The sequence below is a fragment of the Culex quinquefasciatus genome, chromosome 2 (assembly GCF_015732765.1).
Source record: "Culex quinquefasciatus strain JHB chromosome 2, VPISU_Cqui_1.0_pri_paternal, whole genome shotgun sequence".
Taxonomy (NCBI): Eukaryota; Metazoa; Arthropoda; class Insecta; order Diptera; family Culicidae; genus Culex; species Culex quinquefasciatus.
Window position 1 is genome coordinate 100798196 of NC_051862.1, and position 60948 is coordinate 100859143.

At 40.8% G+C, this 60948-nt stretch overlaps 11 protein-coding genes across 17 annotated transcripts in view; 4 read left to right on the forward strand and 7 right to left on the reverse strand.

The window, feature by feature from the left end:
• The window catches only part of LOC119767180, a 1444-nt gene extending 285 nt beyond the window's left edge, over window positions 1–1159 (forward strand). Inside the window, exons 1-2 of the mRNA XM_038255102.1 lie at window positions 1–592; window positions 833–1159. The exon at window positions 1–592 is cut by the window's left edge and continues 285 nt beyond it. Of these exons, the coding sequence (XP_038111030.1) occupies window positions 54–560 (507 nt within the window). The 5' untranslated portion in view covers window positions 1–53 and the 3' untranslated portion in view covers window positions 561–592; window positions 833–1159. The remainder of the gene's footprint in view (window positions 593–832) is intronic.
• A 4581-nt stretch (window positions 1160–5740) lies between these two features.
• Window positions 5741–6699, reverse strand: LOC6046194 (prefoldin subunit 3). The gene is made up of 2 exons (XM_001863390.2): window positions 6488–6699; window positions 5741–6364 (listed from the first exon to the last, which is right to left on the reverse strand). Exons 1-2 carry the CDS (start codon window positions 6569–6571, stop codon window positions 5876–5878), a joined length of 573 nt encoding a protein of 190 aa, XP_001863425.2. The 5' UTR covers window positions 6572–6699; the 3' UTR covers window positions 5741–5875.
• Window positions 6700–17858: 11159 nt separating this feature from the next.
• Window positions 17859–20439, reverse strand: LOC119767179 (sodium channel protein Nach). Of its 4 annotated transcripts, none has more exons than XM_038255100.1 (12): window positions 20330–20439; window positions 20094–20260; window positions 19950–20010; window positions 19758–19890; window positions 19561–19694; window positions 19398–19500; window positions 19241–19333; window positions 18732–18942; window positions 18617–18664; window positions 18248–18338; window positions 18060–18178; window positions 17859–18000 (listed from the first exon to the last, which is right to left on the reverse strand). In XM_038255100.1, the coding sequence occupies exons 1-12, from the start codon at window positions 20425–20427 to the stop codon at window positions 17909–17911; spliced, it is 1350 nt and encodes a 449-aa protein (XP_038111028.1). In that variant the 5' UTR covers window positions 20428–20439; the 3' UTR covers window positions 17859–17908. The 4 variants fall into 4 exon arrangements, 3 of the variants coding, with proteins under 3 accessions (XP_038111028.1, XP_038111027.1, XP_038111029.1); XM_038255099.1 differs by having other exon boundaries at window positions 19398–19503; XM_038255101.1 differs by lacking the exon at window positions 19241–19333 and having other exon boundaries at window positions 19410–19503.
• A 240-nt stretch (window positions 20440–20679) lies between these two features.
• LOC6046195 (rRNA N6-adenosine-methyltransferase ZCCHC4) lies at window positions 20680–22398 on the reverse strand. Its single transcript, XM_001863391.2, has 4 exons — window positions 22281–22398; window positions 22016–22167; window positions 21553–21950; window positions 20680–21485 (listed from the first exon to the last, which is right to left on the reverse strand). The coding sequence occupies exons 1-4, from the start codon at window positions 22282–22284 to the stop codon at window positions 20741–20743; spliced, it is 1299 nt and encodes a 432-aa protein (XP_001863426.2). The 5' UTR covers window positions 22285–22398; the 3' UTR covers window positions 20680–20740.
• Window positions 22399–23370: 972 nt separating this feature from the next.
• Window positions 23371–25732, reverse strand: LOC119767186. 2 transcript variants are annotated; one of them, XM_038255144.1, is made up of 3 exons: window positions 25522–25732; window positions 25153–25441; window positions 23371–23783 (listed from the first exon to the last, which is right to left on the reverse strand). In XM_038255144.1, exons 2-3 carry the CDS (start codon window positions 25292–25294, stop codon window positions 23689–23691), a joined length of 237 nt encoding a protein of 78 aa, XP_038111072.1. In that variant the 5' UTR covers window positions 25295–25441; window positions 25522–25732; the 3' UTR covers window positions 23371–23688. The 2 variants fall into 2 exon arrangements, with proteins under 2 accessions (XP_038111072.1, XP_038111071.1); XM_038255143.1 differs by lacking the exon at window positions 25522–25732 and having other exon boundaries at window positions 23371–23672; window positions 23704–23783; window positions 25153–25506.
• A 3994-nt stretch (window positions 25733–29726) lies between these two features.
• On the forward strand, window positions 29727–30811 carry LOC6046196 (microtubule-associated protein Jupiter). Of its 2 annotated transcripts, none has more exons than XM_001863392.2 (2): window positions 29727–29888; window positions 29962–30811. In XM_001863392.2, exon 2 carries the CDS (start codon window positions 29967–29969, stop codon window positions 30318–30320), a length of 354 nt encoding a protein of 117 aa, XP_001863427.1. In that variant the 5' UTR covers window positions 29727–29888; window positions 29962–29966; the 3' UTR covers window positions 30321–30811. The 2 variants fall into 2 exon arrangements, with proteins under 2 accessions (XP_001863427.1, XP_038111022.1); XM_038255094.1 differs by having other exon boundaries at window positions 29788–29811.
• Window positions 30812–31260: 449 nt separating this feature from the next.
• Window positions 31261–34682, reverse strand: LOC6046197 (mitochondrial pyruvate carrier 2). The gene is made up of 4 exons (XM_001863393.2): window positions 34447–34682; window positions 32547–32587; window positions 31997–32059; window positions 31261–31702 (listed from the first exon to the last, which is right to left on the reverse strand). Exons 1-4 carry the CDS (start codon window positions 34529–34531, stop codon window positions 31517–31519), a joined length of 375 nt encoding a protein of 124 aa, XP_001863428.1. The 5' UTR covers window positions 34532–34682; the 3' UTR covers window positions 31261–31516.
• Window positions 34683–35550: 868 nt separating this feature from the next.
• Window positions 35551–38727, reverse strand: LOC119767666. The gene is made up of 2 exons (XM_038256754.1): window positions 38693–38727; window positions 35551–35928 (listed from the first exon to the last, which is right to left on the reverse strand). The coding sequence occupies exons 1-2, from the start codon at window positions 38707–38709 to the stop codon at window positions 35619–35621; spliced, it is 327 nt and encodes a 108-aa protein (XP_038112682.1). The 5' UTR covers window positions 38710–38727; the 3' UTR covers window positions 35551–35618.
• A 6187-nt stretch (window positions 38728–44914) lies between these two features.
• On the forward strand, window positions 44915–46045 carry LOC6046198 (protein KTI12 homolog). 2 transcript variants are annotated; one of them, XM_038255702.1, is made up of 3 exons: window positions 44915–45006; window positions 45091–45669; window positions 45738–46045. In XM_038255702.1, the coding sequence occupies exons 2-3, from the start codon at window positions 45106–45108 to the stop codon at window positions 46017–46019; spliced, it is 846 nt and encodes a 281-aa protein (XP_038111630.1). In that variant the 5' UTR covers window positions 44915–45006; window positions 45091–45105; the 3' UTR covers window positions 46020–46045. The 2 variants fall into 2 exon arrangements, with proteins under 2 accessions (XP_038111630.1, XP_001863429.1); XM_001863394.2 differs by having other exon boundaries at window positions 44918–45669.
• Window positions 45965–48670, reverse strand: LOC6046199 (carnosine N-methyltransferase). The gene is made up of 8 exons (XM_038255701.1): window positions 48305–48670; window positions 47320–47452; window positions 47146–47259; window positions 46971–47089; window positions 46762–46902; window positions 46546–46708; window positions 46250–46483; window positions 45965–46190 (listed from the first exon to the last, which is right to left on the reverse strand). Exons 1-8 carry the CDS (start codon window positions 48409–48411, stop codon window positions 46083–46085), a joined length of 1119 nt encoding a protein of 372 aa, XP_038111629.1. The 5' UTR covers window positions 48412–48670; the 3' UTR covers window positions 45965–46082.
• Window positions 48671–50979: 2309 nt separating this feature from the next.
• Window positions 50980–55444, forward strand: LOC6046200 (protein SMG9). The gene is made up of 5 exons (XM_038257402.1): window positions 50980–51147; window positions 53910–54399; window positions 54465–54651; window positions 54708–54940; window positions 55081–55444. The coding sequence occupies exons 1-5, from the start codon at window positions 51112–51114 to the stop codon at window positions 55359–55361; spliced, it is 1227 nt and encodes a 408-aa protein (XP_038113330.1). The 5' UTR covers window positions 50980–51111; the 3' UTR covers window positions 55362–55444.
• Window positions 55445–60948: the final 5504 nt, after the last annotated feature.

The following is a 60948-nucleotide window of genomic DNA, read 5'->3' on the forward strand; positions in this document are numbered from 1 at the left end:
AGGTCGGCCTTCTCCACAAGCTTCTCCGTTTGACCCTGGAAGCGTGCAGTTCGATGGAGGATTACGTGAATCAGGTGATTTCTGCCACGAACCAGCTCAGGAACGCGGATTTCAACATCCCGGATCTGTGGGTCGGAATGCTCCTGCTCGCGGGACTTCCGAAGGATTTCAAGCCCATGATCATGGCGTTGCAGAGTTCCGGCGTGGCCATCACCGGGGATGTCATAAAAACCAAGCTTCTCCAGGAGGAGAAAGTTTTCTATGGCAAAAAGCAAAACAGTCCGGCTTTCGCAACCACCAAACAACCTGGTCAAAAGCAGCAGCAGCCTACTTCGTCCAAAGGTCCCAAGTGCAGGAAGTGTCAAAAGTTTGGCCACATCGCTAAGGACTGCAAGGACAACAAGGAGCAGAAGATAGGTGGCAGCACGTTTTGCACCGTGCTTTCGACGTTCGATTTGGGCGACGCCGATGACTGGATCTTCGACTCGGCCGCGTACGCTCACATGACGGCCAACAGGAGCATGCTGTTCCGGCGGCAAGAACAGCGTGACGGTCAGTGAAGTGCAGTTGATTCCGTCGATTGCGGCGAACCTTCACGCAGAAAAATAAGGCATATTTGAATCAACAAAACGTTTTGTTGGTTTGAAAATCAGGATTTTTGTTGAATCAACGCTAAATGTCCAAGTAACTTTTTCAAAACAACAAAAGATTTTTGTGGAATTGAGAAAATCAAGGTTTGTTTCAACACAAAATCGGCGTTGATTATATTCAACAAAAATTTTGTTGAATCAAACCTCGTACAGGCTGATTCTACAAAACATTTTTCTGCGTGTTCTCTCCGTGAGCAAGATTGTGGAGAAGGGTTACACGGTGAACTTCACGAACCGAGGATGTGAGGTGTTCAACTCCGACGGCGACCTGGTAGCGACTGAGAGCCACGTCAACAACCAGTTCATGTTTTATGTTTTATGTTTTATATGAGGGAAAAGCCCGTTTGAGTGGAACGCCTACCGATGGGTCCTTCTCAAATAGGCACAAAACCTCTTACTTTTTTATTATCAACAGATTTTACAATCCAAATGACATAGAGGATATATACAATCAAACTTAAGCTAACAAACTAAACTAGCACAATGTAAAAATAAATAAATAAATAAAGCTAACTAAAAATAAACCGGTCTAGACCTTTGTCAAAACACATATGCTTCCCTGAGAAAATTAAAAATATCATGCTTCAGACGGGGAGGAGACAAATGGAAATCGAAAAAGGGGTAACAACGTTCAAAAACCCTGCACATACTAGAAACAGGTTCATTGAAGGCATAATTTGTACGGGCTCCAGGTATAACGAGAAAAGAGTGTGAGCGAAGCACCCGGCGTCTAATGTTGACGTTCAGTTCACTCGTAAGAAAAGGACAGTTGATGTTTGATCGGAAAAGGTCAGCAACAAAAAAGGCTTTAGCAGCTTCTCTACGAACACTCAAAGGATCGAGGTGGAGCATAGAGCAACGAGTTTCGTTATTTGGACACTCACCAAGATGTCTTAAAGCAAATCTTGTAAATTTACGTTGAATCGCTTCGATTCGTCCAATGTCATTATGATAATATGGAGCCCACACAACAGAACCGTACTCTAGGGTGGAGCGAACTAAGGAAAGATAGAGAATTTTTAGGCAATTGACGTCGCGAAAATATTTGGTCATTCTAAAAATCATTCCTAGCTGTTTAGAAGCCTTCGAGCACAAATAGGAAATGTGGTTTTTAAAAGAAAGCTTCGAATCCAACAACACGCCTAAATCCTTGACAAAAGAGTCACGAGTAAGTGGGTTACCAAGAATTTTGTAACTGAAAAACGTTGGGCAGCGTTTACGGGTGAATGTAATTGTCGAACATTTAGAAGGATTGAGAACCATCTGATTCAAGCGGCACCAGTCAGCAAATAAATCAACCTGAGCTTGCAAATCTTCCATGTCAGTAGGCCTCTTAATTATAGCATACAATTTAAAATCGTCAGCGTAGCATAGTTTAGGACAGTGAAGCAGGAAATTAACATCGTTTATATACAACAGGAAAAAAAACGGCCCTAAATGACAAAGGCTTCTGGGCTGAAGCTGTGTCAACCGCAGTGTACCTGATCAACCGATCGCCAACCCGTGGTCACGAGATGACCCCTGAGGAAGCCTGGACTGGTAAGAAACCGAACCTTTCGCATCTTCGTGTCTTTGGCACAAAGGCCATGGTCCAGATTCCGAAGCAAAAACGTCGCAAGTGGGACGCCAAATCCCACGAATGCATCCTTACCGGTTTTGACGAAGAAACCAAGGGATACCGGTTGTACGACCCGAAGCAGAAGACGACGCTGATAAGTCGCGAGGTGATTTTCCTGGACGAAGGAGTTGCCGAACGCGGCGAGGTAGCAGCGCAGCAGGTCAAGCCGATCCCGGTGATAACGCTGGACGTTTTGGACTTCGGAGAGACAAGGTTGCAGCCGGCTCCGGCGGAGCCTGTTCCGGTCCCCAGATCGGACGATGAAGACGAGGAGGAGCAGTCTGAAACTGACTCGAGCGGTGAGAGCGATTCATCCACGGGAACGTTGACCGACCTTGTGCTCCCTCCGCAACAATCTTCACAACCAGCTCGATCACAGCTGTTGAGGCGCAGCGGACGGGAGCACGCGTTACCAGGCAAGTACAAAGATTTCTCTGTCAAGTGCCCTGGTCTCCCCGGTTTCAACCCTCCACAGGCTGCTGCATCTGAGGACGAGTTCCCTGGTTCCTTGGAGGACGACTACGAATCGGCCGATGAACACGGCTTCGCGGCGATGGCAGCCGGGTCTGATGTCGACGACCCTGTTACGTTCCAAGAGGCGCTGAAACGAGACGACCGTGATTGCTGGAAACGGGCCATGCAGGAGGAGTTCCAGGCCCTGGTCGACAACAACACGTGGACGCTCGCTGAGCTGCCGAGAGGACGGAAGGCCATCAAGTGCAAGTGGGTTTTCAAAACCAAGCACGATGCCGAAGGACGAGTGCAGCGGCACAAGGCGCGGCTGGTCATAAAGGGCTACTCGCAGCGAAAAGGGGTAGACTTCGACGAAACTTACGCCCTGGTCGTTCGATACAGTTCGCTTCGGTACCTGTTCGCCCTGGCCGCGAAGCACGACCTGGCTGTGGATCAAATGGACGCCGGGACTGCATTCCTCCAAGGAGACCTACAGGAGCAGCCACCATTTTTCACCGACGGTGAACAGAAGTCGCTGGTCTGCAAGCTGAACAAGGCGCTGTACGGGCTCAAGCAGTCGAGAAGAGTCTGGAATCAGAAGCTGGACGCAGCTCTGAAGAAGTTTGGACTGGCCCCGACGAAGTACGATCCGTGGGTTTACCTCAGCAAGAGCGATGGCAACATCCTGATCGTGACCATCTACGTCGACGACCTGATGATCTTCAGCAACAACAGCGCAAGGACGAACAAGCTGAAGAAGCAGCTCAGCAGCCACTTTCGCACGAAGGACTTGGAAGCCGCGAAGCACTGCCTCGGAATCCGGATCGAGAGGATGGCAGATGGAATCGCCCTGGACCAGGAAGCGTACATCGAATCCGTTCTGAAGCGGTTCAACATGAGTGAGTGCAAGCCGGTCAGCATCCCGATGAACGCGAGCGAGAAGTTGTCGAACGAGATGAGCCCGAAGACCGAGGCCGAGACCGCGCTGATGAAAGACGTCTCTTATCAAGAAGCGGTCGGCTGCCTCATGTATCGGGCCTAGAGCACGCGGCCGGATATCCTGTTCGCGGTCAACACCCTGAGCCGGTTCAACCGGAACCCGGGACCGAAGCACTGGAACGCGGTGAAGCACCTGCTGCGATACCTTCGCGGCACAGCTACGCGCAGGCTGGAGTACAAGCGGGACGCTGAGTCGGAGATTGTCGGCTACTGCGATGCTGACTGGGGATCGGACCCGGACGAGCGCAAATCCACAAGCGGATACATTTTCCTGGCGCAAGGAGGAGCGATTTCGTGGTCCTGCAAGAAACAACCCACGGTAGCGCTCTCGACCTGCGAAGCCGAGTACATGGCGGTGTCTGCGGCTATCCAGGAAGCGTCGTGGTGGCGCGGGATCTCAACGCTGCTCGGATCCAACCAACCGATCAAAATTCGGTGCGACAACCAAAGTTGTATCGCCATCGCCAAGAACGGTGGCTACAACCCCCGCACGAAGCACATCGACATCCGGCATCACTACATCCGGGATTTCCTCGAGAAAGGTGTGCTTAAGCTGGAGTACGTGAGCACGGACAACCAGATTGCCGATGGACTCACGAAGCCGTTGTAGAGGATGAAGCTGGAAGTGAACAGGAGTTCAATGGGCATCTCTTCATCTTCAGGAGGAGTGTTGCAGTGAGAAGATTGAAGCAAGCCATGAATTGAAGCTGTACTGTACTGCCCATGTTCGCATAAATGTCCCATATGCAAAAACAGCAAGCTGAGAAAAACGCATTTGAAGTTTGTCCCATACATAAAGCTACGTGTTAAATTTTCGCGAAAAAACTGGATTTCCTCCTGATATCTAGAACAAAGTACTGGATGTTATAGGCTCTATCGAAAGAGCACACAATTTTGAATCAAACTACATCAATAACTCGAAATCGATGAAAATGCATATGGGACATTTATGCGATCAGGGGCAGTGTACTTCCAAACTATTACAATTCTAACTATCTTACAATAAACACACTACAGTCATCCCACATATTCGGAACACCCACAAATTCGAAACACTTTTATGATAATTTGTCAATAGCATGCCAAAAGTAGCTTATCTGTCCACCTTACTATTTTTAGAAACTTCGTTTGGACATTATCTTGCTATTTCACTAGTAAAAGTAGTACTTTTTGAACAAAAAACTTCATTCCAAGACTATTTTGTACAGAGCACCAAAACACTGCCTTCAAATGGCCTGTTTCATAATTGTGGGATGTTATTGTGCCTCCCACAATTGTGGAACACCTGAATTTAACTGATATTTTCACAAACAAAGTTATCAAACCATGTATAAATCATGACTAAGCTTGAGTTTCATTGGTTTCAGTGTGTGAAGTCATTATTTGGTAATAAATATGTACTCCTGGAGAGATCCAAAGTTTGTTTACATTCGTAAGAAAAAAGTGTTCCGAATTTGTGGATTTCAAGGGTCAAAGTAATTCTTCAAAAACTTCATATAAAAGTTAAAATTTGCAGATGTTCGATACAGCATTCGAAAGATCGCAAGAAAAGCTTTCAAATGAAGGTAAAAGCGAATCATTAAGTTCAATGATCGATTTGCCATGATTTTTTGAACATTGGCCGATCTGGAAACCGTTCCGAATATGTGGGATGACTGTACTAAAGCGTACTCTCGATAGTTTTTCAATTATCTAACTAACGACGTGTCACATGGTGGACCCGGACATCATTTTCATCGAAACATCTTACAAAAACCACCTTTTTACAATCTTCCGGACATTTGTTAAAATCGGTGGGTATACGAGGTTGAATTAGGAAGTTCATTTTTCGAGTGATTGTATAGCCTTTCCTCAGTAAGGTGAGGAAGGCAAAACTCTAGATATCGTCTCTGTATCCAACAAAAAACATGGGAAATAAACATTCGGCCTTTAATAAATATTTTACAAAAACTCAAATTGATGATCGGTGTAACTAAAGCAATGAGCTATTTTCTCTCTGTAAGAATAAAAAAACTCGAAATAATTTAATTATTGATGTATTTTAAGCAACAAGGTCAATGACCTAGGTCATACAAAACCCGTCAATAAAAGCAAATCCGAGTTACGATCTGTTAGCGAAAATAGAGGGAAAAAAGGGGGCTTAAACTGAACCATCTCACTGTTCGGCGGCCTTCTTGGCCTGGCGTTTTTTCACATCAAAGTTATGTACTCTGGCCATGTTGACCTCTGTTGTAGTGATCTGATCGCGCAAAAACTCCTGGTCGTGCTCCAGACACTTGAGGTTAACCTCGGCGGACAGTTTGTTCTGCTTGAGCAGTTCCTCGGCCTCGTCCAGCGGGTACTCGAGCATAACGTTCGCCCCGAGCCACAGGCAGACCGTTTTCGTGGGCGGAACGCACGTTTTCACAAAGACCTGCTCGCTCAGCAGAAACTGCGTCTCCCGGTCCTCGGTTTGCGTTCGCAGGATTTTGATCATCTCCAGGCTCTTGGCCAGGTCCGGAATCTGCTGCCGTAGGCGCCGTTTCCGCGAGATTATGTTAAATTCCATGAACTTGTACTTGCTATGCTGCTCGTCCAGACTTTTCAGCACCTTCTCTACGTTCTCTTCGCTGCCGGATTGCTTCATGTAGGCTTCGACATCTTCCTGCGGAAAAAATGCATAAATAATTTTGGATTCAAATTATTCACCTTTCTCCTCAACCAGCACTCATCGTCAAACGGTATCGATTTCCTTATAAGTGTATGATGACCGACGAACGAGACTCACCACAAATACGGCCTCCGGGATGCCGGCATACGACTTTTGTTTGTTCTCCAGCTGCGGCAGTTTGATGTTTTCCATGTCCAGCATTGTGGCGAGTGGGCTCGTGAGCGATTTTTTCCTCAACTTTTCAAGAAAAACAACTTTTCGTCAGCACTTGGGCAGCAATGTGATTTTCCTCCCTTTCGGCTTTCGGAAAATGACATCTGACAGCGCTGTCCGCTGTCCTACACGCTTAACAGGCTATCGCATTTTTCAAGTAAACTCTCTAGATATCAATTTTGAGTTGACTAAAGGTGTATTCACATTATACCGCATCCGCAGCCGCATCCGCACAAAATTTGACAGTATGGACGCACAGTGCGGACGCGATTTCTCCAATGCATTTCATATGCAGCCATTCACACTGTTCCGCATCCGTATCCGCAGTACGGATCTGTCAAATTTTGTGCGGATGCGGTGTGATGTGAATCGAGCTGTCAAATCGCAACGTGGAGTTAAACTTTCTGTGCAGTTGCTGTGAAGCTTACCAAGGCTTTTCAAAAAGTTTAACTCCATGTTGCACGCACACACTCTCACTTTTAATTTCTCGATACACCTTAATGCGAACTCACTTTTGAGAAACGAAACTTTGTCGAGTCTGTACACTCAAAGTCAGAAGTATCCCTCAAAAGGGTACTTTCAATCCTCAAATAGGATACATTCTATCCTTTTTTAAAGTTCACCCGGCGTCACCCTTTTACACTCAAAAATAAAGTTACCGGTTGAAAGGGTTAAAAGTATCCTTTTAAACGGTAGTCGAGGTTTACCCTTTGCAAAAGGGTACATTTTATCCTTTTAAAAGGGTTAAAACTATCCGTTTGATTCACCTCATTGGCGTTACCCTTTCAAAAGGGTAACTTTCTTTGCAACAGGTACCACTAGCGCCGCCCTAGTTTCTAAATTCGGTACTTAAATCTGTTTGACGTTTTGGATCGTGCTCGTCCGTGGTGCGTGTTTTTTAAAGTTTTTTTTTTAGTTTACCGGTGTTGTTCCAGATTTTGGCCAATTTTGTCCATCTACCACCATTCCGTCGTAGAAGACTGTGACATCCGCACACAGGGGGCATCGAAAATCGCTTGCAATCAAGTTTGTTTTGGTCGGTTTTGTTTTTGTCATTTTGGTTACAGGCGTTCTTATTGCAGAAATATGCCGGTTTCCCGGATGGCTGAATGTGCAGCATCCGGCCGGATAGCACACAAGGTGCGTCATCTAACCATTATGATTGACCACATGTCCCAGCCGGCGGAAAATGTCAGCGCGAAGGTGCGCCGGTTGGACGGACCTGTTCGAAATTCTCTTCGAATTGGATGAAGTCCTAGTCGACGTTCATCTCGCGGCGAGCCGATTACGTCGTGATCGCGAGTGCATGGTTTAAACCGAACAGCGCAATACTCAAAGCATGTGATTTACTAAGGATTACTTTTTATTTTGAACTGTAAATATTAATTTAAAACAATAAAAAACATTTTCCTAATAAAATTTAATGCTTAAAGAAATTATAAAAAAATTACAATAGATGGCAGCACTGTTTCAACAAAACAAAATTGACTCATAGATGTCGCTAGTGAGCGCGCCGCTCCATGACCAGTATCCTTTTAAAGGGTACTGGGCCAGTACCCTTTTGAAGGGTTTCGCCCTCGTACCCTTTCAAAAGGGTGACGACGGGTAAACTTGAAAAAAGGATAGAAAGTACCCTTTTAAGGGTTATTCTGATTTTGAGTGTACCCTTACATATATGTCAAATTCAGTACATTTTCGATACATAAAAATTTGACAGTCCTCGCCCTAACGAAACACCCTTCGAAATCGGGTAATCAAAAACAACCAACCAGTTAATCGATTTAGTCGGGATTCGTCAGGAGTAAGATTTTAAGTCGCACTACGAATAGACCGATTAAATTGGGTTGAATCAGATTTTATTTTATTCACACACTAAATCGGTAAAAAATCGGTTGTTTTTGTAACCGATTTCGTCGGCCGATTTCGACAACCGATTTACCACCAGACGCTTATGTAAAGATTGCACAGAAGTCTGTTGCCCGGTCGGCCGATTCGTTGGCCAACGAATCGGCCGAAACCACCCGACTAGACCCGACTTAGTTATGCGAATAGTCGGATTTTTTTTACGGGGATACCCTTTTAAAGGGTGACGACGGGTGAACTTGAAAAAAGGATACTTTTTACTTTGAGTGTAAGGTGTTGTTGGATTTGATGAAATATACAGTGTTCCCCTATTTCACACCACCTTGGTGCGCCGTTATTACGCCAACCAGAGCTGAAAATGTCAGGGGTCCTGACGCGAAAATCGGCGACGCAAACACGATTTTTTCAGATCCATTCACTGAACCGCAAAATCGTGACATAAACAAACCCGACTCAGTCGTGAGTGCCCTAGCTCACTGAGCAGCTGCAATGCGAGGCAGTAGTCGACCAACGCTCATTCGACGTTGCACGCACACACATAAAGAAACAAGTTTTTACACAAAAAGTTGGTATTTATGCGTGCAAATGTAATTTTGAATATAAGTTATGGTTGTTTTAAGTGTTTTGCACAGTCTAGAACCATTCAATAGTTTAAAAATAGTCAAAATAGTGTTTAGAGAGGATTTTACGAGTCAGTCATACGACACGAATTGAGTGAGTGTAGCTCATTTTTTCACATCTCTCATTCTCCACCAGCCGACCGGTACGAGTCAGGCGGCAGTAGTTGAACGGACACAGTAGGCTTACAGTCAAATGCTAGCAGTGAACTGACATTTTGGTTTGCTTCATGTGTACGCTGGGTTGGAAACATTTTGCAGGCCTGACGCCAACCTTGGTTGGCAGAGCCTTGGCGATTACCCTACCTCATTCTCTCTCCAAAGTTTACCGCGTGCGCGTCGCAGCAGAAGTTGCTCGGCAGAATAAAGTTCTTTTCGATTGTAACCGCGAGTTCTACTTTTCTTTTCTCGATTCCGACCGTCTCGCGATTACCGCTGCGTAAGCTCGGTGTAATTCCGACAGGTTATGGCCCAGTTGTGGTTGGTTTCGGAAAAGCCCGGACGTTTCCGCGGGGAAGAAAAAGTTGCTCGCTTTGTTGACCGATCGGTGGCGGAGCACCGAACGGAAAGTGAGGTTAGTTTCGCGTGTGGCAAAGAACTGAAGTGCAAATTTCGGTAAAGATGGCGGCCGATCCGAAGACCGGAATCGCCCGGTTGAATGAAGGCAACTGGCAGGTGTGGAAGTTGCGGATGGACGCGCTGCTGGAGACAGAAGAGTTGTGGGAAGTGGTCGAGGAAGAAATCCCCGCAGCGGCAGAGCAGGATGCAGCTTGGAAGATGAAGGACCGGAAGGCGCGAGGGATGCTGATTGTGGCGGTGGAAGACAGTCAACTGTGGCACATCAAAGGCCAAGTTCACGCCCATGACATTTACGAAGCGCTCAAGGCCCATCACGAGAAGACGACTCGCTCTGTTCGTGTTTCCCTTCTGAAGAAGCTGTGCACCCTCAACTTGGCGGAAGGCGACGAAATCGAAGCTCATTTGCGTGAGTTTGAGGAGCTTTTGATCGCCTGGAAGCGGCCGGAACATCGCTCGACACGGACACCCAGATTTGTATGCTGCTACGGAGCCTTCCGGTGTCGTACGATGGCGTTGTGACTGCCCTGGATTGTCTTGCGGATGACGATATCTCCTTCAAGTCGTCAAGGCAAGATTGGAGGACGAGTACAACCGGCAGCTGGAGCGGCAGGGAGGATTCCAAGACGGAGAAGGCGATGCGATCTACCGAAGGTAAGCGTCGGAAGAAGCCGGCGGTGTGCAATTGTGGCGAACCCGGACACTTCAAAGTGAACTGTCCGGAACTTGCCGAAGATCAAAGGAAGTCCACTGGCGGTGGGAACGCGAAGGCAAAAGCTGCTCAGAGCGATGCGCGGGGCGTCGCATTCACCACTGGAGTGGAGAGGAACGCCAGATGGGTGATCGACAGTGGTGCCAGCGCGCACATGACCAACGATAGGAGTTTCTTCACGTCGCTGAGCGAATTCGACGGTGGTGGTATCACGCTGGCCAACGGCACGAAGACGGCGATTTGTGGCGTCGGAAGCGGAGAAGTGGTCGGCATCGACGGAGAAGCACAGCCGGTGAAGATTAGTATCAGTGAGGTGAAATTCGTGCCAGGACTTACTACGAGTCTGATCTCGGTCGGGAAGCTTGCCGAAAAGGACTTCAGTGTTGTGTTCAACAAGAAAGGCTGTTCCATTGTAAGTGCCGGAAGTAAAGTGGTCGCAACGGGTAGACGTCACGGAGGACTCTACTACCTGCGCCAAGAAGAAGTGACGGCGGTATCGATGGTGGCTGCGGAGCATCAACACAACGCGGATTGCCAGCACCAGTGGCACCGACGGCTCGGTCATCACGACTGGGTTTTGACCAAGCGGATCTACGAGGAGGAGCTTGCCACGGGGATGAAGGTGACGGACTGTGGACAGCGGCTGGTGTGTGAGTGCTGCGAGGAGGGTAAGTCAACCAATTTACCTCCTATGCTCGGCCGGAAGTCGAAACAATTGCTAGACGTAGTGCACGCTAGCGTTTGTGGGCCGATGCGAACCGTCACGCCCAGCGGAAATCGGTTCGTCCTGACGATGGTCGACGACTTCAGTAGGTTCACGGTCACCTACATGCTGAAGCGGAAGTGCGAAGCGGCGAGTGGGATCAAGGAGTACGTCCGGTGGGTCGAAAGCCAGTTCGGTCGCAAGCCGCTTGTGGTGAGGTCGGATGGAGGGGGAGTGTTCAACAACACAGAACTCCGAAACTTCTACAAGGTGGAAGGGATCCAGCCTCAGTTCACCACTGCCAAGAGCGGCGTTGCTGAACAACAGAACAGGTCGTTGACGAAAATGGCCACCTGCATGCTGAACGACGCGGGACTGGACAAGCGATTTTGGGGCGAGGCCATGCTTACGGCCACGTATCTCCAGAACAGGATTCCGTCCAAGTCGAGTCAGGAAACCCCTTACGAGCTTTGGTGGGGACGAAAGCCGGATCTGCAGCATCTTCGGGCGTTCGGCAGTGAAGCGTTCGTGAACACGCCGGAGAAGAAGCTGATCTTCGTCGGGTACGCCATGGATCGGGAAGCGTACCGGTTTGTCGATCTGGAGTCGGACAAGATCACCGTTAGCTGTGACGCAAGGTTCAACGAACTCGGCGATGGCTCGACAACGGTGGAGTGGCCGGCGGAGACATCGGTGAACGAGATTGAGCTGAAGCCGTTCGTCGAGAAGAAGGAAGAACTCAAGCAAGAAGTCGGAGAAAACTCGGCTGGAGACGAAGCAACTGACAGTAACGAAGAAAAGTTCGACGAAGCAGGAGGTGACGAAGGCGGGCCGAGACCAGCGCAACCACGCTGCCTGGACGACTACGAGGTGGAACACGCTGTAGAGATCGCGGCGTGCGCGGTCGCGGTGGCTGCAGGCGGCACAGAAGCACCAGTGATGGATGACTAGTGAAGAAGGCTCACACTGAGGGGGAGTGATGAAATATACAGTGTTCCCCTATTTCACACCACCTTGGTGCGCCGTTATTACGCCAACCTTGGTTGGCAGAGCCTTGGCGATTACCCTACCTCATTCTCTCTCCAAAGTTTACCGCGTGCGCGTCGCAGCAGAAGTTGCTCGGCAGAATAAAGTTCTTTTCGATTGTAACCGCGAGTTCTACTTTTCTTTTCTCGATTCCGACCGTCTCGCGATTACCGCTGCGTAAGCTCGGTGTAATTCCGACAGGATTTTCATATCCAGAGTTTTTTTTTTTTGGTCTCATATTGCACACTTTGCACCAAATTCTCCACCCTTGCAAATCCCAACTGCGCACCAAAATATTTGCACACTTGAAATCCTACCCCTTCTAAGAGCGGCCGTGGCTGACTGGTTACGGTGTTCGCTTTCTAAGCGAATGGTCCTGGGTTCGATTCCCATCTGCTCCCAACGAGATAGTATAGGAAATATTAATCTTGAAACACTGAACATGAACGAAAAATCAAAGTCACCCGAGTCGGGGTTCGAACCCCCGTCCTTTGGATTGGTAAGCAAAAATGCTAACCACAAGGCCATCATGGCTTGGTGAACGACGCCTGGAATTAGGAATACTGTTACTATCAAACTATATACGCGCTGGGTCCTTGTCCATTTGACAAGGGTTCGGAAGTTCTAAATAACGTTTGAACCCGATTGGTGCAAACGTTCTTCAGGGCGGGGCTTGTCGATAAAAGCTGAGGGACCTCGCGCTCGGCTAGCCAGCGTAGAAATGGGTCACCAAAGCTCGGCAGAGCTAACACCTTCCAAATGTCTATGCGAGTTATTTGTATGTATAGAATGAAGATCTAAAAATACATGGAAACAACTCAATTTGTAAGAAGCGACCGCGTGGTCCCGTTTGGTTGGTTGCACACACACACACACTTGAAATCCTACCCCTTCTCTCCCTCGCTCGCCTAGAGTGATGCGTGTCTCGATGAGCTTTTCTGCTTACGAACACTTTGGAACCTTTGGAACAGTTTCAAACTAGGGTGTGTGTCTTAGACAGTTATTTTCTGCTGTAGTTTGAGGTGTGCACTTTCCACAAGTTGCACGATTGTCTAAAAATCGCTGCAATCTACAATAATTAAGCTAAAGCTTATGCTATGGGATTCCCTATGTTTTCACATAAAACTCTAGATGATTTTACAACAATAAATGTCAAACCATCGGAATTACAATGTAACATTGCTGGAGTTTTTTTTAAAGGTCTAGATCAGGCCTGCCCAACGCCGGCCCGCGGGCCGGATTCGGCCCGTGAAGCCATTTTATCCGGCCCGCGACCGCTTTTCAAAATAGTTCTATGAACGGCCCTTAAGACTGTTCATGAAATACTCAATAAATAAATGTGTGTCAAAATAACAAAAAAATATTGTTAAGATCAAATATTTAGATAAAATGCGTGACATAAAATGTTGCTAATTTAACGTTTTGTTTGGATTTTGTCTTTTGTTTTTTTTTTTGTTGTTTTTTTAATGATTTTATTTTACATCTAAACATTCTTTATGTTCGAATTTAATTCTTATCATCTTTGCAAAAAGATTGCAAAGAAAAACAAAGTTTTTTTTTAAGTTTTTGCTGTCTTTACTTCTAATTAAATTGTAGCTTTTTTGAGGATTTTGATCAAAATAGATTTTTCATAAACGTATAAGCAAAAATAATATATTTTTACAGAACAACTTTCAGTGATAAGGTTTTGGTTAAAAAAAATAGCTTTAAAAGGCAAATTAATCATATTGAAAATAAAAATTACTGCAAATATTTATAAAAAAAGAAAAAAAAACCCGATTTAATCCCACCTGGGGTGAGATAGAGCCTTTCTTACAAAAGGAAGTTAACGGCAGTTGATTTTTTTTTTCAAAGAAATAGCAAAATAAAGAATGGTCCATTCATTAATCAATTCGAAACTCAACTATATTTAATCATATAACTGAAAAGCGCTGGTTTTTGCCCCATTTGCCATGGCCGGTTGTAAGCTGTGCTCGCACACAAGCATTTTCGATTTTTAAAATCAGAACACATTGTTTTTGCGACAGAGATTTAGCTCACAATTTGCGATGTTCATAATGTTGAAACTCTTTCTGCCCGAGAATTTGCCGTGTTGTAAACAACGATGTAACGGTAAAGCCGCATAAATGTTCTTGAAAGCTTTGAAACGCCTACTGTAATTCACTAAACTGTCATTTAGGCGTTAGGCAAAATTGTGAGCTTTCAATAAGCAAGCCAGAGTATGCATTTAGGCGTTTTTGGGATTGGGAAGCAAACAACGACTGAACACTCGGTGGGACTTCACTACGACAAACGCAAACGTACCGAATAAACCACCTTGGTGCGCTGGTACGATAAACAAAAATACTAATACACAAAAAGGCTAGTACCGAAGCTAGAAAACCAAATCCGCGATGTGCATTGTCACTGGCACATGGGAAGCTTGGACGCTTCCCAGAAATTCGTTCGCCCAGATATCGATCAGAGAATGAGCAAAACAAAAAAGAAAGGCAAAAGAATGAGCATTTAGGCGTTAGGCAAAATTGTGAGCTTTCAATAAGCAAGCCAGAGTATGCATTTAGGCGTTTTTGGGATTGGGAAGCAAACAACGACTGAACACTCGGTGGGACTTCACTACGACAAACGCAAACGTACCGAATAAACCACCTTGGTGCGCTGGTACGATAAACAAAAATACTAATACACAAAAAGGCTAGTACCGAAGCTAGAAAACCAAATCCGCGATGTGCATTGTCACTGGCACATGGGAAGCTTGGACGCTTCCCAGAAATTCGTTCGCCCAGATATCGATCAGAGAATGAGCAAAACAAAAAAGAAAGGCAAAAGAATGAGCATGAGGCTTCAGAACAGATAGCTGCTTGCGTCTAGTTTGCGTTCACTGAAGCTTAGCATAGAAAATAATGATAGGCGATTTGTGATGACCGAACAATCGATAAAGCAACGTGCACTAAAAGAAGGTAATCTAGAATCAAAACTCTATACGCGCCAGCATCACGCGCCAGCATTGCTCGCGTCTGCATGTGAAGCTCAACTTGACAACTTGTCGACGAAGCGACGAAAATCGATCGTCCATGATTTTTTGCAGATTTTTCGAATGAATATTGCTCGAGAAATGATTTGGGAACGAAGCTTGATTTGGCGTCGGAGCCAAAAGCAAATCCTATACCTTTCTTTAGTAAGAAAGGCAAAAATGGAAATTTTCTAAAATCTGAACGGTAAATCCGAATGAGGTCAAATTTGTTTCAGAACATCGAGTATGGTCTAGATTATGATGTGGAGAAAAAAAATTAGATAAAATGCCAAAGGAATAGTTTTGGCATTTGGTGAAAATTGGCTTTTACCTTTTTTAGGGGTTTTCCCCCCTCACAGTGAATTGGTCCACAAGCTGTAAATCAAGAACCACATTACCGACATGGATGAAAATTTGGGAGGATGTAGGGCTGGAAAAATGCAATTTTTTGGATAAATAAACGATTTCAATACTTCAATTTTCGACCGAATTTTCATTTGAAAACCGCCTGATTTGGTGAAAACACACTCCGAGTCCCCATAAAAATGGATAAATTCAAATTTGGTATGGAACTGGTTCAGGTTCAGCACATCCCCTTTCAAATGCGCCCAAGAGAGCTTAAATCCATAATGTGGGCTCTGAGAAACCCCTACCACAAAATTGAGCACTTTTTTACCACACACGGACGTCACGCGTGCTTTACAGTAAATTAAGCGCCAAAATTCGGATATTGGAGGTAGACCAATTCTGTCATTGTCAATCGATCGGGCGTCGAAAATCGATCGTCCATGATTTTTTGCAGATTTTTCGAATGAATATTGCTCGAGAAATGATTTGGGAACGAAGCTTGATTTGGCGTCGGAGCCAAAAGCAAATCCTATACCTTTCTTTAGTAAGAAAGGCAAAAATCTTAAAATAAGTCAAGAAATCAGAGAGCAAAAAACAAAAACAACAACGCAAAAATTGTTTTTATTTTTGTAAAGAAGACTTGAGTCCGAATTTCTTTTTAATAAATTTTATCTTGCCTCGTTGATTTTCCAAACATGAAAAAAGCTTGCAATTCAAAATGTTTTTTTAGTTAATGATATCAGGGTATTTAACTTCAATTAACAAAACAATTACAATATAATTTAAACCAAAATAGATTAAAAATAAATCAAAAAACACATCTGTGAATGTTATCTGTATTTTTCTTTCTTAAAATCAAGATATATAAATCATATTTGCAACACTAGTATATTTATTTGTTTACTTGAAACAACCTAATAAAATAAATTTAATGAAAAAAAATGATTAAACATTAGTTCCGGCCCGCCACTGTTTCAAAAAAATCATATCTGGCCCGGAAGGCCAAAAGGTTGGACACCCCTGGTCTAGATTTTTAAGCGAAGATGGCGTTACGAATGGTGCACGCCCAAAATGTCAAAATCGCGCAGTGGTACCAACATTAGAAAAAAAAGTGGTGTGATTTCGACATTTTGGGCTCCATAAAAATATCCACGCGCGAGACAAAATTAGCACGCAGACATAAGCAAGTTGGCCGAAACCCGTGGTGTAGGGGTTAGCGTGGCTGCCTCTCACACAGTCGGCCTAGGTTAGATCCCAGACCTCCCGGTAGCATTTTTCGAAACGAGATTTGTCTGATCACGCCTTCCGTCGGACGGGGAAGTAAATGTTGGACCGGTCTAACCTAGAGGTGAGGTCGTTAGCTCAGTCCAGGTGTAGGAGTCGTCTCCTTGGGTCCTGTCACGGTGGAGTCGCTGGTAGGCAGTTCGACTCACAAATCAATGGTCGTCAGTTCGAATTCCTGGGTGGATGGAAGCTTAGGTGTTGTGGTTCCGCCCTAATATTATACCAGCTTGAGCAGCAAACAGGGTTAAGTCAGTGTTACCTAGAATACAACAATCGTGTAGCTGACGTAAGCTTTAGGCAGTTGTTGTGATGTGCGCGAGCGGACAAGTCGTACTGCCGGGAGTGACTCAAAACAGGACAGGATCCCGGATAGAACCCCCAAATAGATTACCACAAGTGTAAAAAGAGGTTCGCAATTGCCTCAACAATCAAGCCCACGGACTTCCAGTTTCGATTAGAAATCTCGCAATCGAGAATGCCAAGGCAAAGCTGTAGAGCGAACAATTTATTTATTTACATAGGCAAGTCGAGTCAGCTGTGTCCTTTGAGATATATAGTGGCCGGATCACGATTTTCGGGAGTCGACATGGAGATTTGAAAGTGACATAAAAATGTTGAGAAATGAGAGTTACGGAAATTGCTTTCCGCATAATTGATCGACGCCACCAACATCGTCAGCACAGCCGACAACCAAACTGCGAACAAAGCTAAACTTCGTTTACCTCGCCGCGATTAAAGCAAGTAGCTCGATTAATGCTCAGTAAGCAAAACCTCAGTACCTCATGTGTGAGGCTCTGGGGGACTTTTCGATTACAATAAAATCAGAACATTTTGGACAGTCTAACTAACCACATCGGCGTTATTAATTTCGAAACATCTTCCCTTCTACCATGGACGTTTTATAACTTGAGACATTCGGAGGACTAATGCTTGGGAAAACGGAGAACAAGAAACACGAATTAAGCTGATAAAGTGGTCGATAGATTGAAGTTGGAAGAAAAAAATATAAAAGAATAAAAGTTTTCGAAAAAAAAATTGGGCAGTAGAGGGTGAAGTACGGCTTTTTCACTTATGTTGTTACGCAACTTTTAAACTTTCTTCATCAAACTGAGTTGTTAAAAAGGACAAATTTCGAGTTCAATTGCATGAATACAAGCGCCTACAGGACGTTTTATTTGTTTTTTTTTTAGACGGATTTGCGTAACAATAGATACATGAATTCAATTAAACTTAGTAGCGATATTCCGAAAAATAATCCTCCAACTCCACCAAGAGAAACTGTAAGCAAAAGTAGGTTGAATAATTATTTTCAAGTATACTCTACGTAACTTTCATACCTATAAAGTCCAAACTGTCTTTAGCGACAATTCGCTCGTACCTGCTGGTGGGAACGTTCACCACTTCAAGTTGTACAAGGCCAGGATCATTTCCATCCTGCAGTTTTATCGTGTTTTCACTGAAATTTAACCAAGTGAAGTTATCAAACTGCGCATTGTTTAAATAACAGTAACCATTTAGTACGAACCCAATCAAATTAATCTCCATTTCCAAACATGACTGGATACAGCTTTGTTCTCCGTTAAACAGGACCTTTTTCGTCAATCCTAAGATGTCGGCTAAAAATTTGTTTAAAAACATCTTTGGATTCGGATTCTTCAGTCATATTAGTGACAAATTTGCAAAATAAAAACAGTCTTTTAAATAACATTATTGGCACAAATTAGAACTAAAAAAAAAAGCTGTGCAACAGAAATCGAGAATGTAAGAATAATTGTATGTTATTTACATATGGAGCATTTCCATTCGAGCAGTTTTTGTTTTTTTCTACAATGTATTTCTTATTGAGCGAACTGTCAAAAACTGCTCGACTGCGGGTGCTCCATTGGTCTCTTACCTTTAGATACACAGATGAGACCATTAAAGTCGCAATATTTATGCTTATCTGAAAAAAATAACATCGCCTTACTCATTTGTGTTAAGACCACAATTATTTACTAATCATTATTTACACTCTTTTGGAGATGTCGGTAACGTACAGTTGCACTTCTCGAGTTCTATTTGGATACGCTTAGTAAGGAAACAGTTAGTGAAACTGTACTCCAAAGTTTGATAAATGTTTTCGAGAGGCAAATGTTGGGAAATGTTCTCAAACGGAAATCGACACTCTCTCTTCTCGATAGGTTCAAACTTGACGTCCGGATAGTTGAAAATCTCAATTGTCTGAAAGAACTTTCAGGATTACACTTTGTATATGCTTGTAGTCTATATCTCGGGTGTGTTTTTAAAAAGCCGTAAGAGCCACCGTGACCTCTGACACTATTTTTTGTTTTTCTCGAAAATGAAACAAAATTTCATTTATTTTAAGTTGGGGGCACTTGAAGGACGTGTAGATGAACAATCTCGAGCATTTTTGATATTAGTTTTTCGTAAGTAGGTCGAATACCGATGCAAAAAAGATTTTGTTTACCAATGGCTCTTACGTTTTTTTGAAAACTAATATATTATTCAGTTAGTTTACACTCAGTGAATAATGCATGTTTGCGCCTGATTTTCTCAATCGAACAGAGGGCATCAGAAGGTATGGTAACTCTTCGGAACTATGAATATAAAGCTAAAAATAAAACAAAATTCTTATTACTTGAAAGTTTTATAAATAATAATGATTTTAAACTAACCATAAAACTTACTGCTTCTATCTCCTTGTATCGGAATTCAAACGTTCTCGTTGGACAATCTGTGGTGTATTTCATGGGAAGTCTTTCATATGATTTGTCTGCACTTCTAAGAAGATTTTGAAACAATAATAAGACCTAAGTTTGATAAAGCACTTTCACTCACTTGGAGTAGATACTGTTCGCAACAAAGCATGGGCCCATTTCGGTATCAAACCGCTCGAAAAAATCATCGCAATTATAAGGTTTGCCCAGAAACTTTACATCCATGAAAATTTCTGAACAATTTTGTGGGAAAAACTGATAGAGATTTAAGAATTACAAGACACCATATTGCACACTTTTGAACGTTTCCATACTTACAATACTTTGCATCGTTTCCAGATTCAAGTTACATGTTGCGTTCATGCCCTCACAAATAGCACCCCGAACTTCGACATTGCTGTTTGGGTTAACGAATAGGTAACTTTGCGCAACCCGGTAATAATTTCCAGCCCTTCGAGATAGATATGTTTGATTAAAAACGAATTAAAACAAAAATATATATGAGCATACTTAGCCGGCTTCGTTGTGTTTGTTTTAACCCAGTAATCATCCAAAAATTTACTTATCGAATCTGAAGTGGTCCAATGAAATACAAATACAATAAGACGATTAAAAGAAATAAAAGAGGCAGCTTAAAAGAGTTCTAGTCCCTACTCAAACTCCGCCCTTTTGTGTAGCAAATCGAGACTGCCGGAAACGTGTTGTTCCAGTGTAGATATGATGTGTCGACGTGAATTTGAACCGTTTCATCATTCTCCATGTACAGCAAAATGTGAATCATCGTTGCAAATGAGCAGGTTATCATGCTAAGCCAAAAAAGCCTACAGAAGGAATAGTGTTAGACTGTTCTATTCTTCTTCTATTAATAGTGAAATAAAAATCAATTTTACTTTGATGGAACGTTACATCGGTTGCCCAGATATCGCAATCCATGTATCGTGCAGTTACTGACAAAGTATTGCACACCTTGAACTATGCGTTTATTCATTGTCGGTGTTAAATGAAGACTGTCTGTTCGAAAATGGTTGATAGGAAAATATATATTTAATAAACACGTGATAAATAGTGTGCAAAATAGTTTGGCACAGTGTTAGTAGATAATTAACAGCGGATTATTAACACAGGAAAAGCATTAAATATTGCGTGACTAAAAAGCATTGTCAACCATGCTTGAATGAGTGGTGATTTCAACAGTTTTTTTTTGAAAATTGCGTTGGGATAAGAAAAGGAAACGTAAGAGTTGAAACTTTAGAATGCCTTTTTATTACTATTATTTCATTCAACAAACAATTGCACATCCGTTAGATTGGCTCATTTATTTCGTTGTGATACTTTCCAAGAAAGTAAACTTCTTTGGTAAGTACTTTTCTTTTCGCACAATCTCGCAGTATGTGAGCTTTACCTCCGCAAACCGCACAACCAACCTGAAACATTCGGGATATCCCGTAGCGCTTCCAGAATGAGCAACCTTTTTCCACGTGACCTCGACCCAAGCAGATGCGACAAGACACCATCCGTTTGTACTGCTGGCAGTTGTGTCCCTCAACTTGTGCACATCGACCACACTTGCCACAATGCACATAATTTGTTTTTACGCAAATGTGACATTTCGGGCAATGTTTGTACGGAGCTCCGTTTTTTGAGGTGCAGGCTTTGCAAATTGAACAGTGCGAGTTGCTTTTAAGAACACTTTTGTCGCATTTTTGGCAGTATTTGTACCCTTCCCCGGTTGGAAGTCTGATCATGCCCAAGGGAACGTTTGTGAACATTCGAACTGGCGATCCGTTCTTTATCGCTTTGCTACCTTCGCGGTACTTTTCGTGGTTCGTATAATTGACCTGGTAGTCGGCCATTTCCATGGAAGGCATCTCTTGTCGGATGTACGTTTCCATAAAGTATGGAAAAATCCAGAACGTTGGCAGGACTTGCTGAACGAAAGAGTTGATATGGTTGTACTTTTGATTAATTGTTTGAATTGTATTTGCCAACAGCTCGGTGCGACATCCGAACGGCGGATCAGTAAAAATACATATTCTGCTTGAAGGCCTGGAAACAAAATGTATCGAAACATTTAATTATCTTTTTGATTGAATTTCAAAATGCAGCAACTCACTCGACGTGTTTCAAATAGCGTTCGAACATTTCTTCGTCACATTTTCCACGAAAAAAGAAGTGATTAAACATATTGTAATGAATGAAATGCCTGTTGCTGTAAAAGTCGTGAAACCGATCATCAATATCGAGCAACATCGAATCAATTGACGTTTTCTGTAGCAAGTGCTCGTGCAGACGTGGAGCACCAATGCAAAGTACTTTGGTAATTCCTATCTGTGTGAAAATGCTCTCAAAACAGCTTAGCGCACGATTTGTAAAGAAATATTGCGCTTCTTCACTGTCGAAACTCAACGGGGCGAGATGACGAGTTGGCTCCTTGGTGTCCACCGGATTAGAGCTTTTTATGTAAGTCCTTCTGTTGGAAATGATGTTTTCAGCTGTGGGCGGCTTTTGTACCTGTAATAAGCAATAACGGGTTAATGAAGTGCACCAATACGAAAAGTTTATCATGAAAAAGCTACCTCCAAAGAACACTTTCCATCTCGAGATGCTGTACAAGCGTAAAACTGATCCTGGAGATCACCTTTTCCAATAGTTCGTTGTAACAAAACTGTTGGACCATGCTGACAAGAAGGATTTTTTGAGAAATCATCCAATACTACTTTTATTGGGGCTGAAAATTGTTTTAGAAACGAGTATACAATTAAAATTTGAAGCATTAATTCACTGTAAATTTAATGCGGTATTTGAGCTCCTAATGTGCCGTGCTTTAGCATCGTAACTTACCCATTAATTACTGGTTCAAGCAAACAATTCCACTCCTAAAAACTCCAGAATCGTACTGTCGGTGCCGCACAATGTAATCTATTTAAGGGACCATCCATAAACCACGTGCACAATTTTTTCGAAATCTCAACTTCCCCCCCCCCCCTCCCTTCGTGGACAAAACAAAAAAATCTTTTATTGTATGGAGCGTGGAAAATCGCCATACCCCCCTCCCCCTAAAGTGCCCATGTGGTTTATGGATGGCCCCTACGGATATACGGGTGCCGCATGGTGCAAATCAACACGCTTATCTCGCTAAGACAGAATGTTGGAACTCGGAATTACTCAATGTGTTTAACGTGTACTTGGTGTTAGAATACTCAAAACTGAGTATTTTAGTGTAGGTACTCAAAATATAGCTTACAATTTAAGCGGTTGCTTCAAAAACAAAAATTACTTCAAGAGTTTTTTTTAAAGGTCCAATTAACTATTGTGTTTCATATGTTTATAAGGCTTTCTAGGCCCAATGAAAAAAATATAATTTAACTCAAAAATGACGAACTCCTCGTCACAGTGTCCTGATGCAAACAATGATCGAGCTGTAGCTGTCACAGCCCTGCGAAGTATGTTGGCTGACATATCGGGCAGCCAGTCAAAAAAACCAGCTAGAAGTCGCCTGACAAAAAACTTTTGCTAGAAAGAGATAGGAAACCTGATGCAAACAAACGTCCAGCTGTCATGTAAACATACTTTGAATGTGTTGGTAAATTTCTGACTAGAAAGCCTTATAGGACCTGATCAAAAAAAGTCTAGACATAAACTCCCTGACTGAAAAGTCCGTCGGACGTCCGTCGTTTGTCGTCCGTGCAATCGTACGACGTCGCACGACAATGTCGCGCGACTTTCGCACGAATGTCAGACGTTTTTGCACCAAAATGTCGTATTTGTCGTACGATCGATAATCGAAATTGTTCGACATTGTCGTACGACATTCGACCGACGTCGCACGGTTTTGTTATTTAGGATGTCGTGCCTTTGTCGTGTGCTGTCATTTTGGTATTTTGAGGTTATTTTCAAAATAAAATTCTTTTTGTTTATGTTTTTCATTATTTTTATTCATTTGTATTAGTTTGCACTCTCCTGGCACTTTGTTTTTGAAATATTCACTATCACTGCAGCCATACTTTTCTTAATTTCGCTTAGTGACGGGATTGGCCGTTGCACAAGAAGGAAATACAAACCGACTCCTTTTGGTCCGACGATGGCCAACCACTTTTGGAAAGGTTCTGCTTGTCTACCCTTCCAATGTTCGAGTGCTGCCCCGTGGGAAGTTTGTCCACCTCGATCGCCTTCACCCGGTGGATGTTCTCGGCCGAAAGTATCTCCAGGAAGAAGACTGAGTTTTGATAATTGCACTTTTGAGATTCCGCTAGAAGTCCAACACCACCAACGCATTTTCATTGTTCTTTTCCTCTTGCTGGTCCACGTCCAGCAAAAAGCACTCTGGAAACTGTTTGTACAGAGCTGGAACGAATAAAATAATTTAAAAAAAATTGCAGGATTCAAGAATTTAAAAATATTAAGACATGACGTGTTTTATAAATATTTTGCATTTCAAAATTTTGAGAAAGAAAGATTCATGTTTTGAAACTTTAAAGCTGACTTTCTTTAGAATTTTTGGGTTTAAAAAAATTAAACATGTTATGTTTGATTTTATTGTGGGTAGCAGTGAGGTTCTGATATATCCAATGACAAAAATAAATATTTTCAAAATGCCGTTGCAAATATTTTTCAAAGTTAATATCAAAGTTCATAAATAATATTTATTAAAAAAAACCCCCAAATAGTTGAAATCACAAAATTGTAAAACATAAAAATAGATAATTTTAAAAACTTATTATCTAGTTTATTATTGTATTTTTTAGAATTACAAACCTCAAGATATTAGGAATCAGAAATTTTAAAATGTTATAATATTAAAATATTAAAACGAAAAAATTTGAAAGTATTAAGACTTTCAGGAATTTTAAAACTTCTAAATTATTTGGAATATTAAAACTTGAAGAATTAAATTACAATTTTCCAGAATATCAGAATGTAAGCACTTGTTTTTAGGATTTTCAAATACTAGATTTTAAGAGTTCTGTAAAGCCGAAAATTTCACAATTTTAGAATCTATGAATGTAGGAATTTAAGAATTTTATTATGTTTGTAGTTTATGTTTATGATAGTAGTCTAGAGTTTTAGCATTTTATGTTATCTTGAGAATTTTATTAAAACTAGGAACATTATTTTTTTTTCAAATTCTCAAGATTATAAATAACCTTGAATTTTCTCATTTCAAGATTCAATGGTTTTTTAAATTATGCAATTTGAAGAATTTTAAAAGAAGCAAGGAATTGTGTAAATTTAAAAATTTAAGAATGTTGGAATTTTTAAACTTCAAATTTTTATATTTTTTTTTTGAATTAAAAATAAAAATTTATGGAATTTTAGATTGATAGTTTTAGGAATTTTAGAACCTTCGTTTTTTTTTAAATTTAGGATTTCAGAAGTTAAGAATTTTGGAATTTTAAGAATTTTTAGTTTTTTATTTCAGAACGAAAGAGTTATATATTTATTTATGTTTGGATTTTAAAATTTTAAATACATCATTTACCCTCCAAACTTTAAAAAAAACTTAATCTTTTTAGAATTTTTGAAATTAGGATTTCAGAAGTTAAGTTAAGAATTTTGAAATTTTATGAATTATTAAATGAAAAAATCTTAAATACAAAATTGTGCAATTTCAAATTGAATATTTTTCTTCGTCGAATTATTAGTTTTATGTTTATGTTTTGTTTTGCGTCATACAAACGCACTCCCAATACACCTCATCCAAAACACTACTCACCGGTTCCATTAACAAATTCTGGCTGTTTAGAAACGTCGCGGGAGTTTATTATTTCGTCCTCCTCCACCTTTTTATTCAAGCGGAACAGTGATTGACTCCCGAGCTTGAATGTTCCGTCTCCCTCCTTCTGTTTCCGACACATTCAACACTCGGAAACTCCTTCTCCTTTGGGAATGCAACTTCCGCGGAAAGCAAAACACCAATCCGCTTTCTCAATCGCAGACCGATTCTTCCCGATACCGGAACATGGCCCACCGTCTTCGTCCTTCACAGCCACGACAACCGAAATCTGGAAATCCAGAACATAAGACTATGATTTGGCCGTTCGCCACTCCAGCCGAAACTTTCCGGAAAAGTAACACAACTTACCTGTCAATCGGTCAAAATCCTCCAGTAACCCAAAGGCAACGACAACTGGTTCAATTTGGTTGAAATCAAGTCCAAACAAGATCAGCTGAAGAGAACTGTCAAACTGTTTGCGTCGACGAAAATCGTGACGTCGAAATTAAGGAAAATCGATGGAAAAAACAATGTCGCGCATGTCGAGTGTTTGTCGTGCGTTTGTTGTCCTTTCGACCAATCGATATCGAAACGGTAAAATCAAAACCGTGCGACAACTCGTACGACGTGCGACATTTTTCAAACAGGGCTATTGCGCGTATCGAGCTGTCAAATCGCAACATGGAGTTAAACTTTGTCAGTGCAGTTGATGTCTCGGGTGAGTTTTCTAAAAGCCGTAAAAGCCACCTTGACCTCCGACCAACATTGCCAGATTATTTTGTGGGAGATCTGTATTTTCTTGAAAATAAATCTGTATTTTATCTGTATCTTGTCGAATTCGAAGCCATAGAAGATATTTTAATAATTTTAACAGCAGATTTTAGCTTTTTAAACATATTAAAATTAAAATTAATTTCTAAATTGTTGAAACTTTCAAATAAAACCATTTTAAAAAATCTGTATATACAGATTTTAGGAATTTTTGGGATGGAAAAATCTGTAAAATACGGATTTATCTGTATATCTAGCATGGCTACCTCCGACACTAATTTTCTTTCAACTCCAAATTGAAACTAAGTTTCAATTATTTTTAGTTTAGGGCCATTCTGAGCATCGTAATGCCAAATTTGTACATATCATTAGCATTAGCACTAGCAATAAAGGCCGCACAATTCCGGATGGCTGCACAACGCTTATCTTGCTGTAATTAAACGTATGATAGCACTAGACTCTCATCCGGTTACAATATTCCAACACGGGAAATACCATGTTTTCATCTTTAGATGAGCGTGTAATGCTAACCAGTAAGATAAGGGGCTCCTGGCCGGTACCTTGCTAACCTCGGGGATTGGAAGGTATGTTAGTAAACATCTATTGTCCGTTTCTTTCAAAGGTACACGCCGCGCGGCATTTCAGAATGTGCCGCAGACACTGTTGCCAGCGATTTTTTGCACTTTTGGTGCAATAAAAAAACATACATGTACGCGGTCGCATGATAGCTGCATCGAGCCAGAATTAGGGGATTAGATCATGTGGTTCAAAACGAAACTTTTTTCAAGAAAAACAAGATTTTTCCGACTGAATAAAAAATTTGCGAGCATCTTCAAACTATTGGGTACTAAACTGCCGTTCTACGCATAATTGTCTTATGTTAGTTTTGGACGATTTTGACTTTATGACATTTTTAAGTTTAGTTTGATGTGTACTTTAAGAAAAACACATAAAATCTGATACTTTGTTTGGAAACTCATTAAAATCCACATCAAGTCTGTTTGTCCCACCGTTAAACTTCTACGCATAATTGTCCCACCAAGTATTTTCTATCACGAAATCATTAGTTTTACGAAGTATTATGTCTTGTTTACCTGTTGTATAGCAAGAAAATCACAAATAAGGATGATAAACTGCTAACTGGGGTGATTAGGGACACATAGGGCGAATAGGAACCCACGGGACAATTATGCGTAGAAACACAGAAATCGGTCGAAAAATTTCAATCGCGTTTTTCTCAGTTGCACATTTTTGAACATGGGACAATTATGCGTAGAACGGCAGTAAAGCCAAGGGGTTAGACTCTCCGCACCGTTTTCGGAAAACCGTTTGTGTTCAAGAGTGAAATGGGTGCACCGCGGTGTTCGTGGGTGCTGGCGATGTGCGCGCACACAATTCACGCTTGGGGAACTGTCATAGCACTTTTTCGCACAACTGGCATCACTTCGCTTTGAAATGTCAAATTTAACGTTGTTTAAAAATAAACGCGTTATGAAAACTTTTTGAATTCCTGAAGTTCGAGGCAGCGCAGATTCCGGTTAATTATAGTCGGTTTGTGAGCGTTTAAGGGATTTTCCGGAGTGTCCTTGCTACCGGCGGTAGATCCAGCTGAAGGAGGAGCAGGACCACGACATCCGCGCTGTGAGCAAACGTCGTTTACAGCACAGATCCGAGTATGTTCTTTTCCGGGTTTGGAAGTCCGGCGAAGGAGATTGGAACCGATGTCACGGTGGCCGCGGTTCCACCGGTTAGGACACTAGTGACGAGGAGTATGAAGCTAAGAAGGACAGTGGCAGCAAGGAAGCAATCATCCGCCGCTAAATTGAACGAGACGGCCACCAGATGATGTATGTTCGGAAGTGGCAAGGACGACAACCACTGCACCAGCTGCGGCAAAACCGTTTAATTTTGGGTTAAGTTACATGTTCCTCATCCGGGCAAATTCAACACCCAAAACGGGTTTCAGTTTAGCCAAAATGGTCAAACCCGCCGAGTACAGTACCAAAAAGGCCGTCGAAAAAGGTGCTGATGACGAGGACGGCGAATTGTTCAAGGTGGAGCTTGCGTTGGTTGAGGAGAAGGGCAGCATCGTCTGGAATGGGCTTCTCGGACAGCAGCACGACGGACGGCGGCCCTGATAACCGGGAAATCAAGATTATGTTTAAACAAATAAAGAATTTGAGAACAAAAGGTAGCAAAATGCAAAACCAGCTTAGTATTTATTTCATCAAAAAAGAAGATGTCCTGTAACTCTTCCGATCCTTGCTCCGAGGCCAACATCGGACATCCGTATGGATGAAGTTAACCTCAAGGTCCTCTCCCAGATGTTCCTCAATATTCCACATAAAATCCGCCCCGTACAAACTAATCTGGATGTTTTCCACAATCGAAACTGCTACCTCAAACTACCCACCGCCAGACAAGTGGACACTCCCTGGTAGGTCGCATCCTTCTTCACCACGATCACGTTCAACCACTTCCGGGCCCGCTTCTTCAACTAGTACGCAATCAACGCACCCACGCAACCTTCCCCAATGACCAGCAGGTCACAGTGGCTCTGGTACGCCTCTCTCCGGTACCGTTTCAGATAGTTGTCCACACTCTCGACCGATTCCCGCTTCGGCAAGATAAAGTTCTTCACACGTTTCATACCGTTCCCGAGAATCTTCATCGTTCGCGACAGTGGGATGTGTAGTTTCGCCTCGACCTCCTCCGGCCCCCGTTGACCTTACCCATTTGTACCGTCGGATGCAAATTTCCAAGCACTTCCGTAAGATAGCGGCGGTAAAAATGACCGCTCCAGCACCACAAATTGGCTTGTTCCGCAGCCCTCCGGTGGCCGTTTACAGCACGGCTTCGGAGTAGAATTCGTCCTCTGCTTTTCTGGGGCACCATGGATGAACGACATTCAGGGATGGTTCGATGGAGGAACCGGGCTGTTACTTTGGCGGCTTTTTGAGCCTCAGAATCCTCAGAATCATCGAGCAGAGTAGCCGGAACCAACGTCTCAAAAATGGAATTAGTCAGATTTTGCGTATGTTGACCAGACTTTATTAAAATTAAAATAATAATTTCGTTTTAACTTAAATTTTGAATACAAATAAAAAGTCTTCAAAAATTGAACGCATTTTTCCATTGTTTGTTTATAAACAAAGATGTACATGACATTTCTAGAAGTGTTGCCATGTTTTCCCGATTTTTTCTCTGATTCGAAACGTCAAAATGGTGCGCGATGGTGCGCGAGAGTGCGCGAAGTGTGCGCAGGATGTAAAACGCCGTGCACGCACAGCGTGCTGAGTGTCCAACTCCTGAGTAAAGCCCTACACTCAAAATCAGAAGTACCCTTCAAAAAGGGTTTTATCTACCCTTTATCTGTCATCCCATAGAAAAAAAAACCCTTTTTGAGGGTTACTTCCACCCTTTTTTCAAGTTTACCGGTAGTAACCCTTTTCAAAAGGGTGACGACGGGTGAACTTGAAAAAAAGGGTGGAAGTTACCCTCAAAAAGGGTTTTTTTTCTTTGGGATGACAGATAAAGGGTAGATAAAACCCTTTTTGAAGGGTACTTCTGATTTTGAGTGTATGTAGGACCTATTAAAAAAAACTCTAGACATACCTCGAGACATACCCTTTGAAAAGGATGACGTTGGGTGAACTTGAAAAAAGGATGGAAAGTATCCTTTTGAGGGATACTTCAGATTTTGAGTGTACAATAATACCGTGTTGTGCATAGAAAATTACCTTTGGCTTTAGGACCCTATTTTGAGTACGCTGAGCAGCGACCAAGTTGTGTTTGTCTTGAATCTTATCGGTAAAAGATTAAATCGAAGCAACCGTGTTTGGAAAAGAAGCGTGTGAAAATTTGAGTGAAAAACCATTGTGGTAAAAGGTGCGGTCTGCTTGAATTGTTGTTAGGTGACCTCATTTTCTGTTTGTTGAAAAAAGGAGAAGTTAGCGTTACTTTAGGTGCGAAAATCGATCATTTTTTGCAAAGTTTTGTGTTAACTTGTCAACCGTTGAATTTTCCGCAAAATTGCAGACAAAATGGGTTCCACCGAGTACAGCATTGGTCTTTCGGACGAGAAGAGCTCCAGCCGTGTGCTGAAGCCTCCGGGTGGCGGCCATTCCGACATCTTTGGTTCTCCGGAAGTGAAAGCCAACCCACCGCGGCCGAAATACAACCAGCAGAACTCTTCCAACATGAACGGCGTGATGGGAACAATGGATCCGAACCTGAAAGGTAACTCAGCGCAGCCGGAATCGGCCCAGGCTGCAGCTTCGGACGCACCCAAGGCTGCTGGCCAACCATCGGCGGCTCCCGCTTCCGCCAACCAGTCGGACCAATCTGGCGGACGAGCCCGTGTTCCCCCGGGTGGCTTTTCGTCTGGCCTTTGGTAAACGCTCATGCTTGCAAAAATACTCGGGGAAAAATCAAAGCACATTGACCTACATCAACCAAAAGGGCATCACTTGAAGAATTCTTTTATCAAATTATACAAAACCTCTCTTACCTTCGTACTTATCGATTAGAATTGTATGCCTCGATTCACCGGCAGCCAGCCAAAGATAAATAACTCACTATCAGTATGACAAATATGCATTTAAAACGACTTCACCAACACCGTAAATGATCTCCAAAAAAAGCTCCTAATTTATCCTTTATCTCTCTCGTATAAGTGCTTGATAATTAGGATTAAAGAAAACAAAAAAGAAGGACCATTCCTGAGCACTTTTTGCAAAACTTTTCGCTTTCGAAGTCGATGTCTGACGCTAACTCTGCTCCAGCAAAAAAGAAAAAAAAGTACCGGAAGATAAATTGTAACCAGATTTGTGACAATTTAGATTTCTGTATTTGATTGCCTGAACAATAAATATGTAGTGCTAAAAGATGACTCATGTTATCATTGCAAAAGAAAGAACTTGCCCTTTCCCGTAAACTTATTCGTTGTATTGTCCTTCTTGTCGTTTGTCCTTTTGATATCTAGAAGGCACCACCGACCTATAATGAATAGAACTAATTTCACCTGAACCAGATTTTCACTACCATGACAGCCATTCATTACCGGCCGTTATTAGTGCTCCACCGCTATATTTGTGCTTCCACCAAAAAATGCCCAGAACCAAAGTATCTCAGTTGAAAGGTTGTCCAAATCTCTGAATTGCAAATGTAACATTCTGGAGCAGAATGTTATATTTGAAATTGTTAAAACAAAAAAGTCAGAGTAGAAAGTAAAGTTGTACCCGAGTTTGTGGGTGTTCCGAATTTGTGGGATGACTGAACTCAATTTGAAATTGCAGATTCTTAAACTTAATACAACAACATAATAAAACACAGTGCTTGTTATAATAATATTCAAATGCAACTTTACTAATAACCGTTCAATGCCTATTACAAGAATGTTATAAATATTTTACTACTGTTTCCACCTTTTAGCTCAAGTTATGGCTTTATTAGTACGGACATCTTCTAATATGTTGACAACAAATAAACATGAAAATATTCGATACAAAATACAATTCGCTACCCGTGTGCGTTTCAAAAAATGTTTTGTTTTCTGTTATAGTTGGTTAGGCTTGGTATCGTGTCGTAAAAATCAATCCTTTTTAGCGGGCTCCTCCGGCAGCGCTGGGTGAGTTCTTGCATAGTCCCACGCTCGGTACAGCTGGGCCAGTTGCGTGAAGGCGACGAACAGGTTGACCGAAAATAGGCCGTAGTTTTTCGGAATGATCACAAGCGAGTATCGCGACCAAATCAAACCAGTGGCAGCCAGGGAAGCGGACTGAGAAGAAAGAAAGAAAAGGGTTTTGAAAAACGCAAAATAAGAACTAAGCATGTTTGAATTGGGTCTCGTGGCGCAGGGGTAGCGGCTTCGGCTGCCGATCCCGATGATGCTATGAGACGCGGGTTCGATTCCCGCCTTATCCACTGAGCTTGTATCGGATGGTGAAGTAAAACGTCGGTCCCGGTTTCTCCTGTCTCGTCAGAGGCGCTGGAGCAGAAATCCCACGTTAGAGGAAGGCCATGCCCCGGGGGGCGTAGTGCCAATAGTTTCGTTTATGTTTGAATTACTTACTTGGCTAACGCTTAGCTGATCGGCAGGGCGTCGGAGATCAGACAAACCCGCAATCACCAATCCCTGAAAAAAGGTTGATTGTTTTCTAATTTATATTGGTTTTTTTTAATTTGCGATGTTGAAATTTCATTGTACTAATACTAATACGCAAACAAAAATATAGAATATAATTAATATAAAAAAAATGGGAAATTCAACCTAAAAACCAAAAAAGCCGCAGATTTTGGAAATATCACATGAAAAAATTCTGGGTTTTGAACAATTAGGTTGTTCAATTTCTCCAGTTACCAGTCACCAATCGATTTTCAGTATTTACATAAAAATGAGTATTCTTTGGATAAAAAAAACCCCTGCAGCCTTTTTTTATGTCTTGGGATTAGCAGCAGGTTAGGCCCAAATGTGGATTTTTCGAACACTTGGATTTAGTAACGTTGTAAAATGCATCATAATCTTTTACAGTTGTCTTGTAAGGATTAGCTTTAAAAACTATTAACATTAAACAATATTACAACGCTCTTAAATATTTTATAAAGAAATACTGTTATCTTACCCATTTGAATACCGGTGCCCAGAAGAAAATTGTTTTTGGTCCTGTTAGAAAGATATTTTTTAAATAAATGTTAACTTTAATATATGAAGGCAGACGTGCATTCGCTCTTAGATGTTTTACATTATACTACATGAGGTACCGGGTGATGTACTTTAAAGCAGTGCTTAAATCACAGTTACAACAAAACATCAATTTTTTCTAACGATTACGGCTAGTGAGCAAAGCTTGACTTTTCAAGAACTTGCCATTTAGAACAAACTGAGGCTGTTAGGGATGCATTCTCAACGGGGGTACCAGGCCTACTTGATTTACATGGCAGGAGGTACCAACCCACAAGAAAAGTTGATAATCGCTGCTAGGGTGTAATATGGTTGTATGGAAAAAAATTAAGTTTTCCAAATTTGTTGAGCACAGCGACTTCTCAGTTCCTTTTGCTGCCGTTCTACGCATAATTGTCCCATGTCAGTTTTGGACGATTTTGACTTTATGACATTTTTATGTTTAGTTTGATGTGTACATTACACAAAGTTTGGTACTTTGTTCGGACACTCATTAAAAATAACACCAAGTCTGTTTGTCCCATCGTTAAACTTCTACGCATTATTGGGTCCTAAAATGAAGCTTAAATTGCTGATATTATTGTTTACAGCGATAAAGCTTATTTTTCTGAGTACAATGACCCTTTGTACAACCACAAAGAGTTTAAAATGGATTTTTAAATCAATTTTGAAAAATTAACCTAGCGGTCCTTTTCGACAGAAAAAGTCCTAATTGACAGCTCGTCCCAAGGGGACCATAGTTGATCCATCGAAAAATGTTGTCTTGTAAATTTTTTTTTGCATTAAAATAAAAAAAAGTGATCAGAAATGGTTTTTGATCGTGTTTTTTACCGTTGTAGATAAAAATTGCCATAGGGCTTTAGTACCCAATTGTCCCACTAAATCATTAGTTTTACTAAACATTATGTCTTGTTTACCTGTTGTATAGCAAGAAAATCACAAATAAGGGTGAAAAACTGCTAACTGGGGCGATTAGGGACACACAGGGCGAATAGGAACCCACGGGACAATTATGCGTAGAAACACAGAAAACGGTATAAAACTTCAAATCGCGTTTTTCTCATTAAATGCAATTTTGCACTATTTTGAACATGGGACAATTATGCGTAGAACGGCAGTTCAGAAGGGGGTTTCAAAAGCAAGTTAGCACAATACTCTCTTCGGGAAAGTTGTAGAGCACCTTCCAGAGCATCCGAAAATAAGTTTGGTTTTGATGTAGCGTGAAACGTGGATTTTTCAAATATCAATCAATATCAAAATTCAAAAAATGATTTTTCCCATACAAACCTATATAAAAAATTGAATCGCTTTGCGCAAAGTGAGTACTGAACCAATCGTTCTCAAACTTTTGAGAGTTGTTTAGGATCCAAAAATGAACTGAAAAATCGCTTTGCTGGAAAATCAATTTTGTTATTACACACTAGGGATGCACGTATGTTTGTTAAAAACATAAATTTCGATAATTATTTGCAATGGCATTTTATCTTCAAAACAAAACGTGAGCAACGGTAAGCTGTGAAATTATTTGCTGATAAAGTGGGGGTGCAATCAATGAAAATGTTATCACACTTATCATTGATGCAGCCGGTACTCAAACAAGATATCTTCAAGTATTCGATGAAAATATCGATACATTGCATGTTCCATCTGTGATTTTTATTTCAACTTTTAAGTCAACATCACAAACAATAATAACTTTATATAAGACAATTATGTAATATTAATGTCGTGCCATCGGTATAACTGTGCGAAGTTGAAGGTCAAGAATCAATGCGTAAATAAAAAAAGAACGCACGACAACTCCTGACCAAAGACCTTGATGATATATTTTGTTCAATTACCTGCTGCGTGGTTCCATAGTGGCCTCAATGATTTAGGAACTAGCGGATCAGTGGCATTGATTAATCCATTGTAGATTTTAGACATCTTGCCGGCTCAATGATATTCTTTTTGTTCACTTAAATTACTAAATTTGAAATGCTTTTAACCTGGTTTAAAAATGATCACCTCACGCAAGACGTGAACATACGTTCTGACTTTCTTCGTGAACGATCGAAGAAAAAGTGAAAATAATAATATGTTTGACGTTCCAATACGTCAATGTTGCCTAAACGTCTGTTGTCTCCTGCAAAGTATTTTCATACGCTTTCGTACTCATACGTTGGCATGATTAAAAGTTTGAAATGAACTCGTTTAAATCAAGAGTTAATTGGGTACTAAAGCCCTATGTAAATGTTTATGTACAACGGTAAAAACACGATTAAAAACCATTTCTGATCACTTTTTGTCATTTTAATGCAAAATGTTTTTTTGACAAGACAACATTTTTTCGATGGATCAATCCCCTTAGAACGAGCTGTCAAGTAGGAGCTTTTCTGTCAAGAAGGACCGCGAGGTTAATTTTTCAAAATTGATTTGAAAATCCATTTTAAACTCTTTTTGGTCGTACAAAGGGTCATTGTACTCAGAAAAATAAGCTTTATCGCTGTAAACAATAATATCAGCAATCTAAGCTTCATTTTAGGACCCAATTATGTGTGTTTGTGTTATGCTCTTTGTACATATTGATTGTAATATGTTATGTGTAAATTGTTAGTTGTGGTAGCACTACATTATTGTGTTTCATATGTTTATAGGACCTTTAAAAAAACTCTAAAAAAATTGATTAAAGCACTGTAAAAAGTTGTTCAAATCTGATCTTTGCAATATGCTCACGCATATAACATAAATGTGCACGGCAACTGAACGGTATATGCAATGCTTACAAACTAAATGATTCGTCAATATGCAGCCGCATATAGCATGTATGTTTAGCACGCATGATTTTTAATAGCTATGCAATTTATTAATATAAACTACTCGTCATGTTGAAACGTTTTTGAAGCTTTTTCGGATAATAATTAAATTAATTGTTTTTTAAACACTTCTTTACATTTATTGTGGTATTTATTTGCTGAATCACACTTTTTGTTCATGTAGCGGAGCTGCTCGTGGCCGTGAAAAGAACTTGTCCTTATCCTGTGCGGTCCTTGACGTCATAGCTGCAGTCAGCCGCGGGAACCCCGGAACTACTCCTGCGGTCTTTCATTGAAGATCGTGACGAAGATTCATTCGTGTATTTGGCTGGCCATAAGGTGACTTCCGGCGATGGGGCTTCCGGGAAGAATCCGACCTCGGTCGAGATGTTTCGGTGTGCGAACGATGTCGGCTCAAACTCTGCTGTCCTTGCTGAGCATTCCCATATCCGGGTCAATTGCAGCCGGCACCGTACCCTAACCATCCTTCTGGCCCTCTTCGTTGCTCTTTGCTTCTGGATTCTAGACCTGTGAAGAAAGAATAAAGTTTAGCAAAATTCTCAATTTCTCCACACTCATCACTAGCGTGCCCAGGGTGGGGCAACATGGGGCAGTTGCCCCACCATCCTCGGAAATTTGTTCTAAAATTGGGCAGGGGGTGTCCATAAACGACGAAATTTTCAAAACTCTAATATTTTTGCCCCACCTTCCTTGAGGACCTGGGCACGCTAGTGACACTCATCTAAAACACCTCCGGCCACCTCCAGCACTGTGTACCGGTTTGAGCCGATCACAACCTATGCACGCACAAGAACCGGCTCCGTGGCTTAATGGTTGCGGCCTGGGACGGGACGGCTGGATAGAGTCTTCTTTTTGAGTGTTTACGTTTGTATTCTTCTTCTGTTTTTTGCAAGAAAATTTGTGTTCGAAAACAAATATCAAGCAATCTGTGATTCAGATAGCTTGACAATTCAAATTTTCTTGATGATGTTTTTCAACTCAGTGCTCAAGCATGCGGATGACTTTTTCTTTGGTTGAAATGTTGTTTAGTTTTCCTCGCAGATTTTTTTGAATTTGGCTGTTAAAATTTGCGGTTGGACGTGGGTGGAGAATCCTGAGTTTATGTTCCATCGTTTTACGGTGGATCCGTTCATAAGGAGCTGCCGGATACAAATCACTTGAAATGGTTGGCAAATCAAAGATGAGTCAAAAATGTTCACTTCTTCATTTTTATGTGTTTTTATAAGTAAGTTTTTAATTTTCATTTGGATGTGAAAAATGCAATACGATTTAAATGCGTTTTCTTACTTCAATCTAAAAATCCTAAAAGCCTACAAGCGAGCCTGCAAGTCATTAAATGGGAGGAGATTTTTCCTAGATCTGCTCCTGTCGTTGTCCCGTTACGCAAAGAATGTAAATAAATCTTTCCCAGTTCCTCAAAGAGGAGCACGTCCAATTCAACGGCAATTTTACTCAGCTTTGAAGAAAGTTAACATTCCATAGGTCGCACGCCCTAAGGTGTCAGAATCGAAAGAAATGGCTGGCAAGAATTCAAATTTGTACCAATTCATTCACTTCAAAGAGCAAAAAAGTTTGTTTTTCAATTTGTGGCAATGAGTTGAAATAAAAAAGTGCGAAAAAAAATCAAATAGGCTAAACTGTGGCCATTATATTTGTTTGCTTTTTAAATCCAGTACGATGTTGTTTCTTCACGCCACATTTTAATTTCATGGGAATCACAGGTTTAATATTGTTCAATCTAGATGACATTTCTATGTAACGCGAAAAAAATAACAATAGTTTTAAATGGGCAAAAGAATAGTCAGTTCATGAAATGTATTATTTTTTAAATTGAAAATGCTGATAAGTCAACATTTGGTGTATGATAGAAATAAATGCCTTTCAATTGAAAATATTTTAAACAATCTATTAATGCAATTTACAATTATTTGTGAAATTGATTTAATTTTTTTTTAATTTTTCTCAACTCCAATTACAATACTTCTCATTTTCTCCTAATAAGAAAGGACTGGTTTAGGTTGACAGAAGCGGCCATGTTGAAAGTGGTTTAGTTTGACAATAGGTTTTTTTCTCTCTGTTTATCCCATCCCAGGTTGCGGCTTCTGCCTCGAATACAGAAGGTTCAGGGATCAAATCCCGGTCGGTTCCCTTGAAATTTGGAATCAGGAAGTGAACTTTAAATATGAACAAAAAACCTTTAGGTGGGTGGGATTCGAACTCACACCCTTTGGATTGATGGTCTGGGACGCTAACCAGTCGGCCATCATGGAGTTAATGCTCTAGAACTGAATTGATCCGTAGTGGCGAAATATTGTCACAAGGTATAACATATCAATCCATTATATAACTACTAACACCGTCTCAAAACAGCCCAGGGCCATCTCATATACTCATGAACTGGACGAGGGAGTCGTGGATTGCCTGGCCCGAGTCATCTGCATTACCGATCTTTGTCCGTACAATTGGGTACTAAAGCCTTATGTCAATTTTTATGTACAACGGTAAAAAACACGATTAAAAACCATTTCTGATCACTTTTTTTTCATTTTAATGCAAGAATTTTTTTTGACAAGACAACATTTTTTCGATGGATCAACTATGGTCCCCTTGGAACGAGCTGTCAAGTAGGACCTTTTCTGTCAAGAAGGACCGCGAGGTTAATTTTTCAAAATTGATTTAAAAACCCATTTTAAACTCTTTGTGGTCGTACAAAGGGTTATTGTACTCAGAAAAATAAGCTTTATCGCTGTAAACAATAATATCACCAATCCAAGCTTCATTTTAGGACCCAATTTCAGAAGAAATCGTTAGCCAGAGAAAGGTATTCGCTTCAAAGGTTCTTGAGATATATGGTGGTTACTAACCGAACCGTCTCAGTTGAAATATACTGTGGTCATGGCCAAGTCCTGCCAAGGCGGGGGTTCAAATACATACATACATCACAACCTATGCACGCACAATTACGAAGCTGCACTCAAGGTACACGGGACAGGACACGTGCCAGATCATCAGAACGCCAGCGGGAAATCGTTCAGCTCTGGACCCCCTTCGTTCCGAAACCAGCTGCCATCGCGGAGCGCGGAATCCACAGCCAATTTCACTAACAAATTTCTGCAAAAATACACCACCGTTGATTTCATTTGCACTATTTTCCAGCACAATGTACTACACAATGTATGTACTTTTAAATTTACTCTGGTTAAACTTCCGCTCAATCGTTTGTGGGGCGTTTTTTCTTCGGAAAAAATGAATCGCTTTCAAAATGACTAACCCGAGGACTGACCGCATGCGACTGCTGCTGCTCGTTCATGTGGTTGACACACAAACATTCACGCGCAAACGATTATAGAGTTATCTAAGCCCGCTATCACGCACACTAGCACGCCATTTGTTTTGCTGTCCGGTACAAAATTTAACCTCAATCTTTTTCGTATACGTACACGCAATACATGCGCACGTAGATAACTCTATGCACACATTCGAGCGCACATTCATAAATGTTGTGAACCTTGCATATAAATCTCATGAGAAAAAGCCTAAGAGCCTAAAGTCTAAGAGGTCGCCTCTCAGCGCGGTGGTTTGGTTCCGTTGGCAGATCGGTGATGCGTTCTCACGGTATGAGATAGAACGGGGTTCAATTCCCCGGCGGAATACAGTGCACAATTTTTTCGCAAATTATCTTCTTTATTCAATGTTTATCACTTTCCAATGTTTCTCACCATGAGACATGTGTTGCTCTAATACAATTATGATTTTCTTACTATTGCTTCTTTATAAAGTATATTCTGCTTTACTGTCTATTGTTTTCTAACAAGTGAGGTTCGAGCCCTTACTCAATTTATGGAATGATTGAAGGATTAACACAAATACTACTATTGTACTTTTGGTAAACTTTTGAATAACATGCTTAGGTCCAAAAAATTGTAACAAAACACCGCGACATAAGAAATATCAACAGATAAACACGACATAACATTAGGGAATATTTCACGAGAAAACAATACACAGTAAAATAACAATTAGTTTTTGAATTCAAACTAAAATAAAACAGTGTTTGCTTTAATGAAAATTGATAGGCACACTATAAATGGTTAGGCGCTTATACTTACATCAAACCCTACGTAATGTACCACCCCTGGCCGAGTTAAAATGCGTAACCGGAAAGAAGGTGTGCATGCCTGGCACGAACACTCAAAGCGTGTTCTAGCGTGTTGCTCGTACTGACTCAGAGCAAGGGTGAGATATAGGTGTAAGGGCAGTGCGTGTTCGTCGGGAACCTGGTGCTTAAGATCGGTCAAGGCCCGTTCTTACACTGAAAATTGAGAATTGCGAATATATTAGGATAAGCATATGTTATCGATTTATGTGGATGATTTTCTTATCTTTACGAATGACCTAGGTTAACCTTGGGCTCAAGGCTGTACATCATATCAGGTAGAAATCCATGCCTTGGGCTGCTATGCCTGTCGAGTGTCGAACCAAGGTTGCGGCTGAACAAAAGGCAAAAGGTTTTTCTGATACCTCAAAACGATCGCTAGCACCCAGTCACGATGTTCTAACAGCATTCTAGCAAAGTTCTCATAGAGCTGGATATCTTTACAGCATTCTAGCAGAAGTGTTGCACTGTTTTAGCAGGATTCTGGCAGAACAAGCTCCGCTAGAATATTTCGTGACTGGGCAAGAAGCTGGAGTATTCGATGAAAGGTGCTATCGCGATCAATGGATACAGAGGAGATATGGAGATGATATAAGGTCAGCAACTGGTTACTTTTTCACCCCGTAACCCAGTCACGAAATATTCTAGCAGAGTTGGATCGATCAACAAAAACAAAACGCGTTTTTTTTTTTAAGTTAAATATGAGCAATTCCAGCCCAAAACAGGAATTTTTCAGGTACTTTTTTCTCGACCCTCTCCGATTTCAATGAAACTTTGTAGACATGTTATCCTACGCTTATATAAGCCATTTTTGTGTATATGGAGCCAGTTGCACTCGATAATGGCATTTGAGAAGGGCGTAAGTGATTTAAATATTTTGTAATTCGAATTTAAAATATCTGTATCTCGAAGCCGTTGCATCGTATCAAAAAGTGGTCAAAGACAAACTTGTAGGAAATTTGACGGGCTTTCCGAAAAAATACACTGAAAGAAAAACACTCTACTTTTACGAAATTTTTCGATTTTTAAGTTTAAAAGTCAAATTTGAGGTGGAGCCCACGATTTTTTTTCGTTCAAAATTTTTGTGAAGATAGCCTAAGATGTTACAAAAAGACTCAAAAAAAATGCAGGATGGAGCAACTCACCTAAAAAAATACAAAAATCATTTTCTGAAACTGTTTTTTTGAAAAGAGCTCTAAACGTCAAAATTTTCACAAACCGATTGCGGAAATCGATTCTCCAGACAATTTTACATAAAAGTCTCCATATTGACAACTGTCCTAAGTCCAATCCTTGTGAAGTTACAGCGGTTTTAAAAATAAAAATGTTGAAAAAATAGGTTTTTTGATGGTTTTTTGCAATTTCTATGTGACAGACTTGATTTTTCAGTCTCGAAAATATTTTTACCGAAAAGCTCGTCCGATTTCCTATAAGATTGTCTCTAACCACTTTTCAAAATAACTCATTTTTTTGATGATTTAAGCTAATTTACTATCCAGGTTACTATACCACACTGAAAAAATATTATGTTTTCAGTTATGAGTAATGCAATTAGCTTATATCTGTAAGCCCATACATCCAATTGAAATGTGGTCAAAGACAAACTTATGGGAAATTGGACGAGCTTTCCGGTAAAAATATTTTCGAGACTGAAAAATCAAGTCAGTCATATAGAAATTGCAAAAAAACCATCAAAAAACCTATTTTTTCAACATTTTTATTTTTAACTTCACAAGGATTGGACTTAGGACAGTAGTCAATATGGAGACTTTTATGTAAAATTGTCTGGAGAATCGATTTCCGCAATCGGTTTGTGAAAATTTTGACGTTTAGAGCACTTTTCAAAAAAACAGTTTCAGTAAATGATTTTTGTATTTTTTTAGGTGAGTTGCTCCATCCTGCATTTTTTTGAGTCTTTTTGTAACATCTTAGGCTATCTTCACAAAAATTTTAAACGAAAAAAAATCGTGGGCTCCACCTCAAATTTGACTTTTAAACTTAAAAATCGAAAAATCTCGTAAAAGTAGAGTGTTTTTTTCTTTCAGTGTATTTTTTTCGGAAAGCCCGTCAAATTTCCTACAAGTTTGTCTTTGACCACTTTTTGATACGATGCAACGGCTTCGAGATACCGAAATTTTTAAATTCCGAATTACAAAAATATTTTTGCAATTCCGCTGTGAAACTGTCAACTTTTCCTGTCCTTCTGAAGAAATGAAACGGCCTACTTTTTCCTACCAAAAATAACAGAATCGAATAGCAACACTTTTCAAAATAAATGCTGAAAAGTTCTACTTTTCAGCACTGAAATGGGTGCTGAAAAGTTGAACTTTTCAGCACTTGTTTTGAAAAGTAAAACTTTTCAACATTTTTTTATTTAAACGATTTATTGGAAAAATACATGAAAATTTAACTTAAAATTTCACTCAATGGGTGTTTTTCGGAATTGCAAAAAATATTGTATGGAACTCGTTGCAAAACTTGATTTTTTCAACACTCGTCGTATTTATCCAACTCGGTGAACCTCGTTGGATAAATGTACGACTCGTGCTGAAAAAATCCTCTTTTTGCAACTTGTTGCATAAACTACTATTAAAACACTTACGCCCTTCTTAAATGTCATTATCGAGTTGAACTGGCTCCATATACACAAAAATGGTTTATATAAGTGTAGGATAACATTTCTACAAAGTTTCATTGAAATCGGAGAGGCTCGGGTACAACCGATTCCCTATTTTGCATGGAATTGCTCGTATGTCTTTATTGAACATTCTTATAATAATTACATTTCTTTTACATGATAATTGGTATGGCCTAATGCTCTTCATCTTTGTTGTATTTATCGTTTTATTATTAACTGATCACATTTATTTTATTTACTTCAAATTGTTTTACATTATTGCATTGAATCGAATACATTTGGGTAAAAAAAAAAAGAAAAAAAAAATTAACAACTAATCCTAACTTAAAACTAACAGGTCACTACTGCCTTCGCCCGTTGATGCTGGTTGGTTTTCCCTCGGTTGCTGACTGAAGCCTGGAGGTGTTGTATTCTCTGCAACTTTTTGCCGCTGATTCAACAAAACGCGTTTGTACCCCGTTGGTTGGTCAAAGTCAAACTAAAAAGTGATGAACTGTCACTTTCTACACGGCGCTCACGCACACTATCAAAGCAAACGTTTGTTAGTGTGTGTGAACTCCGTGTAAAAGGGGTGCCAAACTAAAATGTGACCCCGTTCGTTTGACAACAGTTGGTGTCAAACCATCGGGGTTTGAGTGTAGAGTTATCTACGTGCACATGTATTGCGTGTACGTACACGAAAAAAAGTGAGGTTAAAAGCAAAACAAATGGTGTGCTAGTGTGTGTGAGATCGGGCTTAGATAGCTCTATTAGGTTTTACGCCGTGACGTCATTTGACAGCTCGTGTGCACTGTTCACATGGTCTTCGTCGATTGTCGACGAATTTCCCCGAACAAAATCGACGACAACATCGAACTGTGCTAAGTCCATGTAAACAGTGCACTCCTTCTAACCTCCAAATCGAGTCGGCGTAAAACCTAATTAGGTTTTACAGCGTGACGTCACGAGCGCACACGCACACACATTTTTACTTAGACACACGTGCAAAAAATGTAAACAGTGCAGCCGAACTGTCTAATTTCTAACCTAAAAATCGAGTCGGCGTAAAACCTAATACGCGCAATATTTCTTTTCTGTGAGGTGTTGATTATCTGGCATAGGGGAAATCTACCCTTTCCAATCAAACACCTATCTTCGTCATATGGAGAGTTTGATGCTCGATTAAAGCTCCAAAAATACTATTTGGGCTATAAACTTACCAGCAACAGCACCGCCTCGAGTAAGCACGCAAATGTATGCCACTTACTGGCCAAAAAGATCACATTTAATGCACTTTTAATCATAATTTGTATTTTGCGAGACCACTTCTCATCATTTTGTTGGCACACACAGTGACACACACGAGAATCCCTCAAACGCTTAATGAATATCGCCAAAATTAACTTTTCACTTTCGCTTACTTTTTCACGGCGCTTAAGATATGAAATTGCTTCCAACTACCGGCAACATGTTCTTTTGATCATTAGTAAGGCACTCACTTGAAGAATAATCCCGAAAAATGTAATAAATTAGCAAGCGCCATCAAAAAAAACAAACGCACCAAGTCGTTTGACGTTTCAAATTTCACTTTGCATTCCAATCGAAGGCTGAAGAAAACCGAGCGAGAGACGAAGGCAAAAAAGAACAAAGGCTGGCCGTCAACACCACCAGCAGCACAGCCAGCGATGCCAGGAAACTTTCCCTATAAATGCCACTTTTCGTGAGTGTTCGTTTGAACTGTCAGCGCAAATGGCAACACTCGACAGAGTGTTGGAAGAAAAAAGAACTAAGCCGATATTAGAAAAATGGGCGTGGCCCAATGCATTCGCCTCGATTAGAATACCCTTGGGAATTTTTTTTTGTTAAATGCTTGTTAAAGAAATAGAATAACTTTTAGTGAAAGTGAAAATAAACAGAAATGTTCACAAAAACTTGTTCTACTCGTTGGTGTACTTGGTTTTAGTAAAATTCAAGGGAGACTCTAGATTATCCAGCATCATTCAAACACGACCGCTTATTAGGATTAAAATGGGTAGATTTCCCCTACCTTACACTTAGGGCATCTCCACCGCAGGGACCTAATTGCGTTGCAAAGCTAATTTGGCACCCGCGTCAAGCCCACCGCGGTACTTGTGCGAGAGCTAATTTAGGTTCGAGTTCATCCGTGTTCATCCGAATCTAAACAAAACTCAGGTTAGCTCCGGGATCTACCGGGAGCAAATCGTCTGACGGAAGGTTTTTTCAAGCAAAACAATGTAATTAGGCCAATGTGAGTTTGTAAACAAAGATTTTATCCTGCTCACGTCAGTAAATGTTTACATTAGGAGTGATGATTGATTTTTCGGTTTCAATTCTTCAAGTTTGGAGATATTTTCCCTCCTGTGGTGCAAGTTTCGCATGAAAAATTTCTTTTGAAAATCTGGGGTGATGCAGTTTAGTTTTTTAGGTCAAATTGGGGCTGTATTTGATAAATTTTGGTCAACGCATTGTCGATCAACTGCCGGACATGCAAGAGACAAGTCATTTGTATCCAGATTTTTAAGCGAAAATTGCGTTCGAATGGTGAACGCCCGAAATGTCAAAATCACGCAGTGGTACCAACATTGCGAAAACAGTGTGCCATGGCATGACGGCCACATTTTTTTTCAATTATTGCCACGCAATTAGATCTCTGCGGTGGAGATGCCCTTATCAATTGGCTTTGCTGTACTTGAATTTTTTGACAAATCAAACGTTTGTGATTTGTTTTTGTTTGGTTTAATTTACCCAAGTGCTAGATTTAGCAGTAAATAAATAAGTTAAATTGGCATAAGTAAAATCTTGATTTTTGGACAAAATAAAAGACTTAGATAAAGTTCTTTGTCAAATAACTATTGAAAACTTACATTGATTTTAGGACGAAATTCATAAAATGCCTCTGGTGGTTATATCCGGACTTCCGGCAAGTGGCAAGTCCACCCGGGCAGCCCAAATCAAAGCGCACTTTGAGGGACTTGGGAAAACCGTCCACATTGTGTCCGAAAGGGACTGCATCCGGGTGGCCGGATACGAAAAAAACGAATACTTCCGGGACTCGCAGAAGGAAAAGCTAGTCCGATCTAGTGTTAAATCCCACGTTCTACGTCTGCTCAACAAAAACGACCTGCTCATTATCGACGGTGGGAACTACATCAAGGGCTACCGATACGAGATATTCTGCGCCAGCAAGAGCTCCCGAACGGCCCAGTGCACCGTGTACTGCGCCATCACGAAGGACCAGGCGTGGAGTTTTAACGAGGCGTTTGACGAACCTAACGAACGATACGAGAAGGATGTCTTTGAGGCATTGTGCTTGCGGTTCGAGGAGCCACAGCACAACAGCCGCTGGGATAGTCCACTGTTTACGTTGTTTCCGGAGGAAGATTTGCAGGGAGAAGCCATCTACGACGCCCTGTACTCACAGATTATCGTGAAGCCAAATTTATCGACGCAGAATGTAAGTAAAGAGAGTTTAAGAGTACGAGGGACGTGATATTGAATTTGAGTTGTTGTTTCTCTCCGTAGCCTCCGCTAAACACGACAAACTTCCTGTTTGAGATGGACAGGACGACGCAAACCATCATCGACCAGGTGCTGTCGGCGCGGAAGCTCGGCCTGACGGGACCGGTGAAGTTGGCGAGCGATCCGAACGTGTCGGTGGACGTGGCGGCCGACGTGCAAGCTCCCCAACTTAACCGATGCCGGCGTCAGTTCTTGAACTACATGAAGCTACACACGACAACGGCGGTGACTATTGATAAAATTCCTTCGTTATTTGCTCAGTTTTTAAATACAAACTGCGCTTGAGAAAAAAAATCTATTGTCAAACAAAACATTGTTGTTGATTTGCTTGAGTTGTCATGGTGTTCGCTAGTCCTGTTCCGGTTTTTGGCAAACCAGGTAAATACTCTTATATTCACTTTGATGCATTGAGGTAGGGTTCTGGCTGTATTTGGTTGTCACGTCGGTTTTATTTTTCTGAAAGTAGGCAACTTTAATTAACACGTTGCTAGTAATAATAAAAGCAAGCTATTTACCAGGATAATAAATCCACACGACTTAATGATGACGATCAAATCCTCGTACGTAGGCTCGATACTGTTTTCGTTCAACATGTCACTAAAGTGATAAAGTAAAGGTCCAAGATTGATCCAAATACCGCCAGGCTTCAGGATGTTGTAGATAATTTCCACAAAGTCAATTATGTTGTTCGCACAGTCAATGAAGAAGCAAGTCGCCACACAGTCCCAGTAGTTTTCATCACGGTAAATCTGCATAAAAAAGTAATTTCTTTCAAGCAACCGTGATTGTTTTGGGGATGTTGTCCAAGTACCTGGAGGAAATCTCCCGCCACCATGTTCATGGTGCCTTTTGGGGGAAATTTTGTTGGACTCACATCGGGGAATGTGACCGCTTCGATTTGATTGCCTCTGCTGAGATTGTTAACGTATTGGTGAACCCAAGGGTAAAATGTGCACTGATTTTCTATGACACACCTGCAATCAATTTTGAATTGTATTTTAGATTAAAATACATTCATCCAACTCACCTGTTCAACACAAAGTTGGAAGCAATCAGCATGAACAGAGAAAACTCATTGCCCTCGCAGTAGTACCCTCGATAGGCGATCTCGTAAATGAGACGACCCAGGCCGGCACCAGGCACTAGGATTTTAACGTTTTCCACCGCACTGTAATGATGGAGAAAATTTCGTTCAAAATGTTATTCATACCGTCATACGTTTAATTTTCAACTTGCCCGTGTTTGTCTTGGAAAAAATCTGCAATTTCGTCGATGATGGGTTTGTAGCATTGATCCCGTTCCGCCTGCCCTTGCACGCTCCAATCGCGGAAGATTTGCTTGAGGGTTATTTGTACCTTGAAGAATGTAATAATTTAATGATATACCTTTTTTTTATTTTCACAAAAAAAACCTTCTGAATGTCTTGGTTGCGAACTTTCGGTGTAACTGGCGGTTGAGACAAGTTTGTACTTTTAGAATCATTGTAGAATAGACAATCCGCGTCTTGAATGATGTGCTTAATAACCTGTTTGATATGAAATTAGATTATAACTTAACAAAATACGCATCTTAGACTGAATTTTACCTTATAGTTTGCTTCGATGCAGTAGCGCACCTTCTGCAGATGGTCACGGTAATTGGCCAACATCGTTTGATGGGTTCCGGGCAGTGAGTTGAGGTAGGCCTCTTTACGATTAACATGGTTTAAAGAGTTTGCACTGGGGGAGAGAAGCATGTAAATTCAAGTTTTACCATCTCCCTGAATATATTGGACCAGTTCACTATGCTTGTCAACACCAGAAAATGTATTACAGATACGGCCAGCCCAACTGCGCTGTGTTTACCGTAGAGATGAATCATAAGTTGTTAAATCATTTAAGGAATCACATTTCACAGTATCAAAAAGAAGTTAGAATGCGTGCACATACCGAACCAACGCTCTACCATAGTTGTTTGCCCATGTTTTTTTTCGGTTAGGCCGTTGCAAATATTTTTTGAAGTTTATGTTCCTCGACTCTGGCCAAAGTATAAAAATATAAAAATTGAAATTACAAGCCACGGTATCATCATTTGAATGAAAAAAGTGTTTTAAAATGCATTTTACACCTGCCCAGTTGTTTTGTAATAAAAAAGTGTTTGCGGTCCTGTACATTGGAATTCCACAAATCAATGCCACTGTGCTGTCTTATGCTAACTAGATAGGAATCCCAGCAAGCTTAGTACAAGAGAGCACAGAGGCATCGACAAATTGAAAATATTTTTGATCGATCCCAAACGTGCTAAATATGATTTTAAACGCTGGAATATGTGTTTCAAATAGTTTTCTGTTGATTAGACTCATATTTCCATTAAAATTTGGAAGTTTAAAAAAAAATTTTTTTTCCTCTGATTTTGGAGGGGCTGGGAGCGACAAAAACTTTGAGGAATATTTGCAATGGCCTTAACTTTTATTTGCATCTATTAACATTTTAATGCTGTTTTTTTTTATCAGGTATGCATTTGTTGTGAATACATTATATGTAATAGTTATGAGTTCATCCTGAAATTGAACAACAAAAATGTTTACTCACCGGTAGCACCTGAAGGCCGCAATAATGTTGTAGAAGTTAATTCTCTCCTCCTCGTCGATTTCTTCGCTGTAGTCCGGCGTATCAACATCACAGGTCGACGGCTCCATGTTGCTAGACTTTGGCTTATTTATAGATTGTATTGATATAGACCTGTTTGTTCACCGCACTATCTAATCTAGGCTACTGTACTGCAGTTAGAGCGTGAGTAATGATTAGCCAGGCAATGATAAAATGCGATTCATCAGCACTGCGTTGTTCTGCTACAAAAAGCTAGTTTTTTGTCGTTAGAAACAAAAGTCGTAAAATTTACCAAACAAAAACGGTTTAGCATCAGATGGATGGATGACAGACCGTTTGCTGACAGTTACACGCTTATATATGAATCCAGAGTCTCGGCCCGAAACTTCAAACACGAACAAAAGCAGCGAACCGAAGATTGGCAATGACGTTTTGGAATTTTGACAGTTTGGAACGCATGAATTACCCCATTATCGGTTTCCCGCATGGGTGATGTGGAAATTGTTGCACATGGCTGATGTTGGGAATTTTGCAACTTATTTTAATTTATGCTAAATTTCAAAATTTAAACACGAATCTACAGCGAATAGATGTGAAAATTAAAGATACACTAAAGGTACGATGATTTGATGTGCATTCTTGATCAGAATCTCGATAAAAGAGGTTGAATTGAAAAATAATAATAAAACAAATTCTGGTCTAGAATTTAACGAAATTTTGTCTGTTTTGTAAGACTTAATGTTATTGCACAATGGTTATCGAGAAATTAAAAGTGAGAGTGTGTGCAACATGGAGTTAAACTTTCTGTGCAGTTGCTGTGAAGGTTCCCATAGCACTTTGAAAAGTTTAACTCCATGTTGCACGCACACACTCTCACTTTTAATTTCTCGATAGATTTTATATCAGGCCATCGCCGGGGCCCTGTATAGAGATATCCACGCTCGAGAGTGTGTTAGTTTGTAACAAGATTACACACATACATAGGCAAATCGAGTAGAATGATTCGTCTGTCAAAATCAGCTGTGTCCTTTGTTATACCACGAGCACGTGGTACACTGAAAGAAAGGCTCATAGTAATATAACATGTTTTCCACATGAATCTGCCCCATACGGCTTGGCATGTAAGCTTCATGTGGAATGCACTTGATAAATTTCATCGGGCAACTTTTGTTAATCCAAGTGCAAATCACGTTAGTTTGACGTGAAAGCTCACATGAATTTGCAATGTTGAGCTTATGAAAATGCTGCGATTTTGTAGTGCCATTCAAATGGTTTTCCAGTGATATTCATTTGCGTTAAAAATTGAGTTGCATTTTCTTTATGTTTGAATTTACTTTCAACACAGTTTCGATAATAAATATTATTTATTGTACAATTGTAACACATTTTTAAAACTCATACAATACATATGATTTTTATCACAAAATTCTAAACGGCACTGGGTCTAAAAGCACTTGATGGTGGCCCTTGGGATGTACCCCTCGCCGGTTTTGGGCCGGGATCCAGTGGCTGTTGTCGAATAAAGACCACAGTCCGGATCACCGAATCAGGGGCGGAATCTGTAGCCGGCTTCATGGCTGGAACATTATTTTCTGGAAATAAAAAATCGATGCAATATGATTATTTAATAAACCTAAACATTTGATTATTTTATATAATACTTACTGAAAAAATATGAGCTTATTTTTAATTTAAGAACAAATCTTTATTAAACACAAAATCTCTTCTAAAAAACGGCATTTTAAACCGAATAGACAATTTTCAACCACCATCGTCTGTGGCCATCTTACTAATGATGAAGAGTTTTCCCCAACGCATTCAAAACCCAAAACTTTCGAATCTCACGTGGTTTTCACTCGAAGTCAAGGGATAAGTCAAATGGGGCAAATCGAAGTGCAATCCATTTTAATCTCACGTGAACACCATATGAAAAAAGCGTGAAGGGTTTTGCTCTAGCGATCAGCTGGTTTCAAATGATTTTCACATGGATTTGACATGCAAAGCATGTTTTGGTCACAGGAAAAGCATGTGAATTTATCGTGTTGATTTTTTGAGCGGTTCACGTGGAAAAACACATGAATTTGCTATTTTGGTTTCTTTCAGTGTAAACAGTAGAGACCCTAAATAGGGAGACTGGTCTAAGTTTGCTAAATCGATCTGGCAACGTATGTTTTGCGCTTGGCAACACTGATAAGTTTTGCTGGGCGTAAAGGCAAATGCTCGTTTGGATACGTCAAACTCGTGTCTGTTTGGGTACGTCAAATTCAAATCGACCAGTCTCCCTATTTAGGATCTCTAGTAAACAGCTGGTTTTTACAGGCGATTGATCTACTCGATTTGCCTATGTATGTGTAAAAATAGTATAAACAAAATCAGCTGCTTGGAATTCAACCAATCACAATCGATCAAAACCAAAACAATACTTTGAATACGAATACTAACACAGGATCATGGTGTGCGTGAGAGAATCCGTGGAGATCTCTATGAATCCTTTCAGTCTAGTGAGTAGTCATTTTTGGTTGCACTGATAATCAACATTACACACTTTCGTGTAATCATACTTGAACTGAAAAATCCCATACAAGTGTGTAAAAGTGAACTGAAAAAAGTGTAATGCTGTTTACCCAGTGTGCTCTTTGCACTTGTCAAAAAACATATCGTATTATTTGATGAGGTATTTCCAAACGTGTAGAACGTAAACAAACTCGTTTTCAATTTCATTCGTATTTTTTTCATAATTTGAGGGAAATAATCTGTTATCTGATTTGATTTTGAAGCTTTTATTTGAGATGGAGCGAAGAAATAAAAAATCGGGCAATAATAAGGTATGTAAATTAGCTATTATAAATTGATGATAATGAGTTATTAAATCCAAAGAGTCAAAAAACCGCAAATGCAGTTTTCTAGCAAATCCCAAGGGGGTGACACTTTAGAACGCGCCGACTGCTGACGTGACTTCATTAGGGTGACCAAAATAAAACTGTTGGGTGAACTGTTACGTTACGGTTACGGCATTTTCTTTAGGGAGCGTTCTTTTGTTACGTAACGCTAAAAAAGATTTTTAGACTAGTTTTTAGACCACTTTCCCCCTCATAACAAAACTTCCATACAAATTTAAAAAAACATGTATGGAGCGTAACACCACAGAGTTGCAGGCCAGGATTGATACCGAAGAGCATCCAATGATGATCTTGTTGCGTGCTCTTCAATTGACGTCCAGGTAAGGAACATCGTGGAAGGAGCGCAACTAACTACATCCGTAGTTCTGTTAGACCATCCGAATCATCTTGATCAGAACAGCTCTGCGGTTCCTTGCAAGTCGAGCCAAACATTTCATTAGGGCACAAAAGCAAAAACCGCGATTCGAGAAAATCGCTTGCAAAAAATGGACAACTTGTTTCAATGGAATACCCGATTCGACTGGTAGTTTGACAGTTCGCTCCATAAGAAATACATTGCTCACTACCAATCGCGTCGGGTACTCCATTCCTATTTAAAAAATAAGCATGACTGATGGTATTTTTACTGATGATTCGATAAAACACACCATTATCCTCAACTCTGCTTTACTGCTTCTTAATTTATGTTGATTTTCGCAATAAAACTCATAATTTTAAAAAATCTCGTTATTAGGCCCTTTTAGCTTTCCAACTGCTGTTCATAATGGGCCCTTTCTAAATGCAATTTCGAAGAGAACTAAAAGGGCACTAAAGCGCTGTCACCGGATTGTTGTTTTGAATGATGTTTATGGGCCCTTTTGTTTAGTTAGAAATAATGAGGAATTCAGTGGAAATTTTGATAATTGGTGAAGTTTTATGATCGAATGGAGCAGATAAGGTATGTGAAACATTAAAATTCTTCAAAAGTGTACTGAACAGCAGCCGCGGGCCGTATTCAATATTGTATTTCGACGAAGTTTTTTTTCTGCAGAAACCCTTGGTGAAACGTTAACCAAACTTTGTTTTGAAGAGAATTAGTGTTAAGAATGTATGAAAAGTTCACTTTATAACATAGAAAGTTCCTTAACCACGAAAACTAACGAAAAAGAAAAGGGCACAATTGAACTTTTTCTGGTTTGGAGTGAACATTGTTATGTGCCCTTTTGTTTTTTTGATTTTTTCAATAGGAAATTGTTTGCTATCAATCTGATTCTTGGAGGGCATGTAGGGAGTGTACTATGGAGTGGAATAGTGGAATAATCCCGAATGTTTACTTTTTGGTTTTGTGCCCTAATGAAATGTTTGGCTCGAAGTGTCCTATTTCCTTACCTCCACATTGGCGTGGCGTGGTCCACGTGGGAAAGAGAAGAAATTTGTGATTGTAGACGGTATTGTTTTGATTCCAAGTATGTTGAGTCAACTCCTGTGGGTGTACTCGAAACATCGCAGAATGGGGTTTCTCTTCTTTTCATTCTCAGATACCAGCTATTTCCTATTTTTATTTTGCTCTACTGATTCTTACTTCTTCACTGATTCTTCTATTTAATATCCATCATTTGATTTTGATTTTACTAACTTTTGTTTTTTTTGTCTCTCAATGCTTTTTCACTCTTTTTTACCAATTGCCTGCTGTAACAAACTAAGTTTTTTCCCCTTAAATATACTTTTTCTTAATGTATTAGTAATGTCAAGTCTATTTATCATTTGCCGAATCTTTTGTTTTGATTTTCTTCTTTATTTATTTATTTATTTGAATAATTCTTTATCTGCCCTATAAATTATCATTAATATAATCTAACCTTGTTTTTTATCTCTATACTATCTAATTTTACATCTACTACATCAAGCTTTTAATTTTTATTCTTTAAAATACAATCATCATTCTCTTATTATTGATTCTTGATTATTTATAAAGTATATTCTCTTTTACTGTCTGTTGTTTTAAATCTTCACCCTTTTCTTCAAACAAGTGAGGTTCGAGCCCTTACTTAATTTAGGGAATGATTAAAGGATTAACACTAATATTACAATTGTCTTTTGAAAAAAAAATAACATTCTTAGGACCGAAAATATGTAACAAAACACCGCGACAGAAGAAAAAGACACACTATAAATGGTTAGGCGCTTATAATTACATCAAACCCAACACAATGTACTACCCCCGGCCTAGTTAAAATGCCTAAGGCTTCATCCATAAAGTACGTCACGCTAAAATCAGCCAAAATTTACCCCCCCCCCCTACCCCCTTTGTCGCGCTTTTCCTATACTTATAACATGACGTCTAACCGGAAAAGAAGGTGTGCATGCCTGGCACGAACACTCAAAGCGTGTTCTAGCGTGTTGCTCGTACTGACTCAGAGCAAGGGTGAGATGTAGGTGTAAGGGCAGTGCGTGTTCGTCGGGAACCTGGTGCATAAGATCGGTCAAGGCCCGTTCTTACACTGAAAATTGCGAATTGCGAATGGAGCGTAACACCATAGAGTTACCACTGTCTCTTGATTTTTAGTTCTACTTTGTAATACATCGCAAGTACATCGCACGAAAAAAAAAATTTAAATTGAATTCGGGACTCTGAATATTTTTGCGGAGGGACGACAAAAATCAACATAACTCCAACTAGTAATTAACACGATATCGGAAATTTTCAGAAAACACCGCTGTATAAAAATGATGACGGCAAAATGACAGCTTCAAAAAGTAATCAGTGTGTGGCTCCCAGAATTTTGATGAAAGCCAAAGAAAAAGACTGCGAAAAAAAGCCTGAACCGACGATTACGATTGCCACCAAAGCGGGTAATGCTCAACAGCCTCAGCCAGGCGATGACTCCAAGAACCCAAGAAGTAGGACCACGCAGGATGTTGCACATCCTGTGGCAGTCGTCAATACCATTACTGAATCCGTTAACCTATTGAGCGTTAATAACGTGCTGAATATTTATGCTTTCAATTATTTGCACGATACAAACAGTGACTTTTTCGTCATTGGTGCAGTTGGCACGCAGTACTCAGGCAAGTCTACCGTTTTGAATTTGCTGGCATCGACGGGTGGCAAGCACAGCATCGAACAGGCCCTGCGTCGTGGAGTATTTCCGACGAATGATATTTTCTCTCGAAAGGGCTCCAAAGAGCTGGATGAGGGTAGGTGCCTAATAGAACTGGTTTGTAACTGAATTACAATTATTAAGGATGTATTTACAACGCAGAAATTCGAATGTTTATAACCACGGATCGCATTGTATTGCTGGATAGTGCTCCGGTAATGTCGAGTCGTGGTAGAAAAGACTTTATCATTGGAGAAATGGATGATTTGAGGAGAATACTACTGCTGCTCAATACGTGCCACGTGTTGATAGTGATGTTGGAAGATGATTTCAATATAAATTTTATCAGGTAAATTTAACATTGATCGCTAAACATAAAAACCGATTTTTTTTGTTAATACACAGGCTTCTCTTGTGTGCTGAGATGATGATACAAAAGGAACAGAAAAACGCTCATCATCTGAGTCCACGTCTGGTGTTTGTAAAGAATAAATGTGAACCTAAGAAGAGTAATTTCCAAGAAGTTGCTGCATATGAAAATATCTACAAGCAGTTATTCAATGGCTCGAAATTGAAAATTTTCAGTTCGGAAGAAGACTGTGAAAGACTCAACATGGTGACATTGCCCGATTTAAGTGGTAAGAATAAATCTAGATTAATTTTTCAAAAGATCCTATCTGCATATGAAACAACCAAGACTCATAGGTTGCTTTGAAATATTACTCTAGAAATCTACTTTAAATTATATTCTAAAAGACAACTAAACCCCACTTTTTAGACGATTCTCTACTAACAACGGACGCTGAGCGGTTGGCAAGTGTCGAGCAGCTACGCCAGCGAATCTTTATGACTCCAAAGTATGTGGCCAACGAGGCGCACGAAGGATTCAACGAGAAAATGTGGTCACAATTGGTGACAACGGTGCTGGAGGAGCACCATAACAATTACTTTTTGCGAAAGTATGAAAATTTGAGCGAAAAGTACAACCTGCACAACCACATCAATGTTGCGGAGAGCGCATCGAAAGAGAAAAATTATCTTAGCTTTATTGATACGTAGGACTTTTAAAAAGGGCCGCTTTATTATGTTGAACAATTCCGAATAAAAATGCAGTAGAAAAACAAGAAATCCATAGAGTAAAATGACCTTTTTCCAATTCAGCTCCCCAAAACGACGCGGCTCTGATTTTAATAACAAATTTAGTTGATTCCTACGTCAGGTCCTTCAAACTTGCCGACTGCAACGACTTGGACTCCATGTTCCTGTATTTTACTGTGATACAAAATCAATAGTTTCAGACCAGAATTGAGTTGACCAAAAATATATACTTTTATTATTGTTCATAGCGTTTCTCTGCTGCTTTGATGCGACAAGCATGTGATATAACACAAGCACAATGAAACGAATCTAACGAAAAATGCAAACAACATGTCGCACTCACTTTAATTTACAGTACTTTCGGCAACTGGGCTACTTGGACAATAGCAAGGGGCCATCGATGCAATATATATTAGGGTGTTTCAACCAAACAAAAAAGTTCTCAGATTACGGCAAACCGAGGAGGATACCCATAGGGACTCTCATGCCAAATATCAGCCCATTTTGTTGAGAATTGGCCTGTACTCAGCAGTTTGAAATTTACATGGAAATTACTATGGGATTTTTGTGCTTTCCTTCAACCGTTCCTACAGGTCTGGGGACAACATGGATTCGCTCGGAATAAAGACAGGTGAGTAGGGGATGGTCCAATGAACACATTCCAGAAGAAATTCGGGTTGTCCATTCTGTCCCCAAGGTGCGCATTGGATCGACATCCGGTGTCTCCAGAATCAACGATTCGCCCTTCAAAAGCATCGCATTGTCCTTATTATGCTATGACGGCAAGGTGAAAACCACGACCCCACATATCAGACGGTGAACACGTGGCAGAGCATTCACTCAAGTTATGGCTCAGAAACATTCTTTAAAGTAATGAAATTATAATTATCGATGTTTCTGTAAGAATTCCAACTATTCTAAATAACAGCATGGCGACCCCAGTTGAGTACCTAATGGCTGTCGGTATCGCCGTCCGCGTCTCGGAAAAATAAAATCGATTTTCGGGTCTAAGCGACGTCGATCCTACCTACGCTGGAAGTGTGGTCAATTTAAAGTTCCAAAGAAGGTGCTTGAGGAGAAAGTGGAGTGCGACCAATAATTTGGTTAGGGGAAATCTACCCATTTTAATCCTAATAAGCGGTCGTGTTTGAATGATGCTGGATAATCTAGAGTCTCCCTTGAATTTTACTAAAACCAAGTGCACCAACGAGTAGAGCAAGTTTTTGTGAACATTTCTGTTTATTTTCACTTTCACTAAAAGTTATTCTATTTCTTTACCAAGCATTTAACAAAAAAAAAATTCCCAAGGGTATTCTAATCGAGGCGAATGCATTGGGCCACGCCCATTTTTCTAATATCGGCTTAGTTCTTTTTTCTTCCAACACTCTGTCGAGTGTTGCCATTTGCGCTGACAGTTCAAACGAACACTCACGAAAAGTGGCATTTATAGGGAAAGTTTCCTGGCATCGCTGGCTGTGCTGCTGGTGGTGTGGACGGCCAGCCTTTGTTCTTTTTTGCCTTCGTCTCTCGCTCGGTTTTCTTCAGCCTTCGAGTGGAATGCAAATTGAAAATTGAAACGTCAAACGACTTGGCGCGTTTGTTTTTTTGATGGCGCTTGCTAATTTATTACATTTTTCGGGATTATTCTTCAAATGAGTGACTAAGTAACGGTCAAAAGAACATGTTGCCGGTAGTTGGAAGCAATTTCATATCTTAAGCGCCGTGAAAAAGTAAGCGAAAGTGAAAAGTTAATTTTGGCGATATTCATTAAGCGTTTGAGGGATTCTCGTGTGTCACTGTGTGTGCCAACAAAATGATGAGAAGTGGTCTCGCAAAATACAAATTATGATCAAAAGTGCATTAAATGTGATCTTTTTGGCCAGTAAGTGGCATACATTTGCGTGCTTACTCGAGGCGGTGCTGTTGCTGGTAAGTTTATAGCCCAAATAGTATTTTTGGAGCTTTAATCGAGCATCAAACTCTCCATATGACGAAGATAGGTGTTTGATTGGAAAGGGTAGATTTCCCCTATTTAGTGGTAATCTGGCCATCAAACTTTTTTTTGTAAAAATTCAGTTCTTTTCATTTTGCGCCGAAATTATTCTTATTTCCTGGTGGTATAAGTGCCACTTCCACCACCGCGTGGTAGTGTGGACGTGCCGGTCGTGCAGTGTTAGTCCGCGGCAAACAGAGAGAGTGAGTGCCGGTGAGTCACTCTCGTTAGTGTGCGTGCGGCGATAACTCGGTGGTAGTGCTAGTAGGAAAGAGAATATCTTAAAAACAATCCGAGATGGAGAAGCAAGAAGAAATTCTCGAGGATGGTCTGCAAAGCAAATCGCTTGAGGAAATTGATTCCTGCTCGTCATCGATCCTCGACTACGAGGAGGAAGACTGTGACTGCGGGAGTCGCTGCTGATGGGTCGGCTGATATGGTCAAGCCGAAGCTAGCTGGCTCGGAGAGGAGGAAGATGAATAAGATCGAGAATAGAATCGAGGGGGGCATGAAAAAAGAAGATGCTCGTTCCTCGGTTATTTCCTCGACGCCAAAACGGTCAAGGAATACTTCGTTGAATTCACCCAACGGTGGCACTGTCCCCAATCCGGTCCCAAAAAAGGTCTGCGCTGAGGGTTCGGCAGCCACGATGAAGGTGAATGATTAGGGTTCGAACGTATCGGTGCAAGAAGAGGATGATGTAGTGATGAATGATGTTACGGTGGATGAAAAATCAGCAAATGGAGATGTTGAGAACAAAGAAGTGGAAGAAGAGGAAGCAGGAGGCTTGCCCGGTCCATCCGGCTCTGCTGGCAGTGAAGGCAAGCTCCATAAGAAGAAAAAGAATAATAAGACGAAGAAGAATGTCGGTGCTGACGGTACTAGTTCAGATGCTGGTGCTGGCACTGTTGCTGGTGCAGGTGTCAGTGCTAGTGGCGAAGGAGGATCTGCTAGTTCTGGTGCTGTGGTAGGTATTAGTGCTGCTAGTACTGGAGCTGGGGGCGCTGATGGTGGTGCTGGTGGCGCTGGCTCTGGTGCTCGTGGAGGGAAGGTCGAGAAGAAGAAAAGCGGCGAGACAGCAGAGGGGAGTGCAAACAAAAGAATTCGAAGAGAAATCCTTCCAGCCCCAACCTACCAGCAGATTGCCAGTCGGATCAAGCTTGGCATTGTCCCAGCGTCGTATCCGAACAGCAAGATGCGGTCAAAGAGGTGCTGCTAAAGAAGGTGTTAGAGCAGCGAAAGGAGCAGTTTAAACCTAAGTTCGTGTACTGCATGTCGAAGGCAGGACTTGTGATGCTATTATGCCAGGAAAATAGCACAGCAAACTGGGTGAAAATGGGTGTGTCCTCGATCTCTCCGTGGGAAAATGCAGTGCTCATTGCTGTGGATGAGGCTGATATCCCTCGCAAAGAAGTGCTTCGGGGATACTTCTACAGAAGCAAAAACGACGAGAACGACACCATTCTGGGATATCTCGAAAGCCAAAATGACAATCTCGACACGTCGGCCTGGAGAATCCTGCGTCGCTCGGGGAAAAACGATCATGTCGAGTGGGCCTTCACCGTCGACACGGCATCGATGCAGCTGCTGGAGGAACAGAAATTTGTCGTGAACTATAAATTCGGGCAAACCATGTTCCGGAGGAAGCAGGCGGATACCGGAAGCCATCCGGCAGATGACGATTCGGACGAGGACATGGAAGTGGATCACTTTGACGAAGGATTATCGTCGGAGGCTCTGGTAGGAGATGAGATGACTCAGGAGAACGAGTCGTCTGAATCTTCTGGTAAGAAAAATAATCAAACTGTCGTAGACATCGGGAAGGACCCCAGGGCGTTGAGCGCACAGGGTTGTTCTGATGGATACACCAGTGAAAAAAACAATTCACTAACTGATTTATCTGGCAAGGACTGTCCGACGAACCCCAGGGCGTTGATCGCACAGGGTTCCGAAGATGGTTCTTCCAGACTTGAAATAAAAAATCAAACAAATAAGGGAGACCACCAACCCGAAATAGAAGGTGGAAAAGTCCAGCAATGAACAATTTAATCGAATTAAGAACTGTCTGACGAACCCCAGGGCGTTGATCGCACAGGGTTCTGAAGACGGTTCTTACAGACTTGAAATAATAATAAATCAAATAATAAAGGGAGACCACCTTCCCGAAAAAAGGTGAAAAAATTCAACAATGAAACGATTTATTCAAATTAATCTTCATCATGCCAAAGGAGCGTCAGCCGTTCTTAGCAGAAGGTTTAGTACAAATAATATTGACGTAGGGCTCATTCAAGAACCCTGGATAAATAAGGGTAAAATTAAAGGAATTTCAGCTCAAATGGGTAAACTATTATATGATAATAGTTCTCCCAACCCTAGAGCAGCTATGAAATTAAAAAATGATACAAATTTTATTCCAATAACCGAATTTATTTCAAGAGACATTGTTGCAATTCAAATGGAGGTCCCTACGGTCAGATAAAGTACCTGGGTGTGTATTGCATCTGCGTTCTTCCCCGGAGACACCGAGGAGGCCCCTCCAGCTGATGTAACAATGTAACTGCAAAAAAAAAAAACAATTTATTGTTGGGTGTGACGCTAATGCTCATCACACAGTATGGGGTAGCGCTAACATTAACAATAGAGGTGATAATTTGCTCGATTACATAACAACTAACAATATTGACATTTGTAACAATGGTGATAATCCCACTTTTGTTACAACAACAAGACAGGAGGTTCTTGACCTCACGTTTTGCAGCGAAGTTATTTCTGAAAGAGTTATAAATTGGAAGGTTTCTGATGAAATATCACTCTCAGACCATAAACAAATTGAATTCGAATACAATGCAGGTGAAATGATAGTTGGAAGTTATAGAAATCCCAAGAAAACCAATTGGGACTCCTATAAACTTCTTCTAAATGACTACGATTTCAATTCCGAAGCCGAAATCCGTACTGTTGATCAGTTGGAGAAGGCTTCGTCTGAATTAATTATTGCTATAACCAATTCTTACTCCGCTAGTTGTCCAGTCCAGCACAGATCTTCAAATCGTGAGGTATCTTGGTGGAATGAAAAATTAGCTGCGTTAAGGAAAAAATCTAGAAGGTTGTTCAACAGAGCAAAAAAATCTGGAGATTGGGACTCATATAAAAAAGCCCTGACTGAATACAATTAAGAAATAAAACGTTCTAAATGCAACGACTGGAGACGTTCGTGTGAAAAAATCGAGGAAACTCCAATAGTCGCAAGATTACAAAAAGCTCTTTCCAAAGATCATTCAAACGGTCTAGGAAATCTTAAAAAGGCAGATGGGTGTTTTACAAAAAATGCATCCGAAACTCTGAATTTAATGATGGAATCTCACTTTCCTGGCTCGACCAAGGTAATAAGTTGTATAGATCAGGCCGTGGGCGAAAGACTGATAAAAGATTGGTTTGTACTTGCCCATAATCAAGCCTGTGAAATATTTACTCGTTCCAAGGTTGACTGGGCGGTGAGCTCTTTCAAACCAATTAAATCCGCAGGGATGGATGGCATCTTTCCTGCTCTTCTCC

Bases quoted from the DNA above. Each gene is read 5' to 3' on its own strand.
- LOC6046194 (XM_001863390.2), bottom strand. From the start codon at position 6,571: ATGCTGGACATGGAAAACATCAAACTGCCGCAGCTGGAGAACAAACAA. The intron at 6,365-6,487 runs GTGAGTCTCGTT...TTTTTTCCGCAG, and splicing joins TCCCGGAGGCCGTATTTGTG to GAAGATGTCGAAGCCTACAT.
- LOC119767179 (XM_038255099.1), bottom strand. From the start codon at position 20,427: ATGAATAAACGCATAGTTCAAGGTGTGCAATACTTTGTCAGTAACTGC. The intron at 19,695-19,757 runs GTAAGTATGGAA...AATCTCTATCAG, and splicing joins TGGAAACGATGCAAAGTATT to TTTTTCCCACAAAATTGTTC. The intron at 18,665-18,731 runs GTAAATAATGAT...TATTTTTTTCAG, and splicing joins ACCGACATCTCCAAAAGAGT to ATAAGCATAAATATTGCGAC.
- LOC6046195 (XM_001863391.2), bottom strand. The intron at 21,951-22,015 runs GTAGCTTTTTCA...TGCTTATTACAG, and splicing joins ATGGAAAGTGTTCTTTGGAG to GTACAAAAGCCGCCCACAGC. The intron at 21,486-21,552 runs GTGAGTTGCTGC...TTTTGTTTCCAG, and splicing joins CGCTATTTGAAACACGTCGA to GCCTTCAAGCAGAATATGTA.
- LOC119767186 (XM_038255143.1), bottom strand. From the start codon at position 25,294: ATGTGTCGGAAACAGAAGGAGGGAGACGGAACATTCAAGCTCGGGAGT. The intron at 23,784-25,152 runs GTGAGTAGTGTT...TATTCGTTCCAG, and splicing joins AGAATTTGTTAATGGAACCG to CTCTGTACAAACAGTTTCCA. The intron at 23,673-23,703 runs GTGTTGGACTTC...ATCTCAAAAGTG, and splicing joins ACAATGAAAATGCGTTGGTG to CAATTATCAAAACTCAGTCT.
- LOC6046196 (XM_001863392.2), top strand. From the start codon at position 29,967: ATGGGTTCCACCGAGTACAGCATTGGTCTTTCGGACGAGAAGAGCTCC.
- LOC6046197 (XM_001863393.2), bottom strand. From the start codon at position 34,531: ATGTCTAAAATCTACAATGGATTAATCAATGCCACTGATCCGCTAGTT. The intron at 32,060-32,546 runs GTAAGATAACAG...ACCTTTTTTCAG, and splicing joins GGGCACCGGTATTCAAATGG to GGATTGGTGATTGCGGGTTT. The intron at 31,703-31,996 runs GTAAGTAATTCA...CTTTCTTCTCAG, and splicing joins ATCAGCTAAGCGTTAGCCAA to TCCGCTTCCCTGGCTGCCAC.
- LOC6046198 (XM_038255702.1), top strand. From the start codon at position 45,106: ATGCCTCTGGTGGTTATATCCGGACTTCCGGCAAGTGGCAAGTCCACC. The intron at 45,670-45,737 runs GTAAGTAAAGAG...TTCTCTCCGTAG, and splicing joins CAAATTTATCGACGCAGAAT to CCTCCGCTAAACACGACAAA.
- LOC6046199 (XM_038255701.1), bottom strand. From the start codon at position 48,411: ATGGAGCCGTCGACCTGTGATGTTGATACGCCGGACTACAGCGAAGAA. The intron at 47,453-48,304 runs GTGAGTAAACAT...TCTCTCCCCCAG, and splicing joins GCGGCCTTCAGGTGCTACCG to TGCAAACTCTTTAAACCATG. The intron at 46,709-46,761 runs GTGAGTTGGATG...AATTGATTGCAG, and splicing joins TCCAACTTTGTGTTGAACAG to GTGTGTCATAGAAAATCAGT.
- LOC6046200 (XM_038257402.1), top strand. From the start codon at position 51,112: ATGGAGCGAAGAAATAAAAAATCGGGCAATAATAAG. The intron at 51,148-53,909 runs GTATGTAAATTA...GGAAATTTTCAG, and splicing joins AAAAATCGGGCAATAATAAG to AAAACACCGCTGTATAAAAA. The intron at 54,400-54,464 runs GTAGGTGCCTAA...TTTACAACGCAG, and splicing joins CTCCAAAGAGCTGGATGAGG to AAATTCGAATGTTTATAACC.